Raw genomic sequence first — 69580 nt, forward strand, 5'->3', positions numbered from 1 at the left:
AATATAGAAACTTTAACTTTTTAAAAATTTAAAAAGACAGTGAATAACCAGAATATATACAGCATTGTCTTAATATTTACAGTGAAAACATTTCATTCCCACCACAATAGTAAATAAATGTCAACTCAACTGTCTGTTCATGAGGTAAAGTATGGATTATGGAAGGGGAATGCTAACAGCAGCAGCTAACAGGAAGTTAGCAACAGGAAGTGATTGTGTGAGATATGTGGCCTCTTTATTCACTGACATGTAAAATGTGTCTTGTTTAAAATGCTAGGTAGATAATGCTAGGTCAGGTGATCAAGTGTCAAGCTTAAGGGAAACTTATCGCAGTTAAGTGCATTCTTGACCGTGGGGCATCGCTTTCTTAAAACACTAACACAATAAGTAATAAGTTGATGACGTCATGAGTGAGGTGAACTGTTGAATGAGGACACACAGACCATGCTAACGAAGAGTCGCGCTCCATCGCTGTTTTTGTCAAAAGTTCAAAAGAGGGGGTTTCCTTCTATCCTTCTATTAAAAAGAAGGTTAAATAAATCATGAGTCAAACACTGGCAAGAATAATTAAGGACTGAATATTTCCTTCCTCTTGCTAATGTTACATTTGCCCCTGAAGTTTCTGTGTACAAATGTGGTTGTGAATTTATTTACTTTCATTTTATAAGTGGCACAGGAGCAGTGTCATTTAATTCAAATGTTCTGTAAAGCCTCCATGGAAGGACAGGAAGAGTGGATGACGTCAATCAAAGGGTAACCACAATGAAATCAGTCAGTTACCTTGAATATAAATATGCGTACTTCTATGGATTTTATGGATTTCTATGCCTTCAAAATGTACGGGTAAATGGTTGAAAACATAGGAGAAGGCATTTTTTGGCTTCTCCCTTTCTAGCGGCCGTCACAGCAGAACACCTGCTGTCAAAGTGATCTACATGTTCAGATGTTCCCCAACTTCCCTTTCCACTAGGCCATGTGCTGCCCGACACGTTTGAGAAAGCGTAGCACACTCCTGCATATTCAAAACGCAGCCTCTTCACACACTTAAAGAAAGAAACAACATACATACGGTACTTTACATACGGTATAATCTGCTAAATATTTTTAAAAAGATACATCTAAGACATTTCTTGACAAATCTGTGTATTGTCTTTTTTGTTCCAAAAGGCATACAAAAGAAAAAAAAAAAGAAAATCAGTAAACATAACAGGCACATCGACAACAAGGTCACATGTAGGCGTCTGATGACCTTGAAGGAAGTAAGGCACATTTCTGCAGTTTACAAAGTATAATTTCTCATTATAGTGGATAGAAATGAAAGAGAATTCATAGCTACAGATATAAATATACAGTATATACATATATTTCCTTTGAACACAAGTACAAATGTACATGCATGTGTGTATATATACATACTTACATAGAACGCTCCCACCTTTAACAACCTGTATTGCAGTTAATGAGATGACAGGGTCACAAAATAAAAGACTTGTGACTTGACTGTGGTTCTGTCATGCGTTTAGTTTAAAGATAAACATAATATACGGATGTTTAAGGCATGTCTAAATCCTCCTCGACTTCATCCTCCTCCTCCTTCACAATGCGCCTGGTGTCACCTCGCTCTAAGGACACGCCCAAACTCTTCTGCAGGGCTGCGAGACTCGCCTGGCTAATGTAGTACCTAACGTTCTGGGATGGCAGCAGCTTCTGGAGCTCCTCCAGCTTTTTGTAGGCCTGGACAGGAACAAGAATAAAGACAGAAACTCATTGAGGTTTAGAAACCACCAACGTGTAGAATATCACTTCAAAATGACAATTACCAATTGGAAGTTGCCTTGTTGACAGTGGTGTTCCACCAGGAAACCAAACGCATCGCCAATCCTGACAGCGGGGTCTAACTCCGGCTCGTCCAGCAGAGCTTCACATATCTGCACAGCCTCGCCAGGATTCTCCGCGTACAACCTGCAAAAATGTCAGATTTCAAATGTTCACAGTCACTCGACTGAATCAGAGGACCGTGTGAACGAGCGACAGTCCTAACCTGCGTGCATGGACAAACTTCTTGATGAGGACGACCTTATGCTGCAGGTCAGCCAGTCGTACTTCATGCTGTCCGTGTGAGGAGTCCTTTGACTTTGACAGACACTTGGCAGCTTCGGTGAGAGCGTCTAACGCCTTTTCATAGTTCTGGTAATCGTCGATCTCCACCTGAACAAAGGAAACCAGGAAAAAAAGCTCTTTGTGATTCACTTAAGGCTCTTTTCCACTATGGTCCCGCCTCTGCACGGCACGGCACGGTTTAGAGTTAGGTTGGTTTTCCACTACACAAAAAGTACCTACTCAACGTGGGCGGAGTCATCACTGCAGTGACTTTGTTTTACACGCGACATAAACAAGTGACTAGTGACTTGTTAAGTAGTTGTTTTCAGTGTAACTGAATCACTAGAATCAGTTCATAAAAAAATATTTGTTCTGGTAATTGTTGGAGATTAACCCACGTTTTTAGGATCGTTAAGTCTTTTTAAACTGATCTACAGTTCGGCTTGATTCTTGTGTCGGACGTCTCTTCCTGTGACGGCACGCTGACCAATCAGTGACCGGCAGTCTGGCAACGTCACGCATAGTACCTACTCAGCACGCTTGGTACCTCGCCAGAGCAGGTACTAAAAATGCAAATACTTTCACCGCAAACTCCATTTTCTCTTAGATTTTAAATTATTGCAACAAAACTGACATAAAAACAAACATTTACCATATTACCATGTACCATACCATGTTAAATCACTATATATACTATCAAATGAGAGAGAGTTGGACACATTTTTCCATACCTGAGCACAGGCTTCATAGAAGCCAGCGAGCAGGTCCGGTGCCCTGCCTTTAGTGTAAAAACTAATGATAGTTTTCAAGATTTCTGGATCTTTACGCCAGTCCAGAGACTGCAGATAGTTGGCAGCCATGATGAAAAGCTCCTTCTGACGACAAACGTTGGCAAAGAAGATGATTTTCTCGGTGTCGCCCGACTTCAGGAGTGACCTCATGGCCTGTTAACACAAGAAAACCAGGGATTAGCATCCAGTATCATAAGAAAACAAATTCATTTTTTACTTTTGCATGACACCTCAGAGATTATCATTACCTTGGGCTTGTTGCCCGCCTGTGTGTACTTCTTGGTAGCCAGGTGGTAATTGCCCTGACGCATGCAGCAGTCAGCGATCCTCTCCAGCAGGTCCTTGCGGGCGTCTTCAGACAAATCCTTTGAATCGGTCACAGTCATTCTCTCGGCCAGCTCCTCTGTGATCGTCAGGTTCTGGGCCACGCACAGCTCCAGGGCTTGAGGGTACTGGGTACATGTGCATGGACAAATTAAATGAAAGGTTTAAGTACATGTATAGAGAGATACGTCACCATGTGAATGAGGTAACTATGTACCTTCTTCGCCGTGACCAGTAACTCCACAGCCTTCTCATACTTTGAATGTGTAACGAAGAAGTCTGAGCAGCGTTCCAGGAGAGCCGGGTCTGCTTTCTCGTTCAGATCCTCGGCGATCGACTGGAGTGCAGCAAACTGCTGTGTGGTGAAGGCCAACTCCAGAGCTTTGGACACATAACCAGCCTAAAGTGGAGAAATGAACACAAACACACATCTGTAACGTCTGTAACAAAGACACATCAGCAACTCTGTTCAGCTTTTAGATTTTATAAATGGCACAATAGCTCCCCCTGTGGTGTGATGTCACCAAAACCCACTCAGAGGTGACGCACCTTATGGTAGAGGGCGACGGCTCGGTCCATGTGCGTGCCCTTCTCTTCGTAGTAGCAGGCGGCCTCCATCATGTCCTCTGGGTTACTGAGCAGAGCCAGGTTCATCAGCTGGTCGTCCAGACCGTTCTCCTGCACACACACACACACACACACACACAATACAAGAAGATAGCAGACGCCAGTGAGACAGGGAGAGAGAGAGAGAGACAGAGAGACAGACAAACATAGAAAATCATGGTTTATAAGGAACTCAAGGTCAGATAATTAAAGAAGTTCATTGTGGTTTTAAACTTCTTTGAGGACAGAAAACAACAAGGACTTGGTTAAATGGAGAAACAGGTCACACATTTAATAGCAGTTATGAGTATTTGCACAGTGCATAAATATATACATATATGTACACACTGTAAAACAAATGGAAGCATTGCTATAATTATAATGAAGATAATAATTATCTCCTTAAGAATAGAAAAGCATGTGTTTCCGTGCCTTTTATTCCTTGCATGTTTTACTTTTGTATGTTTTTATGCATGGCAACAAACGCAGTATAGTATAAACATACTATACTGCGAGTATGAGTATAAACAGTTCGTTATCTGCTTTTTAAAAGACTGTAAATGTAAAAATCCATGGTGGATGTCACAAAATCAAATAAATAAATCAATCAAAAATACATACATAAAGACAAACTGTACAAGTTCTTTACCTTACAAAGCCGGATGGCATTGTTGTACGCCTGTGCTCGTGTGTAGAAGTGGACGGCCTGTTTAATATCATCATGACCCTCGTAGTTTCTGGCCAGGTGGTACGACGCCGCTCTGTCGCCCGTGTTATTAGCGATCTCAGACGCCTGCAAGAGAGATGAACCCACTTTCAAACGTGTAGATCTAACTAAACCATGTGTATGTCTGAGGCTTTCTTTCAGCCCTGTCATTAAAATGAACAAAAACAATATGTGATACAGTAATTATCATATTATAAAAGTTGAAATTCATCCCCTTATGTCCCACACACATTTTCTATTGATCTACTTTAAATATAAGATGCATTAGTATAATAGTGCTTCTCTAATTGCCATATCATTAGCATATAGCTGATAAATACAGTGTCGTCATGAGTCACCTTCTGGATGTTGCCCATGTAGCAGTGGACTCGGACCAGAGAGAGATAATCCTGAGCACATTCATAATAATGCAGCGCTGAGTCCATGTCGGACTGGCTCTCCAAATACTGGGCCCACCACTTGTAGATGCTCCTGGAGTGAAAACAGGAAACGCCATCATGTATGGATGCGACAAACATCCTACTTCAAATGCTTAAAAAAGCTTTTAGCCACTGAGGGAACGCGTCGCCTTACTTGTCTTTCATTTTGTTGACATAAACCTCCAGAGACGACACGTCTTCCTGGAGCATTCTGGGTACTTCAGCCCTGTGTGTGTCTGAATTCTCATAGCTGCAACAACAAGGTAGGACAGTAAGAGAGAGATTAGATTCCAAATGAATGGACTTTTATACATAAAGTGATTGTATCTTACTATGCAATAGCCAGACTCTTGTTGCCGATGGACTCCAGGTATTTGGCGTAACTGTAGTAGGTGGTGCGCAGGTGGATGCGGTCGTGGATTTCCGCCGTCTCTAGTGCTTTCTGCCACTGACCAGAGGCCTGGTAGAAACTGTTCAGAAGGTCGCAGCGGTGACAGGACTTGTACAACTTTTCAGCGTCTTCCTGTTGGACGACAGGCAAAGACGTGGAAAAGATATAAACACTTTACAGTAACATACAATACAAATACACCTCATAGTGTATCAGTGTAGTATCTCACCAGCATGCCGAGCTGAATGGCCAACATCGCCACTTGTGCTTCTGGCTCAGGCTCAGTCTCCGCCTCCCGCAGTGCTTTTGCTGCCCTGGCGTTTCCCATATTCCCGAGGCACACGTGTGCCACATCCAGTCGGCAGGTTTTCACACACATCCGGGCCATGTTTTCCCATACTGCTTTGCTACAGAAGAAAAAGAGGAAGAGTGTTAATGAGGGGCGCTGAAAAAGCACGTCGACGTTGAGAACAATGCACCGTTCTCAAACACGGGTCAGGATCTGTACCAAGGCTGTAGGAACAATGCCGTCCCTGTGGTCACTCCACGAAAAGCCCCGGTAGAAAGTATTGTTGCGGTGACAAATATGGACTCTCCTACCTCTTGATGAGCTTGATGGACTTGAAAGCTTCGTCCATGTCTCCGATGGTGAGGTAGAAGCTGAAGTTGAGCATGGCGTCGCGCGTGGCCTTCTCACAGTTCTCCAGGCCCACAAAGTCCCTGAGAGCTCTCCTGGACACCATGTGAGGGAACGACGCCGATCCTCCCTTCGGCGGCTGCGTCTGACGCTGAGGTGCTGCAACCTCTGGTTCCCGCTCACCAGGCTGAGCAGATCAGAGCATCGTCGTGTCAATCACGTATGGAAAATCATCACTCAGAGTCAGTAATAAATGAAGAATGTTCTGGAGGAGGGCTCGAAGCAATAAAACCAGCAAACACGGAGCAAAACGAGAAAAATCACAAACTAAATCTATTCATCATAGTTTCATAGCAGCACGAGGCACACAGAATCACGGCTGTCGAAAGTCGGGAGTCACGAATACTTAAGGTTTCTGGACTGAAGGGGACATGTACTTACTTCTGGGAGAAAGACACCAGCCCTCCAAAATAAAAGCTGGAGTGTATTAAACCAAACAGATCAATAAGAAGAGGAAAAGAGGGCAGAGAGTGTGTTTTTTGACACTGTGGCAAAGGTTTGTCTTCAAATTTCCACAAAGAACCACCTGCACAGACACCAAACCACACGCACGCACGACTCTGTCCGTCACGCTCACCTTGCAGCTGAAATAATAGTAGGGCACATCTAGAGCGAGGAAGGCCTGCAGGCCTGCGGGCTTGGGATAGCAGTCCTGAAGGAGCAGCCCATGCTCCTGTGTACAGAAGAGTGTCACCACAGACACGTCCACCTACACAAAACACAATGATGAGGCTCGAGTGAATCACAGGAGAAACGCCTCGTCGACTATTTCAAAGTTAAAACTCAAGTCGTTACCATATCCACAGAGCTGGACGATGTTGATTCAGAGCCGACTGGCACTGTTTCACACACAAACAGACGAGGTTCACTCTCATCCCAGTAATGGGACACGGGGCAGCGGCCGCTGAGCTCCGTCCCCTGGAACAGCTGCCTACAACACCGACCGGAGGGCATCGGAGGACAAGACATCCATGAGTGGGAAGAATATAAACACAAGAGAAGAAGAGAGGAGTGGGTGGAGACAAGAAGGACAGCGGCGAAGGTGAAAAGGTCAGAGTGAACAGGATGGACAGGATTAGAAATCAGCATAATCGAGGACTGTTGAAGATGGAGCTGCTGGGCGGGAGGACAAGAGGCTTCGTGGATGTTGTGGAGGAGGACATGAGGACAGTTGGTCGAACAGAAGAGGACGGAGATAAGACAAAAGAAGAAGAAGAAGAAGAAAAAGAAGAAGAAGAAGAAAAACCCCAGGTACCTTTCACTGTCTTCGAGATGTGACAGACCACTCGATGGTCTGCCAGTGAAGAAGTCAAAGTGCGTCACCGTGTCCATTTCTACGTCATAGAAGTACACTTTCTGGTCCGGTCGCCCATTAACCTGAGAATCATAGTCACATGAAAAGGAGCCTGAAAATAAGACAAACACTTCACTTGAAATATGAAGAGTTTTTATTCAGGAGAGAGAGTTCTGTTTCCTCTCACCTGAGAGATTAAGATGCTGACTTGGCTGCCGTTGGCGTTACACTTGACTGACCTCAGTGCACCCAGATTGGCAATCTGGTCCGCCAGATTCTTAGTGCTGCAGTGAGCTTTGGCATCTCTGTGAAAACACCAAAGAATGATCTGGTGCACTTTACGCTCATTATCCAACTGACGTCACAGTCATGTCACACCTGCGCGAGAGGTCAAAGACTCTGATGTGTGCCGTGTCTGTGCCGACCACCAGGTACGCCTGGCACACACTCAGCAGCACGGGGTTTCCCTCTGCCTTGGAGAAAGTCAACAGTTGCTTCACGGTGCCCTGAAGAAAACCAAAGAAAAGGAGAATCCACAGTTGACTGAATGCACTGAACGCCACAGTTGCAGAGAGGTCTCATGAACACGCAAACATGTCAGTGAATAAGAGTAAAGCAGACCTGTGGAGTGCGGATCTGTACCCGGTTAGGTTCAACAGTGTAGAGGTTCTCGTCGTGTGCAGCCACGACGTGAGAGTCACATGGAAACGATCCTGGGAAAATCAGCCAGAGAAAAGGACTGAGATTACAGGACACGATGCGTGAAGCGCTCTGTGGGTCCTCGTGTTGTGGGTCCTCGTGTTGTACCTGTGTGGCGCAGCGCTGTCCCTGAAAGCTCGTAGACGACGACCTGCTTGCCGCTCCACACCGTCACCGAGTCCTGTTGGTGTGAAACACACGAGCACAAACATGACGTCACACTGAGATGGACTCTACACGTTCCCCTTCATTCTTACCTTAGTCACACACACTCCCTTGATGTGTATGTCAGCCTGCAGAGCCAGGTGTGTGTCCGTGGTGAACTGACTGATGCTGAGCTGGGTCGGGGTGAGTTGCACCGCCGCCAGCTGCTGGCTGAAGTGCGCCGACATCACATGCTCGCACAGGATGAGCACCGTGTTTGAGTTGTTGGCGGCCAAGAGATTCAGGCTGGAGCCCCACTGCAAACGGAGGACTGCTGTTATACGACGCTGATTTATAAACGAGAAGAGCGGCGCGGGTCCAGACAGTACCTGTAACTGAGTGACGTTTCCCTGTATTTCTGTGGGCGTCTGTAGTTTCCACTGGACGCCGGTGTCTCCTCTGCTGCTGCTCGGCTGAGCCACCGTCCTCCACACAGCTATACGTCCACGGCTCGTGCCGGCTGACAGGACTTCTGAGGCCGGGACGTTAAAAACAATCACAATTTGAGGCTTGAATTTGAGGTATAAAAAGGTCCAGTGTGTAATATTAAGGAGGATTTATTGGCATGGTATGTTTGTATAAGTGTAGGATCACATAGTTTGGTTTTCGTCGTCTTTGAACGAGCCTTTTAATTTAGACGAGGGCGTTTTCACTCATTCCACCAGAGCAGGAAACAGAAAGAAAAAAGACGTCACTTATTCTTACACACTGAACCTTAAAGAATGTGATGAAGTAAACATATATACACATATATATATATAAACTCAGTTTGTAGTTACCTTTTCCTGCACAGTATGACACACAGTTGATCAGCTCTCCCTTCTCGAACCCCAGCGTTTCGTCCAGGGACAACACGTAGTTTTCATCTCGCTCCAGGTCCCACAGCCTTAAGAACCACAGGGACAGAACATGGTTTGGGTTTATCGAATTGTTTTTTTTTTTGTCTATGTTTGTTTGCATGTGTGTACAAACCGTACATTCAGTATATACTGTACCTGATGATGTGTTCGCCCGTCGCTGTGACGAGAAGACTGTGATCTGTCCACACGATGTCCACATTCTGTCCAGTCTTGCTGCTCAACTTCACCTGTCATGAAACAAGAGGGAATATTAAATATGAATGAGTGAAAGGCATTAATATCATAAATAAATACTATCAGGCTTTTTATATGTAACACCTCCAATGATAATCTGAATATTTGAGTATATTTATTTTGAAGCATCTGAAAAGAATTCAAAGAAGTTGCAGAGTCGATGATCTAAATATACCTTCATTAATTCCTGGGCTCCTCCCTCAGGTCTCAGGGTGTACTGCGATAGCGTCAGAGTGTCTGTGATCACAGCGAGCGCCTCTTTCTTATGGAGGTAGAACAGTTTCTTGATTGCACCCTCGACACTGAGAAGTGTGCTGGTCTTACAATGCTCATCCACACTGTGGACCGTACCTACAGAAAAGAATTAAAAGACAGGGTTTTATATATCTATAGTAGTGCTTTACATGCTTAAAGAAAACCTTAGAAAACTCTGACCGTCAATAGTGCTGACGTAAAACCCCAGTCCCTCTTGTGGGCCGATCTTGAGCGGCGCTCCCTTCCAGCTGAACATGTCCAGGGCATTTTCGTCTCCACTCACTGACAATCGCGCTAACATTGCTACATCACTGTAAAACAAAGAGTGAAATATAAGCTTAGAAGAGATGTGCTCAGAAAGAAGAATAGAATAGAATAGAATAGAATAGAATAGAATAGAATAGAATAGCTGACTACTTACACCCCAGGCGAGACAGGTCTGAAGATGCAGCAGGTTAAAGGTTTGTGGTATTCGTGCTTTACGAGATGGTTTCCTTGAAATCTTCCTCTGGCGTCGACCTTCCATACGGCCAGAGCTCCAGCCTGTCAATAGAAGAATGAGATTTAAATATTCAGAGTGCATCCCATTGATTTCACTCATGTCTATCAGACGTGTGTGGAGCTGATAGTCTTGGTCATTATTAGGTGAGGTCACCTGACAATGGTTTGTATCCAGCAGACATCTGGACGTGCCACTGTCTCACATACCTGATCCCCGGTCACTAAGCGGCTGCCAAAGCTGCTCCACTCCAGCAGTGTAATGCAGGCTGCGTGTACGCTCGGCAGCACGGTTTGATCTCCTGATGGGTGAGTCAGCAGCGTGACCTCTCCGTTCTCCCAGCCCAGCGCCAACACCGGCTTCGTGGGATGCCAGCGCAGCACCGTGGGCTGGTGTGGACGTTGGACGTGGCAGCTCTCCACATGTTCACCCTGCACGTGGACAACGTTTTCAAACCAACAATCACCACACACTGAATATACAGTATACACTGTACACACACCAGCCTCTTTATTAGCTGTACTCATGTAGTTCTTTCACATTCCCACGAGAAAATACTGGTCCATATTGACATAAGAGCATCACACAGCAGAAATGCTTGTGCGTGAAGTCCCTTAGACCAGGGATTCTCAATCCTGGTCCTGAGGACCCAGTGCCCTGCATGTGTTAGACGTTTCCCTGCTCCAACACATCTGGTGCAAATGGTTAGCTCATCGGCAAGCAACGCAGACGCCTGATAACATCCCATGTAGACCTGTATCTGGTGTGTTTGAGCAGGGACACTTTTAAAACCTCAGCACCAGGATTGAGAAACCCTTCCAGCAGGTTTGAATCACCCTGTGATTGGCTGACGGGGTTGAAGCATGATCCCTTTCTCTGTGTCACTGCACCTTCACAGGTGATTACCTGCTGCAGATAGAGGTCTACATTGCCTCCAGTAGTGGGGCTGCTTGAGGCCACAGCGAGGACAGGAAGAGCCGGGTGCCAGGTCAAGTGAGAGGGCACAGCACTGCTTTCAGGAGCCTCAATGCGGTGGTCAAAATACACCGCCATGTCCTCGGTGCTGCTCTCTAAATGTAAAAGAGAATCAGACGTGGTTGTTATTATTAGTCCTTCATTTCACGTTTCTTTCTTTTGCCGAGTTGTAGCGGACTGAGCAACTACTCGTTAATAACTAGCTAGTTATCTCTGGGTTGAACCGTTTAAATGAAACCGCTAACTCGAACACTAAAGCCGTGTTTAGTCATCACTGGACCGATGCTTAGCTTTAGCCGCTAACGTTAGCTGCGCTAGCCCAAAGTTAGCATTCAGTGTTAACCCGTAGAACCGCAGTAAAAGGTTGGCGGTTTCGTTGTATTTACACTCACATCACCGTCGTCTCCTTCACTCGAAGGCCGAGTTGAGTTTTCAGAAACCAGAAACGGTTTAAAACACCGACCGTAACTTACAGTGTGGCCATGTAACCAACACCGTAAGCGTAAAGCGTCTCTTTTAGTTGCCCCTGACAACCTCTACGACTGGACAGGAAGAGGGATTACGGAAAACAACGAGCACATGCCGAGTTGTGTCGAAACTCCTGTTGGAAACAAGGTCGAAAACATCTTTTAACTGAAAATAACATTCATTTGGTTAATTAAACAATTGCAAAAAATATACACTTTGATTCAACAGATACACAATTACACAATTGTTGTACAAAGTTTGTACAGGGTGCAGATAATTGTTTTCCAACAATTTTGAAGCAGATTAAATCTAATTCTTAATTAATATTTTATACAAGCCGTTCAGTGAAAGTGAAACGTGTGTTTTATCTATAACTAGGTCATTTAAATCCTCACCTAGATCATTCCTACTTAAAAAAAGAAAGTATAAACAAATGCCCATTTCAAAATGTTTCCGTGCTTGGGAACACACAGATGAGCACATTTATTTCACAAGAGGAAGCGGTGCTAGTAGTAGTATTTCTGTTATTTCTGGATGCACGTGAACATTCTCAGGATGTCCTTTGCAAACAAACAGAGGGAGAGTTGTGTCAGTACAGGAAAGAGGACAAACGGATATCCTCAATATGTACCATTTTATTTGTGGCATAAAACAGCAACCTATTATCCATTGATTCAATATTTTAGATGACACAGATGATCTGTGCCCTGAGCTTAAAGAACACCTTCAGCGCTTCCTCCTGCAAGTATTATTTCCGTCGGGGCCCCCGAACTCGACTTCTCCGGCTCTGTGAGGTCCCGTGCAGATGTGGGGTAAGGTAAACCTCCACTAGCATCACAGACACGACAGTGTTTCATTGTTTATTCTTGACGTTGTGATCACGATTCCGGACCAAGTGCTTGTGGATCTTGGAGCTGTTTTTTGAGGCTTTTGTCGAGCAGCACCAGACTCTGCACGGCCAGACTGCGGCAGTCGGCATCGGGGTCTCCTTCAGCAACATCTGTGAATCCAAACAACACAAAAACACAAAAACACCTTAGTCGTGGCCTTTTCCATGCACAACCCTCCGTGTCACTTGTTGCCACTTGAGGTCACGCTTATTCTCAGAGGGGGAAAAAAAAAAAATTCAGCTGACGATGAGCCAATCACGTCACGGATGGTCCATGTAGGACAGGACATCCTGGTTCGTCGTCTTCTTCCCAGAAATGTCGAGTCCAGCTGTGTGTTTGTGTGTGTGGATATGAGTAAGTCAGGGAACATCCTGACCTGATGCAGGTGTGAGTTCCATTTACAAGAATCCTGCCTTTTAGCCTCCATCTATTATTAGTAGCATATACATTTACGTTTTGTTTTATCCATGTACAAATTCTCAAAATTAAACACTCACGTTTGAAATTGTCATCCTGAAATAAGTGTGTGCTAAACAAGCGCTCTTAAAGCTGCAGTGTGCAACTTTTAGTGTTTTCTTCTGCTGCTGTTTGGTCTTTGGGAACTGAAACAATAAAATTACACTGGACAATACGTTTTTTGTACTTTTGTATCTTGAGCAGTAACTTTTCGTGGGTTTCCATTTAGACTCCAGTTTGCTGCTGTTACTCTTTTCGCCTTTTCTTTAAATCATTATTTGCAGCGTGGGAATGTTGCTCCAGACACGAGATCTAGACATCGTTACACTGACACAAACAGAGAGAATCATGTGGAGCTGGTAGACGTGAAGTCATTTGACACTGAGTTGACTTTAACACACATTTGTTTGTGTTTAAAAGTTACACACTACCATGTAAACTTTGAAAGTACAGACTCATGGGCAGCAGTGGACTCTTACTCATGTTCCTGAAGAAAACAACAGATTTCTCATGTCATTTTTTTACCTGCCAGCCAAGTTCTGGTCTCAAATAACTGATCACTGAGGTCCGTCAGCAGGTTCTGACTGGGCATGCTCAGAAACACAGAGCAGACAGCGAAGAGGACGCCTCGTCTCACCATCCTTTAAGAACAGACCAATAAAAAAAAGTTACAGCTCAGACTGAAATAAGAAAACAAAACATTTCAACTCCACTGTTATTTCTTTGACTGTGCTGATTTTACATGAAAAGCACCAGGTAAGATCTGGTCTACAGACGTGTGTTATATACTCACTGGTCAGTGTGATAACGCACAGCCCACACAAAGTCAAGCAACGCACGACCCATCTGTGCAGCTATCTGAATAAGAAGAAAGTACACAGGGTTAACAACTGCAATAACATGTTATTACGTTTTTTAGCTTAAGTTAAATTGCTTTCAAATTTCCCCTTAACTGCCAACTGGACTCCAATGAGAGAAGTTAAGTTGCCCTTAAGTTTAATTGGATTCCAATGAGATTTTTCTTTTTTTAAAGTAAAATGGCCTTTAGTTTCCCCTTAACTGCCGGCTGGACTCCAATGAGAGATTATTTTTAAAGTTAAGTTGCCCTTAAGTTTCCCCTTAACTGCCGGCTGGATTTGGACTCCAACCTGAATATACTTAAATCATACTTTGTACAGAAAACAATTAAAACTCGCTATTTTAAATCACTTTGACAATAGCTGATGTGTGTGCAGACAAAACCGTCTGACGACTCATTCCTGAAATAGTTCCACACTAATAATATTAGTATCAAGCTCTATATTTAGGTCATTCGATGAGGTCATCAAAGCGTGGACAATTACTGGTGCATTGACTGCCAAATGCATGAAGAGGCCCAGGGTGTGGATCATCCTTCCCAGAACCAAGTGGTCACCGCCCAGCAGGTCAAACGTCATTTGAGGCCTAGCAGGAAACAATGACATTTGATGAAATAACACAAATGTTTACATGTTTGGAGTTGGCAGAGAGGAATACACATACTTGTCATAATTCCTGAGCAGCAGAAAAAAGAAGTGTCCCGCGACAGGTGCGAAGCGGTTGGGGGCGGCTTTAGCTGAAGGTTGAGTGCTGCCCTTTTGAAAGATATAGGAACATGTAAAGGTTCAGGTTTAATCAGAGTTTACTCAAACACTGAAATGCGAGTCCTCTTTCAGTACCTTACTGCGGCGTTTGGTCTTGCTTTGAATCCTTTTGTCCACCACTTCTCGCCAGTGGAGAGGGTTGTCACCAGTCATCAAATCCGCGCTGTCGGCCGTGCACACGGGTGAATCTCTCCTTTCAGCGAGTGGCTTAGAAAGTTCCTGAGCTGCCAGAGCAAGGACCTAATGAACCAGAAAGGAATTGAATGAGATCAAAACAATCACAGACACGATCAAAGGAAAGGAAGCTGTTATTTTTACCTCCAACATATCCAGCCGCTGGCGAAGACTGTAGTTCAGGGAATAAAACTCTGTCGTCAAATACTGAGTCACCTTTCATCAAGTATGACGAGATAAAGAAAGAACGAATGTGTGATTAGAAACTGAGATGAAAGCATTATGGGTAAACAGTGCAGGAAGTCGAGTGTGTGGTCATACAGGGACGCAGTCACTGGCAGTGAGAGCCACCATAGTCGCCTGTCTGAGACTCAGGAAGCCTGTTATGTTGTATTTATCCTCCATGTGAAGCAGGACTTTGGTGAGCTGGACACTGATCTGAAAATGGCACGATAAATAAATGTGTAATACCGTCTGGAAGAAACGCTGCATTGACAGTAGCGTCAGAAATGTTTCACACCTCTCTGGTCGCAAAGACGTTTTTCCTCACAAGACTCTCTGCCACCTTCAAACTGAGCTCCACACGCACCGAGTCTTCAGACGACATCAGAGCTGGACAAGTCGACAGAGAAGAAGTTCAAACAGCTGCAAAAATGATCGTTTTGAGTCAAAGACGTTAGATCTGTGAAGCCGTACTTTCCAGACAGTCGCGAAGGTAGCAAGGCGGGGATGCTTGATTCATCTCTCCATCTCCAGACATATCATACGGAGTCAGCTCATCGTCACTGGATCAAAAATAATGTTAAGTTATCCATTCATCACACATAAAAATTAAAAAATACTTCTGCAGAACTCACCTATCCAGCTCAGAGTCTGGATCGTTTTGTGGCGACTGAGGTTCCGCTTTACACTGAGATGATTTATTCTGAGTCCTTTGAGGAGAATCAACTCTGCAAATGACAGAATCCATGAAATATAAAAACAATACCAACAGATACAGGGACGAGAATGTGTTTTTTAGTCTTAACACCCACTCCTTCACAGGCCCAGGTTCCGGTTCGTCACTGCTGTCGGCAGGAGTCATGACGGCAAGCAGCTCTCGAGTTTCCTCATCGTGATCATACTACACACAATACAAAGTCCGGTATTATAACAATAATAATAATAATAATGATCATTTACGTCATGAATCCAGTGTTGGAAAGCCAGCTGGGCTGATGAGGCCAAAGTCTGTACCTCAAACTTGAGCTTGGTTCCATTGATATTCATCCGGGTACTCAGGCACTCTCCCACAACCATGCCCACACGCCTTATTTGCACCACGTTGCTGTCCAGGTGACTCTGCATGCCACCGAGCATACACTGAAGCAACTCTGAGAAAAACACAACAATAATGTAGAAAGACACTCATTTCATTTACAGTATGGTTTTACACCACTTTCCTAAAACCATACTACTGAAAACCCAATAACATAGCTGCCAGAATCATACCTGAGCGTAGACCCTGAAGCTCAGAGTCACTCAGCAGACTCACACTCAACAATAAGGCCTTGCTAACATACAGCTGTTGCTCCAGAGGCGTGTGCTTCACTGCGCTGGGATTAGCCCAGGCCTGGGACACGGAGCGCAGCACCTTAAAAAACAACAAACGCAACAGAAAACATGTAAAATATTAAAATATTATAATATTTATATCAGGTTCTTGAACAGACCAAGAACTCACCTGCATGAGCAGCGGCCTCCGCTCTCTGTCTGCTGCCAGGTAACCCAGAATAATTCTTAAGACTTGAGTCTGAGGGACAAAACAAACACTTGACTGTATTCACAAGCTGCACATCTGATTTCCTGCACGTCATGTCTTACCTTATATTTATACTGTAGTAGGAGCAGTTTATGAGTGATGACAAACTGGGCCTTCTTATTTGTTAACACCAAATTTCCGATAATCCGTCCCAGAGCATCAGGCCTGAAAACCCCCCACAGAGGACACTTGAATCACAACAGGCGGTCGAGCCGACAGCTGGAGGTCAGACAACCTGCTGTGAAAGGTCTACAGACACCTTACCCACTGACAGCCTGCACCAGTCCAGTGAGCACGCTCTCCATCCAACGCTGCGGAACGTTCCCCAGCATCTTCCAGCAAACCCTCTGCCACACCATGTCTGAGCGCGTGCAGGCAGACAGCTGAGGAGCCAGAACTGCCAAGACCACATCTGAGAGGGTAAAAAGAAAAAAGGATTCTCTGCCACTGACACACACAAAAAAAAACGGTGTTCCCTTTCAATTCCTAGAGAGAACTAGTGAAAGAAAAACAGCAATTAATATTAACCCTCTTAAATCTCTTAAATCTAATAATTTAGATAAAAACATAATACACGTTTGCATTGATTGATTATCAAAAATAGCTGTTGATTATCTTTCAGAATAACACACTGTATAAATATCATTTGACTGAAAAACATGATACAGAAAAAAGCAAATTTAAATTAACATTTGTAGAAACATAATAAATAAACTTACCACTGTGTCCATGGATGCACACTTTTCCGAGTATCTGAGCCACAAAAATTGAGGAGCAGTCTGTGCCATCTATCACCAAACAAACAAATAGATTTATCACAGTTTACCCTGACACATAATCCTGTCATTATTGCTTGGAGTTTATCAGATGTTTCCTCACTCTTGAGGGCCAGACAGGTTCTCTCCAGAGCAGTGAGCATCTCTGTGGCAAGTAACCGATAGTACTGCTGAGGAAGAAAGAGGGGCTTGTTCTTGAGACGTAATCTGTTGGCTGTGAGGTCCGGCAGCGCCACTATACGCCCCAGTAGAGTCTCGCGGAGCTGGGGGGAGTCAGAGGGAGCCGTCGCCAAACAGTGTGACCATAGCAGGTCAGCAAGGCGGCCACTCTGAAGGAACTTCTCTGTGATGCTGATTAGGTGGTCCAGATTCACGCTGGGTCTGCAAAGAAGAGACGATCACAGTAAACAACTGGTATACAAAATGATTTGAAAAAAACAACAACAAAACACTGCATCCTTCTTCCAATAGCAGCACCCACCTTAGCGCTCCTATTCCCTCCATTAACACAAGCAGAGCCTGCTCTGGAGGGCCACAGAGGAACAAGCGGTCCCATAACTCTGTGTTCTGTGCTGCTCTCAGGCTGTGCAGCCAATCTGCCTGGACGTTACTGACCAAGAAGTGAAGAGTGCGAGTGTAGTGAGCTCTCCTGAACTCGTCCCGCTGAGCTGAAGTGGTTGTGCTCACCGGTCCATCGTCCAAGTATGAGTTGAGTGTTTGAAGAGCAGCAGTAATGTCTTTGTCATCTGTGGATGTGGTGAGTGTCCGAAAACACTGGGAGACCATTAGACGGACCTCAGTGTTAGGAGTGAGGGACTCCATCTTGAAGAAGCGCGGGCTTTATCTCCTAAAAAAAACACAAACAGCAGACAGAACAATCTGAGAGTTTAAAAACAATGTGTTATTGTTAAAAAACATTACATTCACCATGCTTATAGCTACACTGAAGCTGAACTAAACGGCTTTTTACCAAGACCAGAGATGCACTAAACGCACCAAAAACACGAAGAAACAAAATAGAAGAAGAAGAATGTAAAGTACATCTAGAATAGCTGAAAACAAAGTAAATAAAACCCAGTTTAATGTAGATGCTAATTTTCATCAACGAAACGTTCACACATGACCACACACACCGCTACTGGAATTAGCTTAAACTATTCTCCTGTCAAAAGTGAAACGCACAAACCTTTCAAGGATGAAATCATGGATGTATGAAAGCATCATATATGTTTTATAAGTTATTATAATACATATATGAATGATATTCGCATTCACGTTGAATTAGCTACCGCTGTGTCGACACATGTCCTCCGTCAAAATACGTCCGTGGTGAGTAACGATGGGACGTTATGGTTCCGGGCACATTCGATCCGGCTGTGGTATTCTATAATTTCCGCTATAAAAAAAAGAGTCAAACAATACAGTCTAGTTTTACAATAAGATGAAAAATAATCGTTGAATACCGAGGTGTAAAGTTTAGGTAGGTTAATCGACAAACACTCACTTAGGGACCATCAACATTCCCCGGTTTACAAACGTGACACATTTGAAGGTTTTTACGGTAACGCCTCCGATCCAATGCGTCAAACAGATTTGTAAGGACATCGACATCCGTTTTTCAAAATAAAAACACTGCGCGCACCATTCTATTACAGTCCGCGTTTGAAAGCACATTTATGAATGAGAAAATTGTGAAGATCCTCGCAGTTATGTTTCAGAGACCATATAACTAGACCTTCAAAGATGCGCTTTCGAACGTGTACTTAGAAGGACAGCGTTTAATGTTTTATCTTGTAAACCGGATGTTAATGTCCTTACAAATCGGCCTGAGTCAGCGGATCACAGGCTCTTTATTTTTCTTTTACCGTAAAGGCCGTTGTAAGGAGGACGTTAAAAATTCAGCGTCAGACAGTTTGACCGCAGAAAATAAAAGACGGACTAAATCTGATACAAAACAAAACAAACTCAAAACAGGTGTGTCCTCTAGGGTTGTAATATGCGGCATTAATTTGGGGTCAGTGTGTCATGTGATATGGAAAAAAATAATATATATCCATATAAAATATAAGAACAATTCCCATACTGGAGGCTTGGAGTAATTGAGTCAAATATTACACACAATATGCAAACATGTGGTAAAATAAAGACAAAACACACAATCCTTTTTAATTTCCATTTATTTTTCTAATCTTGATTTCACCGCTTACCTTTAAATGTTCTCTTTTTTACAGTGACTGAAGTTCTATTTTCCCCAGATATCAATTATGATTAGGTCATTAGGGGATTTTCCAAAAAATAATATACAGCTGTAAACAATACCATTATAATTTATACATTTATCTCTGAAAATAGGAATTAATTTAAACTCTTATACGTCTCTTTTCTACAATGTTCTCTTTCGATCTTCCCATGTCACGCGACGGCAAAGCCATGCACTACTCGAGTAGTGACGTCTGTGCCTTGAGCAAACTTTCTTTGGACACACCGCGGAAGTGACCGTGAGAGAGAGGAGGGGGGGAAAAGAAAGAAAAAGTACACTAAATTATTTATATTTACAGTTTAGTCTTCATTGTTATAATTTAAACAAACTGACAGTCACATGGTCAGTGCTGTTGTAAGGGCTCATCATCAGGTAATTTTGAGACACAGAGGCACAGTGTTTGGACTAGCAGGCAAGTTTCCTCCTTTTTTTCCGTTTAGGGAACGATGGGAGTCTTTTTGAGAGTCAATTTTGTGATTTTGTGGTTTTTGAACAGGAACATGCTCCTAGAAAAGTGTGATGATGGACCCCTGACGGATAAAATCAGCATTAGTATTATTAACACTTGTCTTTGGTCATTTTTGAAAGTGGATCTGGTTAGTGCAATCACCTTCAGCCCCGCTAGAAGGGAATGTGTGTTTAGCTCTGTGCTCTCTCATGTGTTAGTCCTCATCTGTCTAAAAGCTGACAATAACATGGACCAGGGAGAGGATTACCTCTAATCTAATCTAATCTAATCTGCTGGGGTTTTCAGGAGCAAATTTCCAGTTCTACTAAAAGGCAGGATGCTGAACTAATAAGCAAACCTGGATATGAGGTTCTCCTTGTTGTACATTATTACATGTAACAATGCACAACTGATGGATTTTAAAGCAATCAATCAATTTATCAGTTAAAACAGGCCAAAGATCTGAATCAGAGAAGAACAATAATAGTAATAATAATAATAATCTATTTCCATGCAGTACCTGACTCCCGGGAAGACAACGGTATAAAATGCAAAAATCTGCCACATATCTGAGGTCACGACCCTGAAGAGGCTCGGTCGCGTCCGCGTCGTGGAAAAGTGTGAGCGCCTCGAGAGTGACCATTTCCGTCTCTTCATTCAATCAACTCTCTCACTGTGAACTCGTGCTCTCTCTCTCTCTCGGTCTCCCTCTCTCCCCTCGTGGAATTCAAAAAAATGTACAAATCCATTTTTCAGGTAGAACGAATCACCAAAGTGTGAAGTTTTTTGTGTTGAATGACGAATAAATATCTGCATGTGATTTCAAAACAAGAAATAAAAGAGAAAAAAGAACAGATACTGTACACGCTACATGCTCGAGAAGAATACATCCGACCGCCACCTCTCAGCATAAGACAAGAAAAAGAAATCTTTTTCTTTCCTCGCTATAAAAATACCTAGAATCTAGAGTGAGTGTAGAAAAACTTTTACATGTACAAGTCATTTACATCCAAGGCCATTTTTCCCCATGGAGTGAAGAAGAGAAGTGAGATATATGATTTCACAGGGTGAAAAATGCCAAAAAAACAACTGGTGTCCATTTTCCCTCAGAAAGACGTGTCCAAAAAGTACTGAGGCTGCATAGCACCGATACACAGCATCAGTCTTTGACAATGCAGATGTTTCTTAAGGAGAGGAAATAAAGACCTACTTCCTGCCAGTGTCCACTTTCTTGTCGAGCATTATTGCTGCCAAACGTCTGCCTGTCCTCAATATTGCAGCTCAGGTCTGGAAAACAATAAAACTGAGCTCAAAACTCGTGGTCTCATGAAACTTCTCATCGCTATATGGCATTATTATGGAAACAGTGTTTGTTTTTTTCTCTGTACATATGGAGTCTGTAGCAACAAATCTGATATACTTTCATCTTCATACGGGGCCTTAAAATATATTCCATTTTTTTTTACATTTGATCCCTTCATAATAAAACAGTTTTATGAACAACAACAAAAAAATGTAGTGCAAAGTACAACCAACCATTTGATTCTTCACAAACAACCTCCCAAATGTCAGCGTTTCTTCAGTCATAAACTCCACTGTTACCGGCAGCAAAGAAACAAACAAACAAACAAACAAACAAACAAACATTGATCACCTGAATCAGCTTTGCTCTCCGTCACTTTCACTCAGCAAGAGAACACTAGGGGTCAGGTGGGCCGAGCTTTTCCCGCCATCGCTCGCCAGTTTCCCTTCATGCCTAATTCAAGTGTTTACAGAGCGACGAGGCGCACATACACAGTGTACTTTGTCAGTTACAGCCCGGGGACGATGCTAACCCGGCCCACCTGAGCTCTGGGACCCTGTTTCATTGTAAAAATAAATGAGATGAAGCACATTATGAACCAGACCAGGCGCCTACATTTCTGACATTTAGTGTCAAATAATAAAAAACACAAACAAACGCTCAAACGCACAATTTACCCTCCGGGCATTTCTTAAAAGCCCCGAGAAACGTCCCTCACTTGGGTTCACTGGGAAAAACAGGGCACAGTGTAATTATAGGGACTGTGAGGCAGCACAGCAAGACTTGAACTCTTTAAAGACGACTCCTGACTCCTGACTTCATACGGCTTTGTCTCAGCTTGGATCAGGAGCCGCAGCACACGCAGAAATAATGAATGTAGCCTTTGATCACCTTTCATTTAAGGCCTTTTAAGGTAGAACTGTTCACTGAATCATTGTTGTGTTGACGCTGTTTTTAATTGGAGGTTTCTACTCTGACCACTTGTTCACATTCATTCTCAGGTTCCTCTGGCCAAATACATGGGAGTCACCAGAACCCAAGTGTTTTAAGGAGGGCACACACACACACACACGCACACACACACACACAACCCTAACAAGCAAGAACACACTTGAGGGATCCCCAACTGAATATAGCTTATGTTTCACTGACGTCCACGGAGTTCATTTTTGTTTCGAGTGTTTGGTGGAAGATTTTGGGTGCGTTGTTGATGTTTTGATTTGATTTGTTGTGTTTTTTTTTACATGGTCTCTGGTTAGTTTTCTCCAGTCTATGTCTCCAGCCTGGCTGAACGGCGTCTATTTGACCTCGAGAATGGAGGGGTTGGACTCCATGATGGCCACAATGATTTTGTCAATGTAGTCCTGGAGTCTGTAGTTGATCTCCTCCTGTTTGTGGACCGCCTCCATGAGCTGGAAACAGGGAAACAGGGATGAGTGGAGATATAAAATAACACACACACAACAGTAAGCCTCGTCAATAAAAGGAGACCTTTTCTTTTAAAGAAAAAAAACAAACCAAAACACCTACCTCTGTGCGAGACACAGAGTTGATCTCAGCTGCCAGGGAGTCAGAGAAAGGGGCCGACATCAGGCTCTTGGCTCCCTGGATGCTCAGGTTGATAATCTGCCCGTTTAACTCGTCGTTCTGCTCTTTCAGACTGCGGTTGTCCTGAAGGAGTCAAGTAAAATCGTTAAAGACTGAAAACAGTTTGTCGTCCAGTCTTCTGTTCAGGACACAGTCACAGTGAGAGTAACTCCTCCTCATACCCTGCACCTGCTCCTTCTTACATCACTGCATTTGGTTTGCTTTATTTAAAAGTCCTACAGATGAAGAAATGAAGAAAAGACTGTAGCTTCAGCAGCTCTGTGTTTGTTAAACAAGTGTCTGTGTTTATATTCTATACAAACACTAATGACCACCAACATACACCTCAAGTGTGTGTGTGTGTGTGTTTACAGGTGGCAGACACGCCTCCAGCGTTTCAGAGTTTCTGAAGTTTAGCTCATTTTCAACACTGAGAGACTTTGTTAATGACTCACACTTGGCAACGCGGTTAGCGACACATTTTTCTGTGAGGTAATATATTTGACATTGCTTTGCACACTCGTTAACTACTGCAGGCTAGAGGCTATAGCGCTCTTCCAAGTCAACACAGTCTGATCAGAGTGACAGAATGAGAAAGAAAGAGGGCAGCGATACCTGTTTGAGTCGCCTGATCTCCTGCTCCAGCTCGGCCTCACGCGTGCGGGCCTGATACTCCTGCAGTCCCGCTCCGGGTGTGCGCCCTCTCTTCGACTCCGCCTCCAACTTGTACAGCTGTAGGTGCTCAAGCTGTTTACGTAGGTCTTCAATGAGCTGAGTGTCAGAAAGTGAACAGGCGACGTCAGTTTATGCAGTCATCCGGGTATCGTAGAAAACGAGGGGTTAAAGGGCACAAAACACTTCACCTCCTGCATGCACTCCTTCTCCTTCTGGCTTTGGTGGCGCTCGTGGCTCAGCTTGTCACTCATCTTCCTGCGGGACTCCGTCTCGTCCTTTAGCCTGTCACACATGGCCTCTGTCTCATCTTGCAGCTTCCTCTTTTCCTGCATATGAAAAAAGAAGTGAGTATTGTTTTCCAGACCTGAAACCAGACTAAAGGAAAGATAAGACACTAATGTTCGGACCTCCTCTAATCTCTCGATGTTTGCTCGTAGACAAGGAACACAGGACCGGAGCTCGCTGTTCTCCTCGTCCAGCTGCTGCAGCCTGACAAACACCAACAGATACAAAATATTCAACAGAACAAACACAAAAGTATACATACACTGCATGCTTGTGTTGTACCAATTAAAAGAGCTTACACTCAGTGGCAGATAATGCCAGTAGGTGGCAGTATGGAAGCATTTTCCTGCCAACAAACAATATGTTGGCCACTGAGAACCTGTGACTATAAACACACCAAACACCAACTACATGCTGGTTTTGGACATTTTTGCCGTCTAAATGACTCGTAGCGAACACATTTTATACTATAAACATACATTGATTGACACCAAAGACTCACCTGGCCTGCAGGTATTCCAGCTCCATTCCTCTCTCCCTCTCCAGTTTGCTCACGGCCTCCTTGTGGCGCCGCGTCTCCTGCTGCAGCTGTTCATCCGTGTGGACCTCCTGCTCCTTCAGCTGCTCCTCCAGGGCATTGGCCCGGTGCACCAGGTGAAGGTTCTCCTGGCGCAGGCGCGAATGCTGCTCTCCCGAGGCCTCGGACTCCTTCTCCAGCTCTGCCACTCGACGCTCAAGGAGGAGCACCTGGAAGAAAGAAGTGAGCGCGTTACGATTGGCAGAGAAACGACAGAATATGAGATAAAGCTGCGTCCATCACAGGTCTAGGAGACACACGAACGGCACAGGCAGGTGTTTCTGAGTTAACTCGGTCACCTTGTCTGTGATGTCATTGTCAGCCATCTCCAAGATGTCCCGCGTTAGGTCGCTCATGGTGTCCAGAGTCATCGAGCTGTTCTGCAGGAGATGTCTGACACAAGAGCACAGGGGAAAAAAACACATGTAACCTCCTGCCAAACACAACTACTGCATTGGAACTGGCAATATGAGAGAAATCAGAGCGACTGTTTATTTTACCTTGCTACTTTCTTGCTGGACAGCCTCTTGCCAGCACTGGACAAGGAGGAAAAACAACAGGAAAGATGATTAGGAAGAGAAAAAGGACCTTTTATCCAGCCCAGTCCCTCTCGCTCTCGTACTGCAGCGTTTATACAATGTAAACATACAAAAATACTGATCTGGGATTACGTGAGCTAACTGATTGCATTACAGAAATGCATAACGGACGAAATCGGATTTCAGATTTAAAAAAAGTTTTTGTAATAGAGCTACTGGTCAGTAATCCTGGATCAGCAAGTTTGTTCCAAAAGCTTTAAAAAGCTTTACTCCACTACAAGCTGGCATTTTTACACCTGGAATGAAGCATGGAGGTCATGACATGAAGAAGATAAACAATACTGAACATCACTCACCTGTGATACCTTTAAAAGAAAACGACTAAACCACTAATGAAACCATTTTCATACATGCATGGATAAATGTATGAGGGACACATCACGAGTTCGGAACTAGCCGGACTTCCTTTTCATCTAGAAATGCGATATTCTAACACTGCAACTCACACGCCAATGAAAAAACAACAGGCAACAGTGTGAGGGATGAATGTCTCAAACAAAAAGACACTGTAACGTATGTGCACTTGCATGTATTCTGTAACACACACACACACACACACACACACACACATGTTGTTGCTACGCCAACACAGCATGCACATACGATGACTACGCACTGCAAACACACACACACGCGCGCGTTACCTAGTCATCTCTAGGAAATTGAGACGAGTGGAGAGGTCCTCCAGACGACTTATTTGTTTGTGACACTGGCTACAGAAAAAGTCCAGCGCCTCCTCCCTGAGGAAGCTCTGAAAGCGGTCAGGGAGAGGAGCAGGTGTGCTGGAAAGAGGAGGAGAGGAGGAAGAGGAGGAGGAGGTGGTGAGTGCTGGAGAAGAAAGGGGGGACGTGGGGGTGCACCCGTGTGGGAGAGTAAACTTCTGAGGCCTCTGTTCACACCTGGTATTAATACGCTAATGTGTCTTCAGTGACCTCGTGATTAATTGTGACATGTAGCGCGACTATAGAGCGCCAATCGATGGATGATGTCACGCAATCCCATCATGAAACGTTCCACCACAGACCTACGTTACATAGCGGGCAAAATGCCAGGGGAGCTTGTCCTTTCACTTGTCCGTTTCCATTAAAAGTGGGAATGGAGGACGGCTGTTGTCCCACGGGAGGACAAAAACAGTGGAGGACGAGCAGACGTTCTTACAGGATTACCAAAGACCCCGAGACACGGCAGAATCGGAATCACTGCTGTATAAGACAAGCATAGACGATGGAGAGGTTGGGAAACCCCACGCAATCTCAGGTAGAGAATCCAATACTAACTCACCTCAATATCGTGCTAATTTTACAATTTTATTGCCATGTGTAGTCGACGTTCTCCAGAGTTTACCTCAGGTCTCCTGGGCAGCATTCTAAGGGTCAGATCAGTTCAGTCTGAGCTGATCTTAAGTGTGCAGTCGTCTCTGACGGCTCGAAAACCGGCACTGGTGGAGTTCACACACCGAGTCGTGTGACTTGAGACGCAGAGAGAAGCTATTTTGAGCATCCCAGACCACATCTGAACGCAGTTCACACCTGCACTTATAACTGACGCGCTCAACTAAGGCGGATGTATTAATACCATGTCTGAACAGAGGCTGAAAACCACAGAGGAGTTTGACACAGTGTGAGTGAAACAGACGTGAAACAGACGGTGTGTGCCAGTGTGGCTGTGGTGTGTTTTAAGGACAGTGGAAAGAAACACAACATTCTAAAAAGGGAATGTGTTGATCTCTCTCTTGTGTGCTGATAAGATTTGTTTCCCAGCTTCCAAACGATCTTGTCTGTTTACGGCTCAAACAACCTACAGGACTATTTCATTAGATATATACATTTCCACATTTGTTAAAATAACTGAAAAACAAACACACATGTTGATTTCGTACCCTCTCCTCCTCCACCTGAGCATTCATTCAGGAAGTGAGTTAGGTCTGAATTATGCAACACACAGGCACAGACTCTTGTTAATGTAGACAGAAACGCAGACTTTCAGTGACTTGATCACTTGATGTTCTGATGCTACATAAATGGTCGAGTGTGTGTAGGCAACACTGCTACAGGCGCCAACAATGGACTCAATCTGAGTGGGTGACGTAGCTTTTTTTCTTAATGTGTGGTAATCCGTCACATACAGCAAATTAAAATAATGGTATGTAAATGTATGTACATTTAACCTCCACTTACTTGAAGGTCTCATTTACTACTTGCAAATGAGAATCAGAATGTCTCTCTATTAATTCATCAATTAATTAACCGTTGGGAGCTTTTTCATGATTAAAACAAGATTTCTGATCGCTTTAGCTTCTTAAATGTGAATATCTTCTGGTTTCTTTGCTCCACATAACAAAGAAATCATCAAGACATTCGAGAACGTCATCATTTCCAGGTTTGACAAACACTGATCAACATTTTTCAGCATTTTATCGACCAAACTGATCGACAGATTAATCGATTATGAAAATAATCGTTAGTTGCAGCTCTAATATTGCAGTGTGTTAGTGTCCCTGTAATGATAACAATGACTCCTACAAAACAGTGAGGCTGTACTCCAATGATCAAGTTATTTCCATATAGTCAACAGACTTCCTGGCACAGCAAATGACAGAAACATCACCCAAGTGGGAATTGCACATTATTCTGCATTGAGTATCAGATTAAAACAGAGGAGCAGACAGGAGTAAAGATGATGACGGGGAAAGAATTACACAGGGAACGTACCACAAAGAGGAGAGAGTGTTGGCCGTGTGCTGTTGTTGGATAGACAGCCTGAGTCTGTACTATCACAAGTCGGGAAAAGCTTCTTTAAACACTCTGCAAAGATATTTGAGCCAATGCAACAAAACATCGACAGCAGCTTTTCTGACGTCAGCACGCCAGTGAGAAAGCTACAGAGATGTACTTCATTTATCTTGCACTTCACTGAGAAACGGAGGCAGACAGAGCGGGAAGGACGTCCTTCACATAGCTCTTATCAGTGCTGACCTCTGTTGCCTTTTGTTAAAAGAGAAACATTTACACTTACAGCGTGAACCGCGCAGCTGAGAATGTAACAGTCGCACACTCTTATCGGGAAGCGTGCGCTGCAGTCTGGTGCAACTCATATTTGTATTCATGTCAATTAAAAGACGTTCAGGCTGTGGAGTTTCGTTAGGAGGGAAAAGAAAGAGTCATCTCTGAAATCAAGAGAGCAACATACGAGTGACACGCTCATACCTGGGAGACAGAAGCGAGGAGCCATTGACCTGCTCCAGGGGCTGCACGACAGGGGAGTCGCCCTCCCCCTCCGTCCCATCCACGCTGCTCTCCAGCAGCAACTCCGATGTGTTACTTTCACCAAAATCCTCAAAGTGCTCCTCCTCTCCTCCGATGACTGTCACCAGGGAGTGGTTGTGGAGCTCAGAGTTCAGGGAAAACCTGAGGGAGGCAAGAATGGATCATACTCTCAGTATGTGTGTTCACTTGTTGATACCAGAGGTACACAGTTACCTTCAGGACTAAGCCAACCTTTCTAGGTAACAGGCTTTAAAAAGGCTGGCTGAGAGTTGGGCTTTTTGACCTAGAAGCTTTTATATGACTAGTAAATCCCACAGAGGTACGATTAATCTCCCCACCGGAAGAACAGGTGTCTGGACACGTTTCTCACTTGTCTTCAAAAGGTAATCTGTTAATTCATATGAATCCCAAAGGCTGCTCTGACAGAAATGAAATATCCATGATGGCAACAAATGTGCTGTTTCTGTGAAGAACTTTTCCTGTTCAATGTCCAACAGGATATATTAGATGTCTTAAGCGCACACACACAGGATGAGGATGTTCAAATCAGCAGAAAACCTTTGCTTTCTCAGCTCACAATGACAACGTCCATTCAGTCTGTTTACAAGAAATATGGTTTCCATCGGACTAATCCACGGCTTTAAATTACGACCTGAGAGGCCAAAAAAAAATCCCTGTCCAAGAAAAATAAGCAATCGCACTTTACACGCCGCCTTATTGAATCAGAGAACATTGCAGTCTCAGCAACAATTACTCCATGTCACGAACAAGTGTTGAGCTGAACTGCTTACAATTCTAGAACGGCCATTTTTGTAGCCACTTACCCTTTAGCTAAGTTCTTCTTAAGTTCGCACTGTCCCACACTGACGTCCCTCAAACAGAGCGACGGCGAAGAGCGAGAACGCATCTTGAAACGGCCTCCGCTGCCCTGGCGTACAAGCCGTGGAGCAGCAGGAGTCAAAACCCCAGACAACCAGAGTGGAATCCTGAAGTTTCACCGGTTGCACCAGGTTAAAACAAAAAAACAGACACTCTCTTGGGTACTTGGGTATTAACGAAATGTTTTTTTGGTCCTAAGGAGCTGCTGATCTACACAGCCACATGACTAACAGTCCACGCCACCCAAAAAAACTCAAGGCAGCACAACAAAGGGTTGACTTGGAGGGGGTTAATCAGATTTGAGGCTGAGCAATGGCCAACAGACAGTCCTGCTGACGCTCCACGAAGCAAATATGTGCGGGCACACGGGTAAGACAGAGGAGGGCGGGGGAACTTAATCCTGTTAGACTCTTAATCCTCACTTCAGTGCATATTCTCCAACATAGACTAACCGGTATGGGGCTACATGTTTAGCGAAGTAAGCTAAGTAAGTAAAAAAAACTTAGTAAGTTTAGGTGCATTACAACTCACAAGTTGTCTGGCATGATGTGGCTTTGAGTTTTTGAAGTGAGAGAACATAAAGGTCAGAGTCATACAGTAAGTGTGTTAGGTTCCAGTCAGCAGCAGACGTAGGAGAGCAATGGCATGACTAACTATAACAAAGGGAGAGGATCAGATTAGAACATTGCAACAGAAAGGGGGGGAAAAAAGGGAAAACAACACAAAAAAAAAAAAGAGCCAACTCAACACTTCCTGGAATTCAAGGATCAGTCATGGAATGGGAAGTCCAAACACATCCATGTCGAGCAGACTGCGCCAATCCGTCATCGAGCGGGAGAGACAGGTCACGCAGTCAGCAGATAAGGTTGCTCTGTTCTACGTTTCCTCTCCTGAGTTTGCACTAAAGGCCATTTCGACAAGAACACTCGTGGACCTCATCAGCAGCAGCTGCCATTCAAATCCCCCAAAAGAAGCTCATTTATTTATTGAATTAAATAATTAATTCAATCAATAAATAAATACATACTGGTACATCAACAGGGTCTGATGGACACTATTAAACCTTTCCGATCTACCTTTGATAGCCATGATAATCAAAACCTACTGTTCACTGTGCTCATAGTCACGTCTAGAGAGAGTAATTCATACTAAACTAAATATACATAGGACTTCTGGCAATAAGTGGAAAAACACAACTCTCAGCAAGATTGCAACTATTTCTGACGTAAAATAGAATAAGTGGCCGCTTTCCTTCCTAGAATTCAGTCCAAAGCAAACGTAACCTGAACATCCAGACAAAGTGTGAAGCTCTCAAGTCTCTTTTCAGTCGATACAAAACAACAAAACAAGGAAGAATGGGGGAAGGACTCAGTTTTCAAGGTTTCTCGTGCTTACGCGGTGCACATTTCAAGTCTACCCTGAACGAGCGTTCCTCTTCAGCTGCACAGAAAATGTTCACTGCAAAATGTGCCAAGTGTAACCAGGTCCACATTGTGTCTGATTGAATTGTAAATGCATCATTTGTTTCCAGAAGAATTCAAGACACTGGGTCGATAAAGTTGTACCTGTCTGCTGCTTCAGTTTAATCGGCCTGTCTGCTGACCTAAATAGATTTAGAATGATCCAGCACAGCACACGAGACTAATGAACCATGTGATCTGTGTGAAAGGCCATTTTAGGGCACATACAGTACATGCTACACTTTACGGTAAATTCTGTAGCGAATAGCAACTTCCCGACAGCATTACAGCATTGATCTGGTTCTCATGACGAGTGGATTACAACTGATGAAGTATGACAAAGTTAATCCAGGGTCACAAACAAGTCTTTCCCTCACTAAATGTGAGCAGATGACGTACAGTACTGCTCCAAAATGCACGAGCACATTGGTCAAACCTGACAAGAGTCCAGTTTACACACACCTATTTCCACCGTCCTCGGGGTCGTGTAGCGTGGCTTCAATGCCGCTGTCCGTCTCCACGTCCTCGTGCATCTCGGGGGGTACGAGTGCCCCCGTGTCCTCATCGGTGAAGGTCTCGCACTCACTGTACGTGCTCTCAGAGCCCAGGTACGCGCTGTCAGTCACCTCATTTTGCTGCGGTGACAGAAACAGAAAAATTATAATACACAGAGAGAAGAATGTCCTTTGTGCTGTAACTGTACAATCAATGCTGATTTCAACAGTCCACAAAGCAGGGCTGCAACTTGTGATTATTTTTATAATTGATCACACAATTGGTCCATAAATTGTTTTTCTCTAATCTCAGAATGAATCTCAAATGTACAAACAGAAATTCAGCAGATACAATGATTTTTTTGTCAGATGAAGCAAATAAATCAGAAAATATTCACATCTGAGAAGCTGACAAATCAGAGAATATGTTTTAAATATAAAAAACTATCAAACTGATTAAACAATTATCAGAATAGTTGACGATTACTTTAATAATCGATTGATAATTGATTAATCGGTTGTTTCCGCCCTACACCCAAGTAAAAAAAGTACTATATACAAACTATAGTGGCTGCAGTTAGTACTGGATTGTCACATTCAAATAATAACATGGTTTTAAATACATATGCAATAATAATGCAAATACATGGCGGTGACCTTCAAAGAGTTGTTACCACCACTGTAAAAAACAAACAAGATCATAAACTCAAAGTACACTTTCAAAAATGTCTTGGAAAAAAGGTGTCTGAAGAAAGGAGACGCTCTATTTTCATTCTTCATGTCAGGCCAGCTGGTGGTGATGCCATTGCACCAACCCACAACAACCAAACACAGCACAGAGCATAAACAGACCTTAGGGACAATCTGTTGTGATTCAGATGGCTGAAGAACCTGCTGTATAAACACCTCCAAGCAACAAGTTCAGATAAAATAAGCACAAAACACCAAATGTTCCAACACAAAGACTTGCCAAAGAACAACATCTCAAGCGATCAGCGACTGGGGACAACTTGTGTTGGTCTATAAAGCAGCAGCAGCAGCAAAAAAAAAGACAGGTGAGTCATACTGGAAATCATACCATTATAAATGAAGCAGCAGGAGTTGCAGGGCCCAGCAGGCTGTCCAACATGCCCAGAACCATTGTCTATGTCTGGACTCACTGACAGGAAAGCTGGCCTGTCATGAGAGCCTCCTAATAATGACTACAAATGCTTCCTCACTCAGAGAGAGAGAGGGGGAGAGAGAGAGAGAGGGAGAGGGGGAGAGAGAGCAAGTGAGGGTATATTGAAAAAGTGAAAAATACTCCCAACACCATGTTTAGCTTCACTAGGTGGTCAGAGGGGTGGAGACACACGAAAAGTCCAAAGAGTAACAAGAAGTCGGCTGTACTGCTCAATCAGCTACTGCCCTTAAAGTTAAAACGGCACACCATCAGCTGAGTAACTGCTTAATCTTTCCTGGCTCCTGAGAGCTCCATTTCCCGACCCAGAGTCAACGTATAAATCATTAAACCATCTTCTACATGTCCCCGGCTGCACGGTCAACAAGGCTACACTGTACATCACAACATCCTGCCATAACTGTCTGACTGTGTGCCAGCAGAGAGCTAACGTGCTGTTATGCTGTAAACTGTCAGAGTCAGTGCAAGCACATGTTTGACTTTTGGGTAGAACAATAAAAACATTGGCGATAACAAGTGGAGAGGCTGCCGTTACAGGCGTTAAGTCTGAGATGAAAATATGAATGTCAGCAAACGGTTGAAAATATTTAACTAAGAGGGGGGGGAAAGTGGGCATTGCTTTTCTCTTATGCCTTGCCTCAGCTCCACAGCCTTTCCTGGCCTGTTTTGAAAGCAAACAGGGCTCGAACAGCACAGCCTTTGACAGAGAGGAACTCTTTTCTGCCAGAAAACGCAAAGGGGAAAAACAAGGCAATGGACACAGGTGTGGCAACTACTTCAAACACACTCAAACTTTCCCAAACCGATGTGTATGGGTTCCAGTAAACAGCAGTTATGGCAACTAGACAATAAATAATAAATGTACATTATCTTAGTGGGAAAAAAATATAATAAACAAGTTTATGATACTCTTTCAACAATAAAAACCTGGAAATGTTGTTTTCTCTCTAGGTTCCAACACCTTTTAACAAGGTCTGCCTTTATGAGCTGCAGTTATTAATATGTATCACAGCACTTACAACCTACACCAAGAGAGGGTGCTAGTGTTGTGCAATGTACCACCCAAAAACAGCAGCAGCAGCAGCAGTAGGCTGATGTACACTGAGTGCATACAAGTGCTGAGAAGTGCGGAGGCCAGCAACAATGACAGTTTAAAAATATAAGTTTGCGTGCACAAGAGGAGGCAAGAATTCCATATACGCCGACCACAACAAGTCCACACACTCGTGTAAAACTCCAGGCACATTCCAGCTGATCCAATATTTGTGAAAGAACACTCTGAATTGTAGCCTGCCAGATGCTATTCAGTGTCAGCCAAACCAGGGTGTTCAGTCAGTGAAACATTCACAGAGAGGTAATGATAGCTCTGCGAGCCACTCGGTGAATTACAGTGGGAAGAGTTAAGAGTGCACATGGAGTTCAGTCCGTGACCTCCACGCTGTACCGTTGTTTGCACCACTGGGAACTGGAGGCACAACAACTGGAAGAAACACACAACTAAGAGAGAGAAAGAGAGAGAAAGAGAGAGAGAGAGAGAGAGAGAGAGGCTAAACCTCTTGAAATGTGCCTCACCTCGTCGTATTCCTCGGGACAGCCCACGGCTCCATCCCCTGGACTGTAGTTCACACTGTAGAGCTGTGGCTCCGGACCTGCAGATGTGAAAGAAAGAAGACGGCTTTAGTATTTGCACAATAAACACAAAGCCAAACAGTAAAAGGAGGGAGGCTGAACAAATACACGGCTGGTGTGTCCTATGCAAACGCAAACAAGCGTCCTCGTCTGAATTTCACAGTCCATTTAACGTTCTTTAAATATCTATTTTAATTATACTTGCATACTTTTTGACCTACAACCTGGTTTACATTGTTACATTTAACAGTGTAAAATACAAATGTCCATGAACAAATAAACAGAAAGTGAGACAGCTAGGTGAATGATTCAACAAAAACCTATTTCACAGCTACATTTTCAGAGAGATTGGTTTTCTGTTTACTTGTGTGACATTCAACGGATAATAAATAGGTAAATCATTCAAAATGTATGTCCTTCATTCTTTATAATGCTTTTTGATGACTAGTCTTTATCATATTAACTGTAGTGAGTGTAGTGTAGAATTTTTAAATGAGATAAACATTTGTTTTAAAACACTGTTTAATTCCGATAGCTTTCATTTAAATATGTCATGGATGAGGAAGAGAAAATCTTTTTGTAATTTAATTTTGGACAAAAATACATGACCCTACTCTGCAAATATTCATGTTTGACAAACTGATATATCATTTATGATATAGTCCTGTACACACTCAAGATATAAAATGTGTCCTAACTGCCTTGTGCCTTTAAGCAACCTGAGCATGAGGAACAATAACATTATGTAACCGTTAAACTGGACAAACAACAACTAACAACTAAAATGGACAAAATAAAAATATAAAACGTGTCACTGTGCTGAAAGCGCTTATAGATGAGCAGTGTAACCTGAGACAGGCAAACAAGATGGAGTCCCATCAGCCACCACGGCTCCTGTGTCTAGTAAACAGAGCTGTGAATCGCAGCCCACTGAGAGACTGGAACACAAACAGTGTTCTCCAAAGCTGCCAGTAGACCCAAGGGTTTTTTAATCCCCATGCCCACTGCTATTGTGTCAAAGACACACCGCACGCAAAAGAAAGCTGGCCTCTGTTTGAAGACACACCTGCAGTTTCCTGGCACGCCCACAACATTTAAAAGGACGCATTTTTTTCGAGGAGCAATTCTGTTTTTTTGTTCCAGGACATGCCGGAGCCACTACAGGGGACAAGGCATTTCCATAGCTGGCAGGCCTGTTTTTATTAAAATGCTTTTACAGACAAACACGGCCAGGAGTAAAAAATAAGATGAGGGTGAAATGCATTTAAGTGCAACTGACAATGAACATCCAGCAATAAAAAAAACAGCCAGAAGGGTCAAGCAAAAATGTTACACAAACACTGGGCTGGACATGACACCATGGTCACATGATTTGCGCATGAGCCAAACAAGCCACCAAAACAACCTTGCTGAGATGATACAAGACTAATGTAGTCATTTATTTCTCACTTCATTTGAGATTGGGCCAGTTTTGTTTGCAAGATTGATGGTGTTATGCAGTGCAAGCCTGCTTAGCCTGTTTGACAATACATGATTACGTGTGTTAATTTGATAACAGAGTGTTGAAACTAGTGACCTACAGAGGAAAGAGAGAGGACATGGCAGAGCGAGGACAGTAAATAATTCAGCTGAATAGGACCCTCCGTCCAATCCCATTCCTCCGTCACTCCTACAGTGAAACCTCGCCAATCGGCCCATCTCATGCTTTCCAGTGCATGACTTATTAATGGTCTGAGAAACTGGAGCTGCACAACCCAGAAAGCCTCAGTGAAAGAGTTTCACAAATCAATCATGTCGTAGTGACATCACCACAACCTGTTCAGAAAGACAACCGAACACAGAATGTGTCCGTCCAGAAATACGTTAATGAATAACTGAGGTGTCATGGGTTTACTGGTATAACACTAACAATAAAAAGGTGAGGTTATGTGTGATATAGCAAGAAGAATGACACATTTCTCTGTTTTATATAAGTTCATACGATGATTTTACCTCCATTGCTGATTGCAGAAATTCCCCGGTGGAAGTCTTCAAAGCTGATCACGCCCAGGCCACTGGGATCCAGAAACTTGGTCAGATCCTTTACCTGAGAGGATAAAAGAAACACAACAATCAAATCTAATTTCATCACAGCCACAGGATAAAATAAAATAGGCTGCCTAGATGATGTCAATAAATGACGTAAGAGGAAGTTTTTGTGATGTTTGCATACCAACTTCAGTGGAAAACAATAGCAGACTTATCTGAACGTAAACCACATCAGAATAAGGTCATTTCATTCCAGTGATAGTCCCAAGTGTTACATGATGAACTTGAAGGATTTTGATTCGACAGCAAAAGTTCACCAATAAAACACTTCAGCAGAAAAAGAGCTTTTGCAGATGTCGACTGTTTCTTACTTTATTGGATTCAGGGCAATAGTGGGTTTACAAGGGTTTAAAAGTGTATTAGAGGGTAGTGGCGTCTTTATACTTTAGACTGCGTGATACAGAAAAAATCCTGAATGCACATTCAGAAATATGGAGCAAATATCACAGAAATGCTGCTGTGCTCAAGTGTTAAACGTGTTACATAAGTACACCTACATATTGTATATTTCTACTGCCAGTAACCTGGCAACAAGATAGCATGTGCTTCACTAACTGCAGGGAATTTAAGACTGAAAATTGAAAATATATCCAATCTAATCAGTACACGGAGAGTGTTCACACATATTATTGCACCAGTTAATGCTTACTATTTAGATAGCTGGCTCTCTTAAGACCTCACCTGTAAAACAAATAACTGTGTGTGTAGCTGCAGAATTACTGGTGACGCCATGCAAACAATTTCTATTTACACAAATAATAGACTGAGTCAAATACCGTCCATCCCAATTTTATACTAACCCATTATTACAGTATAATTTCAGGGGTGTGTGTAACACAAAAAACTAGCTGGGAGGGATCCTGGGAGTATGTGGGGTGAGGTTTCTGTGGTGTCGGCTCACTTACTCCTTGGGAAAGCAAGCGCACAATGCAAACATAGTCATTTTACTGAGACTTGTCTCTCTCTTCTGGACTTCTGTTTATATCGGTTCCGTGTAAAAACAAGTCAATTTGAATTATAAATGCCAATCTTCCGACTCTGCGAGGAGACTGCGAGAACTGAAACTCCGACTTAACTGAAACTGTGAAAACCCCTGTGAGTTATGATGTGGTGAGATGAGGGGGGAAAAGCTGATGTCACCGAACGGTGGTTAACACTGACATGGTAAGTTTAGCTTGTGGAAACAAGGTACCTCCAACTCCCCACGTATGCCACAGAAAAAGCTCTCTATACGGCCAATGTGTGACAATACTCTATGCTGAAGGAGGACAGAAGTGGAAAGAAATGGGAGGTTTCTGTTCCACAAAGCAGCATACAACGGCATACAGGAAATATATTTGTACCATGCAGATACTCACAAACATCTCTGCTGAGAGAAGTGAGAAGAAGGAGTGTGAATGAGGAATCAACTGAGCATCTGTGGTCCTGATGACATTTCTACTCCACCGATAATGATAAGCAATAATAATAATAAGGGTTGCTTACAACAACACAATGGCAGCAAATTCAATATTTTTCCCTTTTTCCATTAGTTTTATGTTCTATGCCAATTAAAACGCCACATATAAATGTTGGAAACTGTGTTCCATCGTCATCCTTGCATTAGAGAGATTTACTATTTTGCCAATGTAGCGTGCGAATGCTCTTCTTTTAGATCTATGACGCAGTAGATATTGTACTAGAATCATGAAAAAAGTGGACAATAAATACAACAGGTACACATTCTGACATCCAAAGACAATCATATCAGTATAAATCCACTGTACTGTAGAAGCGATCCATGGCCTATATCAGAATTGCTGTACTGTCTGTACAGCAGTGGCAGGCCCTCAGTTCTTGTGAGCAGAGGCTGTTGGCTATTTCTAGGTCTGACCTAAATCTAAAGGTGACTTTAATGTCAGTTGATTCAATTATTTAGCCCCAACAACCCATAGAAGTGTCAGTTGAACAGCATGCATAGCTGCTCGACTCACAAACAAAGAACATGACCCAACACCTGCTGATACTTTAAGTTTTTACCCTTTTGAGTTTGAAAATACAGCTCAATGTTATCATTGACGATGCACTGTGCAATAATATGCAAAGTTAAACTTAACTGTCAGTTCTTCTGCTTAGCGGAGCAGTGAAGGCACTGTGGTTTTTCGGTTTCCTCTATTTGTGTCTAATTAGTGCCGGGGCACGCCTGACTGCCTCCACACAGACCACTGTTGTGCATCACCCCATGGAGAAGAATACCCTCTGGTGAGGTAGTTTTATCCTGGAGGGAATTTCTCAATTGCTCCTTAACAAAACTCCCATAGCCATGATCATAAACTTGGTGGGTTGGCAAAAAGAGGGCAAGAAAAAAAGACTGGATGATCTTTGAAAACAGGATATTAAATTACACTAAAGTGAACTCGAAAGCTAATCTTTCAGGGAATGGGGCATTCCATTATGGAAGGGCAGTACATGCAAGCAGCGGGTGAGGGGTGGGAGGATTGACTGACAAGAGAGAGACTCGACCACAATGCAGTTCAGATTAGCTTTTGTGAATCAGGGTCAAAAACCAGCGGTCGTTAGAAAGGGCTTTTCATAACTTTGCTGCAAACCTGCAGGGCATTTCACTTAACATCATAGTCAAGCTTTGGTTGAATCTTGACTACGCTATTAAATTTCATTACTGCCTTGGTTTCAGCTCGTTAGTATTATTTCTGGCTTAGCATACGGCTAGCTGTTTAGGTAAACAGTGGGTCTTCCTACCATCCACTAAATTAAAAATATCCAGTTCTTTAAGCTGATAGAACATAACATCAGTCACCTTGTCAGTCCAAAAAAATTGACCCAGGCAGAGCACCCACGCCAGCTGGAGTTGCTGTAGCTCGACTGCCAATCTTATTAAATGGGCAAGTCTGACTTTGAGGAATTTGATTCATTACAATTTTAGCCATGCTAAGATATTTAAGTCTGGTTTTAGTCTGACTTTTTTGTTCTTGTGTCAAATTAATGACATAGATGACCACCATAGCCACCATGTTGGATGTTTACGAAAGCTGCTACTTTTCTGTCGAGACCGCGTCAAGCTCGTCTCGAACACACCAGGTGACTTCTATCCCCAAAAATCATCATCAATCATTTTGTCATATGTGGCCCTGTGACACCGCCTATCACTCCTATGTCAAGATTTGCATGCTACAAGCACCAGCAAAACATGCAAATTCATCATCTTCAATACTGGTCTCTGACAGGTTTTCTGGGACATTTGCCAGGTGTTAAAGAACAACATGAGTACAAGGCACGCTATTAGCCATATAACATCATAACAATACAAACACAAAGGCTTACTTAGAAATACACAGTGAACAAAATCTGCTAAGCTTATGTACACACTATTTGGTTTACACTCCCACAAGCCCAGTCTGACCTGTGGATGTCATTTTAATCATTAGAACTTAAATTATAAGTTAAATGAGTGTTTTTTCCACCCACACTGCTAAAATACCACTATGGTCCGTATTAAAATGTCTCTACTCAGAGCCACTCATGCATGAAGGTTATTCAAAACTCTATTATCTCAAGATGCCTGAAACACAAGGACAGATGACGACAACGCATATTCAAATGTGAAAAGCACATTCATGTGTGTGTGTTCCAAAATGATATGAGAGGAGAAAAGCATTCGCTACCTCAACATTATGGGCAGGCCTCGTTAGATCAGCCCCGATTTTTCCACTGATCCTTGACTGTAGCTAATGGAAGCTAAATCCTCTGAGATGTTATAAGTAGTATTATATAACACTCCAGAAAAATTCTGAAGATCAGACTGACTGCAGCCTTTTCATTTATTGTAATGTCATTTTAGAAAAAACTGCTAACACAGTAAAGCATCTTCTCCTCACTAAACACAAGAGGACAGAAATCTGAGAAGACATTCCCGTAAGGACACAAATTAGATTCTACAGTTCCTAAGAGCCCAGAAATCTGATAGCTAAACACAAAGGAACACGCAGAAGTAATCAATCTGTACAATTTGGTTAGCAATTCAAGACACCTTAAAAGAAACTGCTTGAATCTTGACTATTCGGAGGAGAAGTCCACCGGATACCACAGAGCAAATGAATAAAAGTAAAACAGACCACACCTATAGAACAAAATCTAAACCCAATATCATGTAAATCTACCACTTTCAGTGCTGCCTAGCCAAACAACAGGTGGAATTGATTTACATGAAACTAAACATGACAAAAGACACGCTCTCTCCCTCAAAACAAGGTCACGGGCAGTCTGTGGAAGGCACCCAAACCATGAAGTCCCTCTGAGTCAGGGAAATACATTTTACTCTTAATCCCTCAAAATTCCCTGTCTGTGAGCCACAGATATCTATGACCAGACATTGGACAGATCGGGGCAATAGAGGTGCTTTGAACTGGGGGGAGAGGGGATTAAAAGCATTAGCGGGGCCAGCACCATGCTCTGTGTGTGTGAGAGTGGCAACAAGTACCTATACTTTCAGAGTTTCACACAAATCATTAAATACACAGGTTAATATTTTTCCAAATTCCTTATGTTGACTGAATCTACCTCCCACAGAGTTTTAAAAAAAGAGATACATAAGTTGTTTATGAATACTTAGGGCTTACTGAAGTAAGAGATAAAAGATATTGCAAAGAATAGGCAAAGCATGCTCTTAGAAGCACAGTTGTCAGCTACACAGCTACGCTTATTTCTTTTTCCAGTTAGGTGACATCATTGTTTGCATCCATTCCTCTTCTGTTATTTGCATAGGGTGTGTTTAAATTGGATGGGAAAAGAAACTACTTTTTACTTCTTTTTTGAAATAATGGTTTTACAAATTATTAAAATGGCTGATGGCATTCTCATGATTATTAGAATCTTCTTTTTTATTGTTATTATTATTATTATTATTATCATTATTATTATTAATAATTGCCATTAAATAAAATTATTTTACAAAACTGCTTCATAGGCTCTGAAGCACCGCACCCCCCCTTCTCTGTCATCAGAAGGGGGCCTGCAGCACTTTCTGACTGGTTTCAAGCCAAGAGTAAACGCTGATCAACACTGAAAGCTACTGTGTACACAGGCAAGTATTTGAGAACTTAATGTGACGCAGCTTCAGTGCATGAGCCGAAAATACTCAACTCTGAAGTTTTATTTATTGCCAATACACTTAGGTTAAAACCATTGATTACCAACCCCCTTGATTACTAATAATTAGTGTCGCTCTTGAAATTGATTGATCAATGGCCTTCATATATTTAATTTTAAATTTTGGATTTAACTTGGGGTTCAAACCAAGACCTGGGTGAGGGTCACACAGCATCTCACAAAAGATGACCCCCAAAGCACCAGATGTGCAAATGTGTTCACATACCTAGTACCAGGCCTAACAGAAAGCTCAATATGCTTGACAGACACTACAGTCTGGCAACCCAAACTCTTGAACACTCACCAAATACAGCTCAGTCAATTCCAGGTATGAATTTGATGGTTTGCAGTTTGTATTAGTCAAATAAATTAAACTAAATGTTCACATTAAGGCAGAATACCTCAAACTCAAACTTTCAGCAAAGTTTGATAAAAAAAAGAAGATACCAATGTTGCTTCTCTATATGAAAACTTAAGGCGTTCCACCGTGATCTGTCACTTGAAATGTTGCTCATTACTGACCATGTTTTGGGGTTCACATAGGTTTTAGAATAATGTTATGTGCTTCAAAGTGACACCAACCAGATGAATTTCACTCGATTGAATTATTCAGACTCCTTTCAGGGAGCACTCTAAGTTTCAGCAGAAAATCATCTATAAATCATTTACACGTATGGAGCTTTATATGGTTTTACATAGCACTTCATTCAGCATGCATTACGCAGTTACTGCCCACTCTAAAGTAGGAAGGCGAGAAGAAAGGCAAGCGATCTCACCTGATCGGCTCCATAGGCAGCAGCAAACTCCATAAACTCCTCAATCCGAACAAAGCCATCTCCATCTTGGTCTAAAGCGTCGAATACGGCTTTTAGTGGGGAGACATCTTCCTCTCTTGTATTCTCTGCTGAAACCATTGGCAGTGAGTCATCTACCACCATCTTAGAGAGAGAGAGTGTCTCCACATTTTGCTCACTAGTCCATCCAGCCTGCGGAGAACTGTTTAAGTCATGAACTGAAAATTCAAAAGAGGTTATTTCATGACAGTCTGATCCATCGCGCTGGTTAGTATCGTTCACACTGCTGTCCTCCTCCCTCTGTTCAGCTGCTGAATCAGGAACACTTCCACTTTCTAAATCCTCCTGTGGCTTCAAGTCCCAGGTTCCCTCGTCATTGACCTCATCAGCAGTGAAGCCCAAATCCAAAGCCATCGCCTCATTCTCCTGATGTGTTGCTTCTGAACCAATTCTGTCCTCCATCAAATCCTTAGACACATTCTCCACAGAGTAACACTCACTGCTGAGATCACCCTGAATAAACACATCTTCAGCCAGAGACACAGTCAGTGACGAGGGTTCAGCAGACAAAACCAGAGCAAATGAGTCATTCTCACCTTGATGCTCAGATGTCAGATTTCTACTGACACCACCCTCTGCTTGTTCCACCTCTGATTCCTCTTTTGATAAATGTAAAGATGTAACTGTGGAGTCCACAGAGGCAGGACTGGCTGGGCACAGGCTCGGACTGCTGTCACAATCTGGAACCTCAAAATCCAACAAAGGCACACATCCTGCGAAACACTCCAGTGGTGTGCTCATGTGGTTTTCTTTGAAGCAGCTCTCAGGCAAACTTTGCACAGTAGTGCTACTGGTTACAAGCAGGTCAGTCACTTGATCAGGGAATAAACCTTTGTCTCTGGTTTCAGGTGACCATGTGTCCCTGCTCTGCGAGGGAGGGAGGCATACCTGCTCCACTTGTGACAGATCTACCAGCTCCTCAGTGACACCCTGTGGGTCCAACTCACCTGAAGACTCAGTGGGGAGACAAGTGGGTTCATTAGAAAGGAGATCTAGCAACAAAAGAGAATCCCCCGTGTTGGTCTCGGGATTCTGTACGGAAACCTTGGATGGTGAGGCAGGTTCACTGAGGCTTATTAGGTCACCGTCACCAGTTGTGGCATTTGAGCCCTGAAACAGTTCATCCTGTGTCAAATCTGAGTTATTTTCAACCACAGGAGTGAGGTTGGGAGAAAATAACCACGATAAGGTACAGTCACTGATTTCATCAGATTCAGCAGTTTTTTCTATGTAAGACAACTCCTCTAGATGAGTACTGTCGAGAGAAGCTTTAGAAAGTGTGGGCTGGTCAGCGTCAAACTGGAAAAATCCATGGGAGAAATCAGAGATATTCATGAAGTTGCCCAACTCAACTGGGTTGTCCTGAGAAACCTTTGCCTCCTCACTCTGATGGGATGTTTGCTCCCGGTCACTGTCTCTAAAATCCAAACCTGTCTGGCCACTCTTGTTTTGACAGAGAACACCTCTGTTGTCTGAATCCAGGGTGTGAAATCCAAGAGGAAATGTCTGCTCTGTCTCCCACTGAGTGTGCCCCAAAGGGCCAGACAGAACTGTCGGCTCCATCTGTCCCTGGTATGAACTTTTGAGAAAAATGATGATGATGATGTCTTATCTCACGGCTGTTGTCAAGACCCAGCGCTTCACTTTTAATGCCATGTTGTTAAATGGCACTACACCTTTTTGGTGGAATCCTAAAATGAATGTGTGTAAATACTACAGGCATTTTTAAAGCACTGATTCTAAAACAGGCTGAAATTTGACAACATTAAGGTATATTTTCTGATAGAGACGCTACCAACTCCAATTAACACGTTGTATTTGTTCTTTTGACCTCAGTGGTTGCCTTCCACATGTCCAAAATCACGTCTAAACACTAAAAGTCAGATGAATTCGTTCGTAAATGATGCATCGGAGTGATGTAAATGTGTTGTGACTCACTATGTCCCTCTCCGTCATGGCAGATCCACTCCCGGTTGATGTCAAATGTTTGAGCTTCGCCACATCCAGTGTCAATAACATGCTTCACTCCAGCCTGACTGTTGGGCAAATCATCGAAATAAAATCCCAGAACTGAACTGACAATCACGGACGGCGGCCCCTCCGCCACTTAATCCAAATTTAAAACGGCACAAATTAAAGAGTTTAAGTCGCCGGTGTTTGTCAACATTAGCTTCCTTAGCCGATTATCCCCATCTCATCCGCGGCGAGTTAATTTGACGAGGCGAGGAAAACCCAATGTGCTGTGAAACGTCCACCTCCGCGGCTGTAACATGAATGTTTATTCTCTTCTCGCAGTGCGGTTACTTAAAATATCACCAAATGTGTCTCCTCGAATTAAATTAAGGCCAGCAACCGAGGTTAGCTCCTCCTTTGAGCATCCCACTTCTCCCGTATCATTAGCCTGTTAGGGGAGTCTGCTAACAGGCTAGCTAGCGAAATTAGCCTATTAGCTAGCTAACACCCCCTCCCCTTTTCCAGTCAAATTAAACCGAGCGTTAACGTCAGTGCTTCGCCGCTTAAGATGTATTTACACGGACAGTCGCTTCCGTGGCTGTCCAGTGTTGTGTCCTCATTTCGGTGCCGCTTTCCGGCATATAATCCACCTGTGTCAGTGACAGGACAGGCCAGACGGGGGACGACACGAGACGTCAAAATTCCTCCGTTATCCTCTTCTCAAAAACGCACCTGTCTCATATCGTCCGCACCCTTTAGGTGGCGTACGTGGTATTAGATTCGATCGGCAGACTCCATCGTGTTGCAGTTAGTCCACCGCTGTTGATCACAGTCAAGAAAAGCTCTCGCATCAGCATCAGCAGTGACCCATCCTCCTCCTCCTCCCCCTCCCCGTCCTCCTCCTCCACATCATCCGCCTCCTCCTCCTCTTCCAGCCGCATACACTCCACTGACGTCTCACGCAAGCGTACTGAACAGGCCGCAGTATCATTTTCGGTGTCACGGTAGCGAACAGCTGCCGTAGGTTGTGTGTTTTCGAGCATATAAACAAAACAACAATATCCTCCCGGTGTTTGTGAGTCAGAGAAACGCTGGACTGAAGTCATCGAAGTTCAGGGTGAACTGTAACCGAGCTGTGAAATAGATCCATGTGGATCATGTGGTCTGGGGGGGGGAAAGTCACTTTTGATATTACATTTAAACCGGTGTTTTATTTCCCACAGTCCATATGGACAACGGAGAATCAACATTTGTCAGTAAACAGAAATTGTTCCATAGATGGAAGTGTAATGTTTTGGCGCCCCCATCTGACCAGTAATGGTATTGCTTAACCTCAGACTTGGAGTCAAAAATATGGCTCACATTTTACACTTTATTACCCGTGTTTATGTTTTATTGTCTTTCTTTATCTTATCCATGTCACAGGTTATATTTTCACAATTTCACAAGGTAAAAACAAAAGGTCAGATGGGTCTCGCTGAATTTAAATCAGCTGCTTTATCCAAAGGTACAGATACAGGAAAAAGTTTCTTATCACCAAACAATGAAATGTAAGAGGGAGACTATTATTTGTACACGAGTAAAAGAAAGATGACTGTGTAATGCAACAGAACAGGCAAACTCTTTTTCCATCATTGAGTTTTATTAATAATTGAAAGGCACTTGAATATGCATTTCATATGCAAAGAATGTAGTGTAAAATGATATCATGATACAGGTGTATACTATGTTTATTAGTATTAATAATCTATTATTATCTAAAACATGTAAGTGTGACAAATATATACAAATAAAAGAAATCACAAGGGTGCAAACACTGTCCATGTAGCATATCTGTGCTGCAGCCAGGTCCCCGGAGAACTCCTTTCTTTTCCATATTTACTTGTCTCTTTTCTTTTCAGATGACCAAACACCTGAAAGAAAACAAGAAAAGATAACGCGATAACACAATACTTCATTCTCAGTCATACTGTCTCTCCACATGGACCTCATAACTACGACCTCCTCCTACACACCTGGGTCAGGAGGAGAACAGGAGAGCCCATGTTCAGAGTTTAGCAGATTTAGAGGTGGCTATACCCAGCATCATGGAGACGTCATTGGCCGAGGTCAACCAAGACCCGCCGTCAGCCACCAGGATGGCTCCGGTCACATAGGAGGACACCCGGCTGGCGAGGAAGAGCGTGCAGTGGGCCATCTCTGTCTTGTTACCTGCTCGCTGCAAAGGAATGGAGTTGAAGTGACCGGCAGCCTCCCCTCTTGGGCCACCTACGATTTAAAGTGAACAAAAACAACTCCTTATTTTTTACGGTCATGCTATAATGTACATCTGTATATGAGCTTCAACTCAACAGTTATAGATTAGACACAATCCCTGTAAAACATGTTCATTCTTTTTTATTAAGGCACATAAAACAGAACATATGCTGTATGTTAATTGCATTGCTCCAAATGAATTATTAATTGCTCAGCCCTAGTTTGCATTAAGTTAGCATATGTATTATTTACCAGTTTAATGTCTATATGAATATATTTCTCTCTATCAGCTATTCCTACGGTGTATGTATACCTCTCATCTGCTTCTATGAGTCATTTATGTTTAATCACTTTAGTGAATGTTTAAATGTTCATTTTACCCAGTCTGCGGAATCCCTCTGTGCCAGAGACCGGACCTGGAGCCAGCGCATTGACCCTCACACCACTGGGCCCCCACTCCACAGCCAGGTGCTTGGTCATAGCATCTGGAGACGAAGGTCATCGTCAAATAACAAACATTCATTAGCAGCATGAACGTGCTACCTGGGTGTGGTAAAAAATGTAGTGTCTCAGGTTCAGTCAACTTGTCTAACATTTAAAAAAAAAATGCTCTCACCATTTGCAGCCTTAGCAGAGCCAGCGTGCACCTGGAGGCCCTGCCCCCGGTATCCAAGGGTTGCAGAGATGTTTACTATGTTTCCACCGTGATCCTGCACAGGGCAAATGACAGTGACACACAAAAAGGCCACGCTTTTCAATGTAAACAAATATCAAATGGCAACAAAAGCAGTGTTTTGGCAACAGAAGTTACACACAGGAGCTAAAATCACATTCAGCGGATCTTTAGTGCCATCTTTTGGTGATTAAGAGGAACTGCAGAATGTGACTCTTTCTCCTGTGATGAAGAGTGGCAAACAAATGACTTCAAGCTATGTCATGTGAAGTTAAGAAAATAAATACGACTGGTACTGTACCTTGAACCACTTCTCATAAACCACCTTGCTGGTGTTGAATGTACCCATCGTGTCAATCTCCATTACTGTCTTGAAAGCGTTGAATGAGAGTGCGGAGGCCGGGCAGAGGAAGTTTCCTGCAGCATCTGCCAAAAACAATATCACTGATGAGCAAAATAAAATAACAACCTCCCAACGCAAGGCACGCACACGAGTTGACATTCTGAATGCGTGATTTTTGACGACATCATTAAAAGTAAAAATGCATTATTTATGAAGTCCATAAATAGAGCATCGATTGCCACGCTTTTGAGACGACACCTAATCTTCTTGCAGTGACGTAACAGGGTGAAAGGATAGAAGACAAAGAGGCGTGCAGCATCAGAAAAGTTGATGATTAAACCAAAACCCTTCACACTTGACTTTGTTCAAAGTGCATTCCCACATACCCGCCGCTATAGACACCACGCGGCGTACAGCATGTGCACTTCTGTTAGCGACATGCATCGTAACAGAGGTAACTTACTATTAATAAGGACGTCAATGCGACCAAACTCTTTCAGAGTCTCATCCACTGCTGCAGAGATGCTCTCAGGCTGCCTCACGTCGATACAAAGGGGGAGACAGCGGCGTCCGGATGCAGCAGAGAGCTTTTGTGCTGCCTAGGAACACACACACACACACACACACACACACAAACACACACATTATTGTCATATATTACACAACACAAACATTGAGCTTGTTGGGCTGCAGCCATTAATCCATTACTGGATTAATCAAGCTAAAACAAGCTCTGATTTTGCAGCTTCCGTCTCTGAATCATATCATCATAACATCATTTTGAGCTTTGGGAAACAACATTTTCCATCAACTATGAGTAAACTCTCTGGTGTTGGTCTTTTATGGACGCTGTGCGAGGGGGAATCACCTCTTTAAGCTTGTCCAAGTTCCTACTGGCAATCACTGTGTCACAGCCATGCCTGAGAGATGCAGAGGAAACAAAGAGAACAACATGCTGTTGCACTGTGTCGATATAATGAAACAAACACTTGCATAGGTTAGTATCAAAAGGGAGAGACAGAGTGGAGTTAAGTAGGATAAAGGGTGAGAAAAGGAAACACAAGGTCAAAAAGATGATAGAGGTAAATGTCAAAGTCCACAAATCTGGCTGCCAGTGCTATAAATATCCAGCATACAAGGTCAGGTCAAACATATCACATGATATCATAATATTAGTCAAATTCACCCACATACAATCCCTTGAATATTTTAAAAACAGCACAGGAAAAAAAACATCATACATTCAACACTCAATGTTTCTTAGAAGGAGAAACAAACGCCTTCTCACCTCATGAAGATTTCAGCAATCCTGAGTCCAATTCCAGATCCACCGCCTGTGATGAAAGCAACTTGATCCCTGAAAATTAAAGTGCATAATCATTCCAGGTGACTTGCAACAGACAGATTATAAATAAAAAAAAAACAATTATGCACAAAAGCCAACAACACACCGCTGTGATTAATTAAATAAATCGATAAGAGTGAAGGAAAATGCTTCACTAATGCTCACTTTAGTAAATCTGGACTGAAGACGTGCGTGTATGCAGTCAGGCAGTCGTCCATATCCACATCTTCGGGCAGCGGCTCTCCGTTTCTCTGTGGCTCTGCCATCCTGGGAAATCATACAGTACATTTACAGTAATCTACGTCCAGAAACAGACTGGATTATGGATGCAAAATATATATGTTTGGATTTTTAGTTTCTTAAATTCAAAGAAAAGCTTGAAAGAGTCCAATTATTCCTATTTTACGTTGGTGTTTGTGTGCACATTCTGCAGCAACCAATTCAAAGTAAATCACAGTAACAGTGGCTGTAAATAAACGTTAATGATTGTGTGTTGTGATATACTGAGTGGATGAAAAGAGAATATAAGTCTAAATTTAACAAATAAATTTATCAACAGTATTTTCTGATAAAAGAATGAGATCAAATCAGAATATGCAATAATCAGATATCAGAATATAGATTCCTCATGTTATACATCTATGTCTTTTATTACTATGGATTATGGGTGTTTTTACAGCATTAGATGTGCAGCGTAATGTAGATGTAGATGTGAGTGATAGGGTTTTTATGTTGGTGGCTCATATTTGATGCTGTTTTTGTTACATTTTGGCCAAACTTGCTTCATTGTATCTGCACTACATGTCAACACATGAATATAAATAATGTATAAACTATTACAGGTCATACAGAAACTTAACTTTGGCAAATACACTTTTGATTACAACAAATGAAGCATACTTGACAGCAGTAATTATTATTATATTACAGCACTTAACCAAGTACAAAAATCAATCGTCTGATTAATTATATAAACATTGAATGATGCCGATTATTGATAATAGTGGGATTATGTTGTCCATGTACATTCACTGACGTGTCCAGCTGAACACACACACACACACAGACACACACACACACACACACACACACAGACACAGACACACACAGACACTCATCATAAAGCCAGTGTTTAGTTACTGTGTTACCTCTTTAGCTAACAGCTAGTTAGTGCAGTCAGGCTGTTGTCGTGTATTATTACCTGCTGAAGAAAACAAGCTAGGTTTTGTAGTCCTGGATTAAAAGAACACTGGTCCCGAGACTCGATCTGCACGCGACAGAAGTCCAAAGAAAGTGCATTTACGTTGACTTTACTCGTGTCTTTTGCCTGCAGAGGGGACCGTGTCTCGCTTCTTGCACCTTGACCCGAGCTTGTTTCAACATCGTGCGATGATGCATGATGGGAAATGGAGTGTTCATCCATGGCAACGAGGAAAAGTAATGTACTGACTGTGTGAGAGAATTAGTACTAAGTACATTTAGGAGGGTTTATTAATGAAAAGGCCACTAATACACACAAGTGTGTTTGTTATTATAAGTGTATAATTTTAGCCTTTTATATGTACTTCAGACAAGGACCTTGCTTTATGAAAGCAGCCATCTTGTGCTGCCATTGTTTCTACAGAAGCCCAAATGGACAAACCAGCCTGACATTTAAAATGAGAAAAACAAAAATAGAATCATATTTTCTCAACAAAATATGTCTTATGATGAAATTGGTAAATGGAAGCTACCAGAAAGCCACTGTCACATTTTATTGTATTTTATCTTGTTACAATGTTTTTTTTAAAAATTAAACCATTGACTTAAACAAACGTTCTCAGTAATTGCAAAAGCAGGAGTTGGTGATGCAGTATTACTTGAAATGTGTATTAGTTATCACCGGTAATGCTCTGGATCAACATCAAATGAGTAAGACAACGGCATACATATTCATTTTATAACACATTTTATAAAGTTACTGTAAACCCGTCATCTCCTAGGATGGCGGCAGCGAGGGCCCTGGCCAGTAAACACTGAAATAAAATGAGGCTCATCACTGAACACTGGAGCAGAGGGAGGCCACTATTGATCGTACTCTGGGATTTAGAGTTGGAAAAAGCCCTATGCAATGGATCCCTGAAAGACTTAGGGGATGGGTTTTCTTTTCTCCTCAGCACTTAGAGGCTCCATACGACTGCCAGATACACGCTCCAGAGTATCACAATTCTAAGATGAGAGCTTTTGTAACCTGATTTGTTGTTTTCAAGAGCTGCGAGTGAACAGGAGAGTGATAGGTGCACATTAAAATAATGCTTTGAAACAGAATGAGCATGAACACCAGCCCACCCTACACACATTATAACCACAAACCACCATTGCTGGCAATTCTGTATTTTGTATTTATTCTGCATTTGAACAGTTACTGGAGCAGAATTGAGCTCCAAGCCTCAACAAATGTATTTTTTCCAAAAATCAATTCCTTCCCAGATGAAAAACAACAACAACAACAACTTTGAATGCTTCTCAACTCTCCAGCATTTTGTATTTCAAAGCTCGGCAGCCAGATGGCACGACGCATGTGTGTTCGCGTTTTCCTGCCTCAAACTATAAAAGTCATTCACAGCCGTTGAAATGTGAAACTACAGTGGAGTAACTGCAAGAACAATGACTCCCACTGTTTATCTTTGTGGACTGAATTTACACATTTTCCTGTTACCAAGTGTGTGTGAGACGTACTGTCTGTGCTCGTGTGATGGGATTTTGTTTTAGAAGTGAAAAGGCATAAAAAGAGAAGGGTTACTATTTTGTGGATTAACAGTTGCTTCATCTGCAGTTTCAGGGTTTTTCTGCCACTTTAAAACATCCATTTAACGTTATACTAAAGTACTGAAGACCTGTCTAGTAATAATGATAATAATTCTCACCTTGTTATGTATCTGTTAGTTCTGTAGCTTCATTACAGTGAGTATTTCTTCTAGTGTTGTCACATCAACATCTGCTCTGAGACAAATAAGACACTTTGGTGCAGTTTAACTTCACTTACTAATTTTATTTCGTGCACTTCCGGCAGCTCCACGGTGAGCTAAATCACAGCTCATCCTGAAGACACACAAGTCTCGAATCCTGATGCAGGAATTTAATGTAGAAGATACTGTCATTATAGCGACAAACCAAATACACAGACTGAAATGGTTAAAGCTGCGGGAGGCAGGATATTTTTGGCATTATTGATTGAACATTTCCATCAAAACCTTCCAGCATAATCTGAAGCAAGCACTTGGAGAGACAGCTACACTGTGATGAGGGAAACTGACCAATCACAGACAGTTCAGCGCCAGAGAGAGAGAGAGAGGGAGAGGCTCATCAGATATGTGTCACTTCAGTGGAAAAGTCCTCATGTCCTCAGGTTTTCTCAGGTCAACTGTTATATGAGAATCTCGTGTGTCTGTGCAAGTCTGGGAGGAGAAGCTCAGGACAGTGCACAACATTAGTGCTGCTTCTTTCACACTAAAAACTAGATTTTTGAACCCAGATTCATGTCTTTCCCCTCTCTCAGTTAATTGCTCTGATTGCTGAAATAAATAAATGAAAAAAATACTGAGCACTGTCCAATGTTCTAAAAAATAAGCCAACATAAATTAAGCAGACGCTAAAGAAATGAGTGCAAACGATCAATAATATTTCTAGAGATCCTGCCGTCTGCAGCTCATGTCTTAAATATCCAGTATTCCCTGGTGCCTCAGAGGCCAGAGCAGCAGAACCTACAGCCTCACAGCACTGACTGTTGCTCCTGGGCTATGTCCATGTTTTTGTGCCGGCTCCGTCTGTGCAGCTTTGTTCTGGCCTTCTGCTGGAGGCTCCGACCCGCCGGTCTGCCCGTCCTCTTCCAGACCCACCAGCTTGCTGCTGACCTCCCACAGCTTGCGAGCCACCTCCTCGTCCAGAGCCTGGGGCGCGGGTTCCTTTTCTGTCATGACATCATAGTAGTGTCCCGTCACGCCCTCCATCTCCTCAGACACGGTCAGGTAAACGCTGGCCTGGGCCCCGAGCTCTGGGCTCTTCACCAGGAGGGAGAAAAACGGGCCTGAACGGCGACAGAGAGGTTTAATGGTGTGACGACTATATTCAATTCATTAATGCTGAGAGCGTGTTATTGTCTGTGCGATATGACTAATGGAGACACTTGTAGCAACATATTGAGGAATTTTGATGATCTTCTCCAGTGTCTGTAAACAATCTGGGTTGTTTATTACCCCAGAGTGCATCATGTAATTACAACTAAACCCTGTGCAGAGTAAAAGAAGCAGTTGCATCATTTTACAGGTTTGTATACATTTTGTAACACTGGCTTTGATTATTTGTGTTTTATATGTATTTATATAGTAATTAACATAATTGCACTTGCATGAAATAATAAATTACAATACATTCCCTTGAAGACAATTCCTCAAACAGTCTTTTTACTTTTACTATTAAGAACATTTTAACACTTTTAAATGACTTTATAGGACTCTCTGTATACGTCATGACACAGTACACGATTAAGTTGTAGTTATAAGGTTGGAACTTTCTGTATGGGAATATTTCATAAGATAAATTTGCCTGGGTATTTTTTAATCGATCAGAATAGAGAGACTGTTATAATGCATATGAATACGGTCTATTGATTCCTCTGAATTCTGAATGTGGGATACTCACCGAGCACAGAGCTCGAGAACTGTGATTGGTGGAGGTTGGTGTACCTCCCAAGCTGCGTGGCAACAACGCCTGGGTGCACAGCGTTCACTGTGACTCCTGTGCCTGTTACACACACACACACACATATAATTGTTTAAAAATACATATGATAAAATGGCCAATTACAAAGAAGAACACGGACGATGCTCCCGCCCACACATGCCCACATATGCAGCATGCAGTCGACTTGCCTTGCAATCGCTTGGCGAGCTCTCTGGTGAACAGAACATTGGCAAGCTTGCTCTGACAATACGCCTGCTTGGTATTAAACTTCTTCTTCTCCCAGTGCAAGTCCTCGAAGTCGATCTCTCCAATGATGTGGGCGAGCGAGGCCAGGTTGATAACTCTGCTGGGGGCGGACTCCTTCAACTTATCCAGTAGAAGGTTTGTCAACAAGAAGTGGCCTAGAGGGAGACTCTCAGAGTCAGGTAGTGATGGAGTAAGTTATAAGAGTAAAAAACAGTCAGTCTTTAAGAACTCACCTAAGTGATTAACTCCAAACTGCATGTCAAAGCCATCCTCTGTCTTCCACGCGGGACATCTCATGATGCCTGCGTTGTTGATCAGCACGTCCACTCTCTGCTCCTCTACAAAACAAAAACACAAACTGTTACCGGCCTTCACGTCACTGTTTCTGTTCCCCATTCTGCACACGATACACATTCTCCTCACCGTGTTTAATCTTCTCCGCGAACTCTCGGATGGATTTCATTGAGGCCAGATCGAGGTGACGGGCGTACACATGAGGATTCAGCGTCTTCCCTCGAATCTCTTTCGCGGCCGCCTCGCACTTCTCCATGTCCCGACATCCCATAATGATCCGCCCCCCTGATGATTTGCGATGGGCAAAAAGGAGTGAGTCATTGTGCGTTATTGTGTGTTATTTTCACATGGACTCAGAGTGACATAGTGTTTTGTGCACACCTCTCTTGGCCAGCTCTCTGGCCGTCTCTTTGCCGATGCCCGTGTTGGCTCCTGTGATAACCACAGTCTTTCCAGGAATGACAGCTTTACTGGTGCACCGTCCTCCAGTCACATGGTTCCTGCAGGTTGAATTACAGGATTTAACTTAATCGAAGTGAAACATCTGGCACAAGAGCTCAGTATCTAATGATTTTTGATGATCTTTTCACTGCAGATATTTGGACAACATTAACGCCAGCGCTCTGTCCAGTTCATGTAAATGGTGACAGTTTGACAGTGTGCCGGCATGCGCTACGACAGTGAGGATATTCAGCAATCATTTAAACCTCAGCTTTCACTGCCATGAAAATGGCCCACATTTTCTCTCTCTTCTCTATCAGTGTCAAATAAAATGATCACACAGCAACTGTGAGAGAATCCTTCCGTCTATAATGGAAACACTGGACAATCCAGCCGGCACCTTCAACACTTTTATCACTGCAGTGATTTGCTGGTGAACAAAGATCACAGGATATCTTTGGGTAGCAGTTACGTTTGGCATCATCCAAAACCATGCCACATCTTTTAAAACACATTTTTACTCTTTGGCTTTCGACCCAGTATGAGACGTTGGTTTTTATCCTTTTTAAATTTTATTGTACGACTTGCTCATTTGTGTTATATTCATATTTTCTACAGTATTTTATTGTTTAATTGTATGTTTGTTTTTAGGTCACACATTTTTATGTTGTATTTGTTTTATTTATCTCTGACGTACAAGCACTTTGTTTCAGCTGTTGTTGCTTATTTATAAATAAAGTTGGATTGCATTGGATTGGACATTCAAATTCACTTGACTGACAGCTTTGTCTCCCTATTCTGATGCAGTCTTAAAGCATGTCTACATGGTTTAGTCGAGTATTTCTATTAACAATCTTTTAAAGAGACGTACCAAAATATTTGGGCCTGTGTGCATCATTAGACTCTGGACTTGACTTTAAGTCAACATAAATGGCTCATGTCTACATAAATCATGTACATTTAAAGAAAAAAACACTAGTACTATTAGATATGAATGGGTGAATAATATAATGTTTATAAATGCTGCATTAGGGAAACACATGTTGTTAGCTAGCTGTGATACAGTTAAACAACCTGATAATACATTAATTCACAAGAAATGAATGTTGCTGGGCACTCGTTGACAACGTTAAACCACTCCTGGACTATATGAAGTGTAGTATTATTCGTATAAACAGTGAATATAATTTAAAACACAAAGCCACTGACCTAAGGTTACACGTTTATTTGCACTCACTTCAGTAAAACGGCGCAGCCAAGCACGGTCCCGAACGCAGACACGGGTAAAATATATTTACTCATGAATGCGGAATAATGTTGACGACTGAAGAAACCATGGAAATGTGTAAAAACTCTCTTTTCTTCACAGATGACAAGAGAGAAAACTCCTGCTCACTCTCTGTTGCACAAGGTGACGCGCGCGTAGTGTTGCCGTCATCAAGTCGTCGAAAAACCCAACGGCATTGTGGGAAATGTAGTCCCACGTTGAAAACTGCTTTTAAACCCCAACACTTTTGTACTTTTTAGTTTAGTTTCTGCGATATTGTCGATATATGGGTCTGTGATTTATATCACAGACCCTCAGGATTCTCAAACTGTGGTACATGTACCACCAGCGGTACTCCAGCTTCCTCTTGTGATACTTGGAGGAACGTCAGAAATGCTGCATAGAAAATGAAACAAATAACAAAAGAATAACAATTAGAGTCACCTTAACTCTCGCTCCATCTTAATGTAATGTCACTACACCAGTGTGTGAAGTATATGTGAGGAAGAGGAGGAACTCGACCTATTTACACCACTGTATTTTAACACTTAATGTGATCATTGTTTTACTTCAAGAGATCAATGTTTTCCCAGGTGGTACCTGATATACAAAGTTTGAGAACCAGATATGGGTCATACATTATAAAAACTGATCTCCCTGAGTGGACTAGGTCTTGGTGGTGGACACGCCCCCTCTCACTGATAACATGGCTGTACCAGCAGGGACAAAGGGAAGCCCGTGATTTATGCCATTTAACAAAGAGGCCACTTAACAAAGGTCAGCCTATAAAACAAGATAACAGCATGTTTGCTGCTTTTTTTCCTCACTGCTGACCATAGAGAGATTTTGGCACACAGGAGTTGTTAATCCATTGCTGCAGTTCAAACGTGTTATTTTGAGACTTGAGGGTTTGAAATCTGTAATCTGTAGACCGGCAGCTCCAGTCATGTCCCTCCAAACTACAGACACTGATTATCTCTTTAGACTTTGGTTACGTTGAGTTACTTTCTTTTTTTCTTTCTTTCTTTCTTTCTTTATACAGATATGTGTTAAACCTCATCTGAATTCTGTCACGCAGTCGAAACTAGATTCTTATGTATTGTTCTTCGAATTTGGACAATTGCACATTTCTGATTTATCTTTGGTTTCAGAAAATACAAATGTTGACATGTACGTCATTTAAATCATATTCCTTTATTTATATCACATGGATTTTCTTTTATTTGAGTCTCATCAGTCAGAGACCCTGACTGAGTCCCTGTGCATTCACTCCTTCACTTCAATGACACTGCAGTTTAAGGAGCAGCTGGGACGGAAAGAAACAGAATGAACTCAAGAGCAGTGGGAAAAAAAAAACAAGGCCACCCTGTTGCAAGAGGAGATGTAAAACTTGAGGTGACATATATAAAAAAAGTGAAAACTAGGACATGAGTGACGTCTGAAAAAGTTAGCCCCCCGCTCTCCTTGTTCACAAGTCAGAGGTTTGTGTCCCTGGAGGGTTTGACCACTGGTGTCCCCGGCTGTCATCTAACAGTGCCTGACCTTCTGCGTGTGATTGATGACAGCTCTGTTCCCACGGTATCCTCCGAGGACACGTGTCGCATCATCGCCTGTTAGTGGAGAAATGTGCCGCGTGACACACCCAGGTGTCTTAGAGGAGCAGGAGATGGAGCCATTTAATATCCACCACTGTCTTCTTTGACAATGATATAAAAAATAACACCCAGCAGGTCAAATCCTTTTGTTTCAGAAGACAGAAGGCTCATATTCCTGGTGCTTTAATTCACCCTGTCATCCATATACTGGGGCTGATGGAATAAAAAAAAAGGCTCAGCTCAGATTTTTCTTCTTGTTTCAGGATGGGAATGCAGCCATGCCCTTGGAATTTTAAGCAGTTTTGTTTAAGCGGTTTCCAAATGACTTCACACAATGGTGATTAAGCCTATCAGCTCCATATTTGTCAGTAATCTCGCGTGGAAATCTCGTGCCTCCCAATGACTTTCATTTCCCTGTGCACAGGAAGTGATTTGTTTTATGTGAAGACTGTTGGCACGTGGCTTAAACATGCACGTTTTGAACTGAAAAACCGGATGTTCTGTTTGACGGGACACATTCTTCTTCTAACTGTGTCGCGGAGGAGAGGGGGTGTTTTGGTGATTACTCAAACGCTACACACAGGAGCTTCAAAGGAGAGAGTTGTAAAATAATTCCCGACCATTAGATGTCACTAATCATCACACGGAATCTTTTAAAAACAGAAATGGCCTCTTCATTCATTCTCTGCTGGTTGACATTATCATGGTCATATCCTGATCTCTCTGTTCATTGAGCTCCACTGGCCACATGCTTATTTTCTCGGTTAGTCTTGAGCATAAAGCAAATGTCAGTGTATTTAAAGTGCTGGTGTATAATATATACGTTCCCACACTAGCCTACAAAGTGCTCCATGCATCTGCTCCAACCCACTCAAATGCTCTCCTAAAGGCTTGTGTTACCTCTCGACTATACCGCGTTCATCAAAGGATTGTGGTCTGCACAAGACAATCCAGACGTGTCGTTCGGCGCCGGTGGAATGACCTACCGAGCGCTACCAGAGCAGGGGCATGCATCCCTGTTTATCTCCAAGAAGCTCTTGAAGACCCAGCTCTTCCAAAAGCATCTTCTGTCCTAACCTTGAATCCACTTCTGCACAGTCCCCTGTTCCTTGAGACGTCTTCTATGTAGCTTACTCCTCTTTGGTAAGTCGCTTTGGATAAATGTAAATGTCTTAAGTTTGAAGAAGCAGAAAGTATCACAAAACAAGCAGGGATCATCGTCATTGGAAAAAAAACATCTACTGCTGAGTGCTCAGTGATGATGATGATGACGCTCTGAGGTTCTCCCTGTCAACTCGGTCCTGCTGTCACACGTGTACAGTAGTTAGTCGCCGCCATGCAGGACGGTGAAGTCATTGAAACTCTGGCCTCGCTGCTGTTACCTCACAGAGAGACAGTTGGCAAAGTCACCGTGCAAAGTACTCGAGGCCATCAGCTGCTGCATTATGCAAAGGAGAGTGGGGGCAGATCATTCTTTGACCTTTCTTTCTAGTGACCGTTGAATCCTGCCTTAATTCTGATGCAACTGGTTTTAACTGCTTTTACATGAACACGAAACCAAAAATCTTCTTTTTAAACCATGAAACTATGTAGTGTACCACCTAGTGGACAAAAAAAGCTACAGTATATCTGTGGGGTCAATGTTGGGGTACGATGAATGTGTGTATGGGGGTGTAACATAATATGATTTGACTAAATTTAACAAACAACATAAATTTCAATGAACGTAATGATCAGTGAGTAACGAGGGGAAGCGTGTGAGATATGTAACTACAGTTTAAAATGGGTGCTGCCATTCCAGGAACCTTGAGGAACCTTGAGGAACCTTGAGGAACCTTGAGGAACCAGTCCCTCAAGAGCTGAAACTCAAATGTCATGGGGGGCCAATGAGGGTCCAGTCAGGTCATGAGGGGGTCGGTCTGCGTCATGATAACGCAATAAAATACAGAATTTCAAAGTAAAAGTGTTTATTATGATGATATGAACGATGCATAGTTCACAGTAAAAAAAACAAAAAAAAACATTTATAAAGTTGGCGTATAGACTCCTGCTGTTGAAGTGAATTAAAGACACTTTCCCATCCATCTCAATGCACTCGGTGAATTGATCTTCAGTGTAGTACTGGCCATACCTTAGTTGTTGTATTTCTCCAGTTGGTCCTCGCTCCCGATTTGCATTATTTTGACTTCTTCTGGTGTAGATCCATTTGTTTGAATGTAGATTCTGCAGTTTGCCGTCCAGGTGAGTTGGATCTTGCCTCCTTTCTTCAGCTGATGTGCTTTTCTGGCGATGTCAGCATTGTTTTTGGTGAGATTCTCGTTGACGTGTTCTCTTCCTGGAGTTTTTTGACTTCCATTGTCACTCCCTCCAACTTCTCCCTGAATTCGGCCATGTTTTCCTTCATCTCAGCTCTCATCGCCTCCACTCCTTCGTTCATAGTTTCCAGTATTTCCAGCTTTAGTTTTCACCATTTTCTTCTCACTTGTTTTTCGCTCCTTTTCTCCTTTTCTCCTCTTGGTCCACTTTTCCTGTAGTGCAAGTTGTAGTGCAGTTGTCTCAAGGTCAGTGACCTTCCTCACACACTCTGTGGAACTGTGACTTGTACGGACTGCACCATGGTATTGTTATGACTCCATACATTTCTTACATGTTAAGTACATTGAGCCTCACAGTATTGATGCCTCATCCACACTGGAGGAGGAGGAGGAGGAGTTCATTCTCCCTGTGGCACTGTGACGGACAACCTGTCTTCAAACCTGAGCTGTCATTTCAGGCAGACTGGATGAAGCCAGGAAAGTTTAAAAAGCATGAATCGAAAGTGTTTTGTGTTTGGATGACGTGGTCACGCGCACAGCGTCCCGGCGCTAGGACCTGGGACACGTGAGCGTATTCGCTCGCCAGAGGGTGGAGACGGTGAACAATGAAGTGGCTGACTGCTGAGACCAGTGCACCCCCCACCCACTAACCCACCACCATCACCTCCATCCCGGCTCTCTCACACAGAGTCCAGCTGGACCGACGGACCAAACCGACTGAGCGCGCACAGAGACTGCAGGACGCAGAGGGGACATGTGGTGTCATGGAGCTTTGCTGTGGATGTGAATGAATGAATGGGCTCGTCTCAGTGTGTGTGTGAGTGAGTGAGTGAGTGTGGTGCTGAAGTGGGTCATGCGGACCGCTGGAGGAGCAGCGAGAGATAAACACGCATGCTCCTCCCGCTGTTTGGCAGGTTGAGCTGGTGGAGGAGGGATTCCTGCCTGTGCCCGTGCCTGCGTCCTCGCCCCAGCCTCCAGCATCAGATGATGCTTCTCATTTAATCCTCCTCCAAAGAAAGTCACAAACTGCGGAGCGCCCTCCAAAAACAAACGCTTCTCCATGCAGGGGTTTTCCTCACCTATGAATCAGTGAGCTTTTCTTTTCTGTTTTTGGAAGGACCCGAGCTGTTTTCCCTCAGCAGCAGCAGCAGCAGCAGCAGCTCATCATCATCATCATTATTATTATTATTATTATTATTAAACTACCTTCAAACGCAGAGAGACAACATCCAGCAGTTTCCCCTGCTGCAGACCGTTTAGAGCTCCGTGCTGAGCCGCGCGCAGAGGCTCTGCTGCACCGAGCGGATGCAGGACCATGGAGGAGAGAGACAGGTCGCCAGCAGGTGAGCGAGGAACACTTTTGATTCATCCTGGGGTTAAAGTGAAACCGGGTCAGATGTGAGATCCTGTTAAAATTAAATAACAATAAACATCTGACGCCTCCTGAGTAGGGTTGGGCAATCATTCAGTAACATTATGTGTCCCAATATAACTTGAACCCTGTTTATTGTAACAAGACGTGACATCTGTGTGGATATAATATGTGGATTCACCTGTAGTTAATACGTGAATTGAACAAAAACACAATTTCTCTGAAAAGCACAAAGCAAAAATCTGTGTTTTTGTGCCACCACGTCATCCAACCCTTCAAATATGATCTGTCCAAACTACAACCCACTCTCAGTGAAGGCTGAAGCAACTCAAGCTTTCATTATCCACACACTGCATTCAACTGCATGTATGTTCACATTTTCACAGAACCATAATCTCACAGTGATCAGAGGCCGTGGCTGTGTTCAATAAGTAAAGACATTCAACAGTCAAGTGTAAACACTGGGACAGTTGTGTGGTCTTTTACGTCTGCTAATTATGCTAATGAAGTCTTCAGATTTGAATTGTTCAGCATAAACATTCATTCATTTTACAATAAAAAAACCAAAAAACATCAGTGAAAACAGTTTACTTTTCTAATTCAGCCCTTTGCTGAGGGCATCTGGGGCATTCCACCTTTAATGGACCCTTAATAATGTGTCTGGGGCAAACAGGTGATATCTCATCAATAATGCGGGGCCGTTTATCTCATGCATTTAAACGAGCAGCTGATTTCAATGGAGCACGAACCCCGTCTGTAAAAGCAAGCAAATCCTGGGCGGCTGCTAATGGACTCCAAGGGAAATACAGCAGCAGCAGCACAACACACACACACACACGCACACACGCACACACGCGCACACACAAACATTCTATTTGTGGAAAGAAGCAAAAGTGGATCTCTGTCTTGACAGCACTGTGTTTCTTCAAAGGGAAGTCAGTGCTTTGTGCTGCAGAAATAAAATGAACACTGATCACTGTTTATTGTGACAGTGCTTCTGACAAATTCTAGTTCCCAATTAATAATAACGTCTGACAATACACGAGCAGTTATTATAACGTCCATATGAACTGACACTGCTCAGACAAACGGCCCAGAGAGCTGGAATGACAACGTCTGTTACAGATAAAAACAGCTGCGGTACGAAGGTTTAATGGGAACCACTCCAACAGCTGGTACGCCGACGCCAACTAAGCCCGTCTTTGGTTACACAAAGTGACATCACTGTACTACACTACACTACACTGCACACAGTGTGACAGTAGTGAGCTCATGCAGGGAAAACAAGGGGGGGGGGAACGGGCTCAGCAGCCCGGAGTTGGGGCATAATTAAAGAAAACGAACATCGTCAATTAGGACACAAGGAGGACAGAAAAGCATGATTCCCGCTGCGTGAAACGTAAAGAAATGACTCGTGTGCCCACAGATTACGTGCTAATCTGTCATCATCTCAGCAGGGAGAACAGCATCTTAATGGCACCTCGATCACTCAGTTTGTGGTAGTGCTGCCTTCATGTACAGTACAGGATAGTGAGTCTGCACAAATGTCTATTGTGTGTTGAGTTTTCCAAATACAGTGTCACTTTTTCTTAATAATTATTAGGACCCGAAACGGCTCCTGGCATGAACTTGTGCGAGGAACCAATCGTTATCCTTCAGATTATTATTATATCCGTGGCTTTGCGGCCATTTTTGAGGCGGTTCACCTGCATAAAAACTCTTGAAACTTGGCATATACGTCAGGTCTGGCGAAAATGCCGGACTCGTGCGTTGCTCAAGGGCTGAAGGTAAAAACAGAGGCAAACTTGAGTTCCACCGAATTTCCCCAAACTTGGTGGTAAGATGTTCTAGACCAAGACGAACAAAAGAGTCGACCGTAACCATGGCCTCAACTCAACAGGGAGTCGGCCATTTTGAATTTTGCCGTCAATATTTGGCGATTTGCACCCTAGCGTAAATGAGCTAAAAGTTGTCGAAAGGTTTTTTCGGATTCTAAAGTGAGGTCAGGGCTAGTTTTATTTTAGCTTGTCTGTGGTTCAAATCTTTCACTTGGTCTTGCAATAATGGCTAAATATCTTTTTTGTTGCAGCAGAGAGAGAGAGAGAGAGAGAGAGAGAGAGAGAGGGCGGGGGGGGTGTAGGGCAATCAACATTAGTGCACTGATTGTAGTCAGAGGCAATTGTGTATATGAGCAGAAGCACAAATCACCATATACTGTTACCATGCCTGATGTGGGGGGATGAAATGGAAAGAAAAGAGCAAAAAAAAAGAGGAAGTAATGTCCCCTTTAGCACTGATGTTACATCACTTAACCACGCCCCCATTTAGACCCCATTTCACTGAGCCGATATTAGAGTCAACACTTCCCCATGTAATTGACTTGAAAGGGATGCAGTCTTGAGTATGTGGTACAAATGGAGGGGATTTCTTCATCGTTATAGAGTCTTGTTGGATTTCCTCAATCCACTTGATGCTTAACATTAACCTCAATTCAAATCTTAGCCCTAAACTGTAACCACTTCCTTTAGAAAGGAGGTTCCTGCCTCACCAGGACCAGGTTTTGGTCCACAAGTCACTTTTGTTTATGCCAGAAAAGGTCCCCGAGTAGGTACTAAATACAAGTGTGCACACACACACATGCACACACTATCGGAACTTGAGATTATTGGATTGTGTCAGAGAGAGAGAAGGGTAAGGTACAGTGTGTTCCCTTGGTAGCTGATTGAAATGCTATTTCAGAGCTGAACGATTTCTATAGGATGGCGATGCAATTGATTATGTTCAAAGCCCTGTTATTAAACAAAGATATTGATGTTTTTCTTATGTTTGTACAGTATGTTTTCAAATGTCCTTGTCGTACTAATCCCCGCTCTTATCCCGTCGTTCTTTGAATCCATTCGACCTTCGCTGTCAGGTCGGGTTGGCAGCGTTTTCACCGACACACCTTTTAAGAATGACACGAGCTCCATGTGAAATAAAAGTGGAGGGAGAGTGGGATGGTGAGAGGAGTGGAGTGCAGTGGAGAGACAGGTCTGCGATGGGTCACACAGCAGGGATGTGGGCACCCGCGCGCCGGTGTGAGCGGGTGATCTGCTGGCTCGCCTCTCACAGCACAGCGGGAGCTCCTTTCAGCCGCGTGCTGAGGTGATGCACTAAACCCACTGACCCTGATGTTCCGTGCTGCTGAGGAAGGTCATTTTTAAGGAACAGCGTGTCCTCAATGCAAATGTATTCATTCATCTTCTGCCCCTTTATCCTCCACAAGAGGGTCACCTATGGTCAATTTAGAAAAAGGGGCGTCAAACTCAAATGACCTGAGGGCCAATGAGCGTCTAGCTTGACCCTTAGCCTAGAAGAAAGGTTGGTAAAAAAACAACAACAAACAATACGAGCTTAAAATCTTAGCACAATATTCCATCTTGATATCACAATTAAGATATTCATGATGACATTGTTTTGACATGGGATCATGTGTTAGCTGTATAAAAAAAACTTAATTTATCATGCAATAATAAATCTATTCATATCAAAAACAGAGAAATAAATATAAAATTTAGTTAAATCATTTCATGGACGACTGTGTAATTAAAACACCAAATAAGCTTATGCACAGTATACCGTATGTAATTGAGTTTGACACCTCTGGTTTAGAGCATCCAATTTCCCCAAATCCTGCAATTTCCCCAAAATCTGCATGTTTTTGGACTGTGGCAGGAAACCAGAGAGAATGCACACACACACACACACACACACAGGGAGAACATCCACACTCCTTGTTCTGACCAGGTTGCAAACCCGGGTCTTCTCGCTGCAAAAGCATGAGCGCTAACCACTACACCAAGCGTGTGGCCTGAGTCTCAAAGTCAGTTTCCACCAGTCAGAACGTACTGGCCTGGTTTTTGCCGTTTTTCTCGCTTCTTCTTCTATTTCCAGGACAAAGCCCAGGGGTGGGAACTGGTGCAGCATGCATCGAGGCCTCAGATCAGCTGGTGTATAAATGTAATAGTAAATCAACCACCAATCACATTAATCTGACTTTGAGGAATAGGGTTAAGTAGTCAGACTAAAACTGGGGCCGCACTTTTGCTTTTGCAGCAACAAGAGATGTGTGTATGGGTTTTCTCTGGTTTACTCCCACAGTGCAAAAATGGGCCTAATCCCCCATGCAGATTTGGGGATTAGGCAAAGTGGACACTCTAAATTGGCCGCAAGAGTGAGAGTGGATGGTCATTTGTCTCTATGTGGCCCTGTGATGGACTGGCGACGCCAGCGCCCCCCTGTGACCCTCATGTAGAGGATCAAGTGGTAGAAGATGGTAAACACACTGACTGAAACAACAACGACAGACAGAAAATACTTTACTTTTCTCTTTCTATTTACGTTATATTAGATGATTTACTACTTAAAGTTGTTGATGAAGAAGAAGAAGTGTTCTCTCTGGGTACTCTGGCGTCCTCCTGCAGTCCAAAAATTGGTGATTAGATCAATTGGACACTTGAAATTGACTGTAGGTGTGAATGTGAGAGCAGATGCTGACGTATTCACCGTGTTCCCCGCCTTTTGCCCCTATATCAGCTGGGATTGGCTATAGCCCCCCTCCCCCGCGCCCCCGCCCGCCCCCCGGCACTCTTCATGTGGAGGATAAAGCGTTAGAAAATGAGTGAGTGGGCATTTTGACAGTAAATTGGACACAGGAGATCAGTCTTCATCCGTAATGACTCTTCTGCCGAGAGCAAGGCATCCAGTCCATTAGTATTAGAGACGTGAGGCAGGTTCAGCCATCTATTCATTTCTTTCATTAGCCCCTTGTTTCCATTTTTAGTGACAGTCGAGTGGAAAGCAGGAAGTGAAGAGGACAAACATCTCTTCTGTTTAGCCTCACCTTCATGAAAGTAACTTTATATATAATATATATAATAAAAGGCAGTCATTTCAAGTCACTGCTATTGGAGCACAAAGTTTGCAGAGAAAGAACCAAAAGCTCAGCTGTTGTCTCACCCTTGCATTATATTATAAAACGTCCCATATTTTGTGGTAAATATTGAACTGCAACATTTGTTCATTTATTTTAAAACTCAAATTACACTTGAAATATCTCAATCAGACAGATTTCCGCCTTAGATTAGCACAAATTAGCAGGGAAATAGAGGATGACGGGAGAGTCGTTAACGAAATGACTACGAGGGGAAATTGAAATTCTAATGTGATGATAGGTTGTTTGGAAATGATCGTTTAGGAACAAGGACACGTGACACGAGACAAGTGAAAATGTTCATGCAGGGCGAATCCTTACCTAGTGCATGGCTGTTCATAGTTAAGATATTTCATTCTGCAGCGACTGGCGCTGCCTTTCCTACAGAACCGAGCGGTTAGTAGACACTCTGAGCTTCACTCACCTCCCAAGCTCTCAGGCTATAGGAGGCAACATGGTCAGAGGACGCCCGAGGCTGTGTCAGGAGCACGAGATGCCAGTGGCATCACACGCTTCGACCCTGTTCTCAAGTCCACCTTAAATGTTTTATAGAAGAGAAGGTCAAATAGTTTTGCAGTTTAATCTCGTGCAGCGGGACGCTTGTTAAAGGCTTCTGAATTTTTAATTAAATGTCAGTAGACTTTCCGTCGCAATTAAGAATGGAATTCACAAATGTTGATGTTCTAGAGTCAGTGGGGGTTTGTGGTGTTGATGCACTACAGAGGGCATTTGGACCGTTCATAGATTCATGCGTACAATTTCAATAAATAAATAGACAATGTAATGTGAATATAGGTGACAGGAAACACATGCTTCTAACAAGTGAGAACATGAGTTATTAATTACAGATACAAAAAGAAATTCATTGTCTCTTAAAAAACATATATATTAGTTCATGAATAAATTCAAATATGTATATCCGAGCCTTTTATAAACATTTATGAAGGTTGTCTAGACCAAAACTGCTCGACCATCACGATAATAAGTGTGAAAATGAACTCACACAGGGTTAAAAAAACATTTCAGCTAGCATGAATCAGCTAGCTCATTGTCTGCTAGTTCTCGTTCCTTTAAAATCTTTGGAGAAACACGTTAATATCAACGGCAACCCGAGTTAAATGTAGACATGGACCAGCGTCAGCTTCGAGCTGCTCACTTTCTGAGTAAATATCTAGCAGGTTTGTCCTAACACGGACATCTCGTCCTCGTCTTAATGCCCGTAGCTAAGTTTAACTATAAAAAACGATCTCAGAGTCACACAAAAGTCATGTTAAACAGTGAGTCATTAGGCCACCAATGTAAAACTTACTTCAGAGCGAAGATTTCACTGTTGTTTCACTGTTGCTGTTCATTCTTCTTCCTCTCCCAGTAATGTGGATTACTAGCGCCAACTACTGTACGGAGGATTCAAAATGCAACAAGACGTGCGGTGCCGTGACATGTCAATCAACTGGGGTGGCCATTCAGATTTTTTGGGGGGCGGGCACCTCCCCTCTAGCTCCGCCTCTGTCTGTAAATGACACTGGCACTTAGGGTAGGGTTAAAAATCTGGATCTGTGAAGTGTGTTCCAAAGTCAACTGTGTCATTAGCATGCCTGAGAGGACGGGTGGACTATGAAGAATCAGTCTGACATGAGGGTCTCCAGAGGTGACCCCCACACACACACACACACACACACACAGAACTTGGTCTCCACACCTCGGAGTCCTGAAGCTCTACTCTCCTACTGCAGCTTGTGGTTCAACCACGAGTGACGGGTTTTAGCTCGGCCTGATTGTCACTGACAGACGCATAGAGGACCTTTTTTCTCTCTCTCTGTCTGTGCTTGTCAAATGTTTAGTCACCAAAACCAGAAGCAGAGACTTGGTTTGGACAGAGTCCAGCTTTTGTTTGTTGGACTTGCCTCGGGCTGCACAGTGGGCACGCTCTGCATGAGTAGGAGCTCCAGGAGTCATCATCACTTATATAACTCTCTTTATGTTTAGGATAAAAATCATGATGAGTACATGATGTGATACACGGGCTCTCTTTCTATTTGCAGTGTTTATTTTTTTAAATCCGACCAAAAAGAAACACGGAGCCAAGAACACAAGGCTGCAAATGGCTGCATCCTATTTTCGTTTTTTTACTGTCTAACAGCTATATTTATCTCACTCTTCCCACAAGATAGCTGAGGAACTTTCAGCGCCTTCACACCGTCGGAAACAAATTGTCCTCTTCCACGTCTTCAGCGGCCGTACGTTATCTTCATACATTATCTATGTGAAATCAAGTCAACGCAGACCTTATTTAAAAACCTGTGTTTCCCGGAAACTGAAGACGGGAGCAGGAGCGGTTGAATGATACATGACAAAGGCCATCAGCCGAATTGTTTTTGCTGATTTGATGCTTATTAGTTTGTGAGGCTGTGCGTGCTGTGCATGATTGGATGATTACATTAGATTTTGTGTGTGTGTGTGTGTGTGTGGTGGAGGAGGAGGAACTGAATGGAGAGCGAGACAATGGTTGCGATCATTAGTGTGATACGCATCATTTCATTAAAACGGCTATTTTGTTCAACCCATGCAGTGTGTTGTTTTTAACGGCACCCATCATTAGCTCAAACAGTGTAACAGGCAACAGTACATTTAGTGTAACTACAGTCAAAATGTATGTTTTTTGACCCATTTCTAAACATATGCTGTCGAAATTCATCAATTTCAGCAATATCTACTTTTTCTTTCCTTATTTGTTTACAGTTACAACATATTAAAAGTTTAGCATGTGGAGGCGTGGCATTCTAACATTTTGGATGTTTTTAAATCTCTTCTTAAAACTCACCCCTTTTTGTTGTGCTTTTGACACTATTTAAGTCTGTTTTTGTTTTGTCTTATTTTATTTGATCTGTTTATATTATGCTTTTTATCCACATTTCTTTTTTCAAGTCCTTTAATTTATTTTTGTTGTTTTAGATGCATGTTATCACCTCTTGTGCGCTGTTATGCCTTTTATGTATTCTGTGTTTTATTTATTCTTCACTGTGTTCACTGTGGTTGTTTTAAAGGGCTTTACAACATATTAACCCGAAGTGCTGTTGCCCATTTTCTCTAGAATTACTTTCAATATCTGGCAGTTATTTACAATTTACTGCAAAAGAGGGTATTAACAATTTAAAATGGCGAAAAACAAACTATTTTATTTAGAAAGTAAAGTCCAAAAATGGAAACGACAGTATGTACAGGTGTTTTTCCAACTGTCTCCTCTGAAAGACGCTGATTCTCCGGTTCCCTGCAACGGCGTGACCGTTATGTTACCGTAATAACCACATGTCGGTTTTAACGTGCAACTTCTCAGCATTCACAAACCATTTGAATTTTTCCAGTAGCACAAACCGTCGCGTAGTTACAGTAACGCAAACGTGTCTTCTGCGATACGCTCGGTGTTAAAGGGTTAAAAGGTCACAGTTGAGAATTTGGAGGTGAAACAACATTTTGAAATGAAGTTTCTGCCTAAAATGGGAAATGACTTCACTGACAACCTTTATTCACACATTGCAATACAGTGTGTTCTGTAAAACAGTAATATATACAGGTGCCTTACCGGCATGTGTGCACCTGTAACTGTCAGCCCCTTTCATTTGTTCCCATTTGCCGCTCCTTCAACCTCATTGTATTGATTTCCCCATCGCTGCCTGCCAGTAAGTGCAGTCTGAGACCATAACACTGGCCAGAGTGATCTACAGGGACAGCAGGAAGTCCAATACATTTACTGAAAGCATTCCCTCCTTGTTGACGCCGTACCTGAATTGATTGTAT

The 69580-nt window shown here is 42.9% G+C and overlaps 6 protein-coding genes across 10 annotated transcripts in view; 1 reads left to right on the forward strand and 5 right to left on the reverse strand.

Annotated features, from left to right (window-relative positions):
• Positions 1-216: 216 nt before the first annotated feature.
• Positions 217-12062, reverse strand: ift140 (intraflagellar transport 140 homolog (Chlamydomonas)). The gene is made up of 30 exons (XM_044013739.1): positions 11468-12062; positions 11007-11170; positions 10310-10531; positions 10023-10144; positions 9782-9912; positions 9522-9697; positions 9248-9339; positions 9032-9138; positions 8582-8724; positions 8306-8509; positions 8157-8229; positions 7971-8062; positions 7728-7855; positions 7537-7654; positions 7311-7432; positions 6851-6986; positions 6633-6764; positions 5959-6182; positions 5588-5765; positions 5300-5490; positions 5122-5217; positions 4887-5019; positions 4471-4614; positions 3765-3893; positions 3433-3615; positions 3140-3343; positions 2832-3044; positions 2042-2208; positions 1821-1962; positions 217-1734 (listed from the first exon to the last, which is right to left on the reverse strand). The coding sequence occupies exons 2-30, from the start codon at positions 11151-11153 to the stop codon at positions 1552-1554; spliced, it is 4332 nt and encodes a 1443-aa protein (XP_043869674.1). The 5' UTR covers positions 11154-11170; positions 11468-12062; the 3' UTR covers positions 217-1551.
• A 96-nt stretch (positions 12063-12158) lies between these two features.
• Positions 12159-18639, reverse strand: telo2 (TEL2, telomere maintenance 2, homolog (S. cerevisiae)). Of its 2 annotated transcripts, XM_044013740.1 has the most exons (21): positions 18449-18636; positions 17744-18109; positions 17366-17643; positions 17206-17274; positions 16751-16898; positions 16549-16651; positions 16409-16477; positions 16177-16318; positions 15922-16058; positions 15720-15808; positions 15543-15635; positions 15382-15470; positions 15206-15297; positions 15007-15123; positions 14830-14901; positions 14587-14751; positions 14411-14502; positions 14233-14332; positions 13683-13747; positions 13415-13530; positions 12159-12543 (listed from the first exon to the last, which is right to left on the reverse strand). In XM_044013740.1, exons 2-21 carry the CDS (start codon positions 18082-18084, stop codon positions 12422-12424), a joined length of 2499 nt encoding a protein of 832 aa, XP_043869675.1. In that variant the 5' UTR covers positions 18085-18109; positions 18449-18636; the 3' UTR covers positions 12159-12421. The 2 variants fall into 2 exon arrangements, 1 of the variants encoding a protein (XP_043869675.1); XR_006358240.1 differs by lacking the exons at positions 12159-12543; positions 13415-13530; positions 13683-13747 and having other exon boundaries at positions 14265-14332; positions 14411-14497; positions 18449-18639.
• A 782-nt stretch (positions 18640-19421) lies between these two features.
• On the reverse strand, positions 19422-44827 carry rab11fip3 (RAB11 family interacting protein 3 (class II)). Of its 3 annotated transcripts, XM_044013632.1 has the most exons (14): positions 41914-44827; positions 35897-35990; positions 33848-33924; positions 31064-31236; positions 28203-28403; positions 25641-25778; positions 24898-24933; positions 24697-24790; positions 24323-24567; positions 23943-24024; positions 23724-23861; positions 23476-23631; positions 22804-22944; positions 19422-22685 (listed from the first exon to the last, which is right to left on the reverse strand). In XM_044013632.1, exons 1-14 carry the CDS (start codon positions 43552-43554, stop codon positions 22572-22574), a joined length of 3330 nt encoding a protein of 1109 aa, XP_043869567.1. In that variant the 5' UTR covers positions 43555-44827; the 3' UTR covers positions 19422-22571. The 3 variants fall into 3 exon arrangements, with proteins under 3 accessions (XP_043869567.1, XP_043869568.1, XP_043869569.1); XM_044013633.1 differs by lacking the exon at positions 25641-25778; XM_044013634.1 differs by lacking the exons at positions 33848-33924; positions 35897-35990; positions 41914-44827 and adding an exon at positions 32174-32341.
• A 738-nt stretch (positions 44828-45565) lies between these two features.
• On the reverse strand, positions 45566-49937 carry decr2 (2,4-dienoyl CoA reductase 2, peroxisomal). 2 transcript variants are annotated; one of them, XM_044013208.1, is made up of 10 exons: positions 49763-49937; positions 48727-48828; positions 48505-48573; positions 48085-48136; positions 47680-47815; positions 47175-47299; positions 46817-46910; positions 46581-46685; positions 46024-46212; positions 45566-45857 (listed from the first exon to the last, which is right to left on the reverse strand). In XM_044013208.1, exons 2-10 carry the CDS (start codon positions 48825-48827, stop codon positions 45823-45825), a joined length of 906 nt encoding a protein of 301 aa, XP_043869143.1. In that variant the 5' UTR covers position 48828; positions 49763-49937; the 3' UTR covers positions 45566-45822. The 2 variants fall into 2 exon arrangements, with proteins under 2 accessions (XP_043869143.1, XP_043869144.1); XM_044013209.1 differs by having other exon boundaries at positions 45960-46212.
• Positions 49938-51571: 1634 nt separating this feature from the next.
• Positions 51572-55694, reverse strand: LOC122759316 (retinol dehydrogenase 13-like). Its single transcript, XM_044014099.1, has 7 exons — positions 55502-55694; positions 54205-54323; positions 53953-54108; positions 53763-53867; positions 53472-53684; positions 53242-53343; positions 51572-52627 (listed from the first exon to the last, which is right to left on the reverse strand). Exons 1-7 carry the CDS (start codon positions 55564-55566, stop codon positions 52305-52307), a joined length of 1083 nt encoding a protein of 360 aa, XP_043870034.1. The 5' UTR covers positions 55567-55694; the 3' UTR covers positions 51572-52304.
• A 4353-nt stretch (positions 55695-60047) lies between these two features.
• The window catches only part of sbk1 (SH3 domain binding kinase 1), a 13546-nt gene continuing 4013 nt past the window's right edge, over positions 60048-69580 (forward strand). The window contains exons 1-2 of the mRNA XM_044014098.1: positions 60048-60530; positions 60660-60784. Of these exons, the coding sequence (XP_043870033.1) occupies positions 60747-60784 (38 nt within the window). The 5' untranslated portion in view covers positions 60048-60530; positions 60660-60746. The remainder of the gene's footprint in view (positions 60531-60659; positions 60785-69580) is intronic.

The sequence above is a fragment of the Solea senegalensis genome, linkage group LG18 (assembly GCF_019176455.1).
Source record: "Solea senegalensis isolate Sse05_10M linkage group LG18, IFAPA_SoseM_1, whole genome shotgun sequence".
Lineage (NCBI taxonomy): Eukaryota > Metazoa > Chordata > Actinopteri > Pleuronectiformes > Soleidae > Solea > Solea senegalensis.

Bases quoted from the DNA above. Each gene is read 5' to 3' on its own strand.
- ift140 (XM_044013739.1), bottom strand. From the start codon at position 11,153: ATGGCGGTGTATTTTGACCACCGCATTGAGGCTCCTGAAAGCAGTGCT. The intron at 9,340-9,521 runs GTATATTTAGAT...GTTTCATGACAG, and splicing joins GAGCCCAGGAATTAATGAAG to GTGAAGTTGAGCAGCAAGAC. The intron at 8,510-8,581 runs GTACTGTCTGGA...CTCCGTTTGCAG, and splicing joins GAAACGTCACTCAGTTACAG to TGGGGCTCCAGCCTGAATCT.
- telo2 (XM_044013740.1), bottom strand. From the start codon at position 18,084: ATGGAGTCCCTCACTCCTAACACTGAGGTCCGTCTAATGGTCTCCCAG. The intron at 17,275-17,365 runs GTGAGGAAACAT...GTTTGGTGATAG, and splicing joins AACCTGTCTGGCCCTCAAGA to ATGGCACAGACTGCTCCTCA. The intron at 15,809-15,921 runs GTACAGACTTTG...TATTGTGTGTAG, and splicing joins GAACCAAGCTCAAGTTTGAG to TATGATCACGATGAGGAAAC.
- rab11fip3 (XM_044013632.1), bottom strand. From the start codon at position 43,554: ATGGAGCCGACAGTTCTGTCTGGCCCTTTGGGGCACACTCAGTGGGAG. The intron at 25,779-28,202 runs GTATGAGCGTGT...TCCTCTTTCCAG, and splicing joins TCCTCGCTTCTGTCTCCCAG to CACACCTGCTCCTCTCCCTG. The intron at 22,686-22,803 runs GTAGGTGTTTTG...CCCTGTTTCCAG, and splicing joins ACTCTGTGTCTCGCACAGAG to CTCATGGAGGCGGTCCACAA.
- decr2 (XM_044013208.1), bottom strand. From the start codon at position 48,827: ATGGCAGAGCCACAGAGAAACGGAGAGCCGCTGCCCGAAGATGTGGAT. The intron at 48,137-48,504 runs GTGAGAAGGCGT...TGCATCTCTCAG, and splicing joins ATTGCTGAAATCTTCATGAG to GCATGGCTGTGACACAGTGA. The intron at 47,300-47,679 runs GTAAGTTACCTC...TGTTTTTGGCAG, and splicing joins CATTGACGTCCTTATTAATA to ATGCTGCAGGAAACTTCCTC.
- LOC122759316 (XM_044014099.1), bottom strand. From the start codon at position 55,566: ATGAGTAAATATATTTTACCCGTGTCTGCGTTCGGGACCGTGCTTGGC. The intron at 53,344-53,471 runs GCAAGTCGACTG...TGTGTGTAACAG, and splicing joins GCTCGCCAAGCGATTGCAAG to GCACAGGAGTCACAGTGAAC. The intron at 52,628-53,241 runs GTGAGTATCCCA...GTCGCCGTTCAG, and splicing joins GTTCTCGAGCTCTGTGCTCG to GCCCGTTTTTCTCCCTCCTG.